Source organism: Vulpes lagopus, chromosome 23 (genome assembly GCF_018345385.1).
Source record: "Vulpes lagopus strain Blue_001 chromosome 23, ASM1834538v1, whole genome shotgun sequence".
NCBI classification, from domain to species: Eukaryota; Metazoa; Chordata; class Mammalia; order Carnivora; family Canidae; genus Vulpes; species Vulpes lagopus.
In genome coordinates this window covers 37,284,927-37,357,015 of record NC_054846.1, presented here as the reverse complement: position 1 = coordinate 37,357,015, position 72,089 = coordinate 37,284,927, and positions in this window count along the sequence as shown.

The window sequence follows — 72,089 nt, the reverse complement described above, 5'->3', positions numbered from 1 at the left end:
ACCAGCCTGTCTCCTTGAAACTCAGGTTTAGCCTTATGTCTGGATGTGAGGAATAAATCATTCATGTAAGTATCTCATGGGGAGCTATATATAAAGGTACTGTAATTCTTCAGATAATGAAACCTCAAGATCAGAGATCATTTTTATTATTAGGTGTGTGGTAACGTCTAGTATACTGCCTAGCATGCATACGACACGTTCGTGGAAGTTTTCTTTGTTGAACAGGAGGCTAGAGATTGTTTAGAGATAATGACTTATAAGAATTGTGTAGTCTTAACCGTAATCATAATCTCCTACATTACTGTTTTGCTCAGGTAATTCTCTTCTGACCCTTACTACTACTAGGATGCTCCAATTTAACTTTAGGGAATGTGCATATCATTTCATGGAATACCCAACTGCTTGATATACTGTGGGCCAAGATAGAGACTACTGTATCAACTCTTTGTAAAGAATAACCAACCTGATAACATTGCATATTTGTTCAAAATTTATTGAAAACTATTTCATCTGGGTTCTATATATATAGTCCATAAAGTGCAGAGCAAAATTTTTCTATCTCAGGGGAAGGAAGAAGAGTATCTCATATTTACATAGTATTTTCCCATTCAACTCTTCTAACTCATTTTCATTCATTAAAATGAATAAGACAGAGCAAAATCCATGAAATTCTATGTAAAATTATGTATGTAGGTATACATTCATCTGACAAAGGGTCCAATATCTTTTTTTTTTATCAGATTTTCAAAATGATTTTCTGACATCCTCTTTCCCCTAATTTAGAATCTTTGATGTTGGAATTTTCTGAGTAAGGCAGTAGAGTAAAAGGAACTCTTAGTATAAGGTGTAATGTGAGTAGAGCCCCATGTGTAAGTATAGGATGCATTTTTTTAAAAGTCACTTCATTTGGAGTGGTTGGAGCGTGGGGCACAAAGAAGCGTACCTGAAGGAGGCTGAGAGGAATTTGTCAGATGTTGTGAAGAGCCTTATGGTTTGGACTAATGAATTTAAGCTGTAGCCTATGACTAATAAGGGGAAATTACAAATTTCAAAGCAAGGAATAACAGTGGATTTCCTCTTTTTTCTTCTTCTTTAAGGGTGAGTGGTGGGGGCACGTGGGTGGCTCAGTTGGTTAAGCATCTGCTTTAGTCTCAGATCATGATCTTAGGGTCCTGGGATCGAGCCCAGCATCGGGCTCCTTGATCATGGGGAGCCTGCTTCTCCCTCTGCCCTTCCCGCTGCTCATGCTCTCTCTCTCTCTTTCTCTCTCTGTCAAATAAATAAAATAAAACTCTTAAAAAGAAATAAAAAGAAAGGTGAGTGTTGGGAAGTGTGCTGGTGCAGGAGTAACTAGAGGAAGGGAGCAAGAAGACGGATATTGTAATAATTTTAAAGATGATGATCTGCTTAACTAAGGGGACAGTCATATCCAATAGGAAGAGTCAAGGGAGAGGAACAATCCTTGGAGAAAACAAGAGAGCACATGGAACTTAAGGAAGAAGGAGAATAGTCAGAGATGTAAAAGAACAATTGTGAATGTGCTGATCTAGGGGGGCATTTTCACAGTTCCTGACACATACAAAACATTCAGTCATGGTTAAGCAAAATTATAGAATGTTCTCTTTAGGAGTATCAAATATCCAGAAGGGACAAATTGTTTAAGGATGGGCACTAACTAGAGACTGCCACAAGGTCGCTGGCGACCTCTTGGAGAGCAAATGCCACAGATTTGTGGGCATGGAAGTCATAGTTTAGAATAATGAAGAGTAAATTCAACCTGAGGAAGCTTTCACAATGATGATCAACTGCCCTTCTAAGTTTCGCCACAAAGAGAATAATGCAATTCAAGAGTTATTTATGGATTATCCATTTTGCATCAGTGCTGTGCTAACTCCACTGTGTTTCCCAGTGGAGTTTAGTGCCTGGTGGAGAAAACAGGGATTTAATGAGTAAGCTGGGTATTAAGAGGATGTAAGCACAAGATGACAGGAGCTGCTATAACAAAGGAGCAGGAGCTGACCTACTTTAGATCAAGGAAGACCTCTTTGGGAAAGAGACAACTAAGATGAGAAGGGGAATATGAGGGGGAGGTCGCCAGCAAACACTGGGGCTGGGGGGTGGTTAGTGGGCATAAAAATGGGGAAAGAATGTTACTGGATGAGAGGAATGTAAAAGGATAGAAACAAGAGAGATGATAGAGCTTTTAAACTGTAGGATATGTCATACCCATGGAAATTTAGATGTAACTTTCTGGATTTACCACTTCATGTAAGAAACAGAATAATACCAATCATATTAAAGCATTCTGTGTTCCTATTCTTGTGTATCCTTCTTTCTTTCTTCAACATGTAGAAGTGGGAATATATATATATATATATATATATATATATATATAGTGAATATATAGTTATTATTATGAATTTAGTGCATGTTACTTGTTTTGCTTTATATTACTAACATATGTGAATATGTCTAATTCATGCATTGTTAAATTTTATTAGTATCTGAATTTTGTGTAAATGGAATCTTATTACATGTATTATTTTATGATTTTCCTTGTTTCATTCAACATGATGTTTTAAGATCCATCCATGCTTATCCTGGTAGCTGGGGTAAATTCATTATCACTGCTGAATAGTTGTCCAATGTAAAAGATATAAAAATTTATGGATCCGCCTATCAGGCATCTTTTCTTATTGTTTTCAGAAATTTGCTTCACCAACAATACAGCTCTACAAATTCTTTCTTTATACAGTTTATTTATTTATTTTGGAGAGAGAAAGAAAGACAGACAGACATGAGGGGCAGAGGGAGAGGAAGAGAAACTTCAGCAGACTCCCTGCTGAGCATGGAGCTCAACGTAGGGCTTGATCTCAGGACCCTGAGACCATGACCTATCTCTACAAATTCTTGTACCTTACCTATTGCTCACGTGTGAGAATTTCTGGGGCATTTACCTCAGAGTAGAATTCTGGGTCATTGGCTATGAACTGTTTCGCATTACCATGTAATAGCAAAATGCTTTTGAGACAATAGAGTTCTTGAAGAACTGAACGAATAGGAGGTTGTTGAAGTAGAGAAAGAATGGTAGGTTATGGGGAGATAAGATCAAGGGAAAGTTTGTCAGTGTGTGACTGTGTATGTGTGTGTGTGGTTTGTATGTTTTCAGCAACGGAAACATATAAGCATATTTATGAGAGCGCATGGGAGGGAAGCAGTTGAAGGAAAGATTCTGACGATAAAAGCGAGAAACTGCATGATTAATGGTACACGTCCCCAAAGGAGGTAGGAAAATATGAGTTCAAGATCATAAATAAGAGGAAAGAAACTAAAGCTCAAAAACATCAAGCAAATAGAGATCTAAAGGCTAGAGTGCAAAAATAAGAAGAATCTTCCAGTTACACTCTTGGTGTTTCTTTTAACTGGTTAAAACTGGTAAACACACCAACAAACACAATAGCGGTGCAATGTAAAAGCAAAGCCATAATTCCTTTATAATTTAAAACAAATCATTTTTCAAGTAGTGAGAGGTATATGTGTTACAGGTTTTCCCATAGACTAACTCAAGTTAACAGGGGAAAAAAGTGTGAATTAAGTCCATAAGCACAGGGTAAATAAGTGAAAGCAGCTCTCTTGGAGTCATCCCTTGAAACATATGCCTTGGAAGTTACGCTAGTCACCATTTTCCTCAAGTATTAAGATGGTTCCATTGCATTTTTAGAGTAACAGAGCTATATTCTTCAAAAGGATACTTATCTGGTTTAATATTCTTTTTCTTACCCTATTGCTATTATTACAGTGGTCGAGGGAACTATATTTGACCATTACATTGAGCATTACCAACACAAGGACCAAGTTGGGAAAATTCAAACATTTAAGATGTGTCCATAAGTCCACAGCCATGACTATATTTGTTAGCTGCTCATGAAGAAGTGTGCATGATGGTTTTGAATTTTTTTGTAAAATCCATATGCTTGTATGTGTATATTTATCTGTGTATATGCATGTAACATTGTGGATCTATATTATATATAAATATGTACACATTTCATGAATATATTTGTAAAATTCATATGCATATATGTGTATATTTATGTGTATATATGTACATAACATTCTGGACTTACTTATTTATAAATATATACACATTTCATATATACATGTACGTCAAATATGTATAAACTACTTGTATTATCCTTTAAAACTACTGTTAATTCTTTTAAATGGTTAGACTTTTTGGGAAAGCTAATTTTTCTGAAGTTGGCATATGTGTTTCAAGATTCTAGCGTTTGCCTCAAGAAATGGCTTCAGAAGAGTCTTTTTAAGAATGTGCTGATAGGTAAAAATTAATCAAAGGAAGGATAAATGCTTCCAGACTTTCACTACCGTTTGTATCTAGGCTAGACAAGCCTATCTCGGCTTATTGTTATTCCAGTCTGTGTAATTTTCTTTTCATTTAATGACTCTGTTACGTGTGTCTGCTTTATGTTTTTCAAATACTTAATCATCTACTTGTTTTGTCCCAGAGGAGCTTTTTATTTATAGATGTAGCTTCAGTATGTGTGTGCTGCTTCTTCACTATTTGATACCCCTGGAGGATAATCTCACTAAAAAAATACTTCCTGTTCCCTTCCCCTTAAAGTCAATATTCATGCCTTGTTTTCACTGCTATTGGAGGTCAACACAGCAAAAATCCTATAGCCATGCTGGCTTTAGCTTTAGTGAGAAGCCGGCAGCTATAAATTTGAAAAACTTGTTATAATTTATATGGTGTGGGCAATATCTTTAGCAGCCTGCATGAAAAAGATTTCCAGTGAAGGTTTTCTGGTCTTCCACTCTAATGTAACACCTCTATATCTCATATGAGGTCATCAAAATCCCATACACATTTATTCCTTTGGAAAAACTACCATGTGAGGAACATATTAAAGCTCAACATGATTTTTCCATTGCTGCCAGCTCTAAGGTCACAACCAACTCAGCTGGAAAGATAACACTTTATTTCTTATGGTCTTTTAAGAGGAAGGGTTTCCATTTTCTTTATAACCCTGGTCACCTTAGAAAAGATTTGCGATTACTGTTTGTAAGAGAGTGTTTTAGCTTCTGGCTAAAACTCCGGATTTTTTTTACATAGGTTTGGTTTCAGCAATCTATTCTATCCTTTGCTCCTGATGGGGTACAAAGGGCCACAGTACATTACAAAATGATATTTTTAATCTCCACTCCCCACCCCATAGATATGCTTGAAAATAGGAGTTACATGAAAAAGAAAAGTCACACGAGACTCATGTGTCCAGATTTATAGTGGAATTTTGAAAAGATCCTATTGTAAACTGAAAAGTTAGAAGCTGGCCTCCCCAAACTAGTTGCTGATAACCTGCTTCATCTGTCTTATGTCTGGGAGCTGAGCTTAACTCAGAGATGAGACAACCTTTCCAACTCTGAAGTCAACATGAGAAGAAACAGTGATGGTGTAGGTAGAAGATGATTTATATTCCTCGGACTCCTCTTACCTTCCTCAGACACCCATGGAAATATTTCAGTGACTTTTGTACCTTATTTATGCTCAGAATAGTTTGACTTTTTTTTTTTCCTCACAGATTTGTAACTATATTGACTCTAGGGCTCATGTAATGAGTTCGTTTAGAAAAATCATATGGGCAATTTTCAAAGTATGTTCTCAGTCATTATCTCATTTAGCTACAGTAGATAATTATAAATGAAACAGATAAAATAATTTTACCCGCTTTCTTATTGAAAAATTTGAGGCTAAAGGTATTTAAAATAACCTTTTCAAGGTCACATGATTAACAAATTATAGAGTGGAATTCTAGATTCCTGACTCTTAATCCAGTACTTTTTATTATGTTGAAATACGAAAATTTTTTCTCAATTCACATTCAGAATCTAACCCTGACATTTCATGTTTAATGTCTTTCCTGGGTAGAATCATGCTTAGACAAATTTGCTTTAGCCAATTCTCAACTGCACAAAAGCCCCTTTATCTGTGTTAGTATAAATCAATTAACCTCTTTTACATTCTGCTGGAAGTCCTAAACTTCACATGCATTGGCCGTTAACTTTGACTGCGTGCCCAGTGTATTAACAACAATGAAAATAAACATCTATAGGATGTGCTGAATGCGCTGTTACTATCAATTCAGTTTTCCTAAGCATTCCTACTAGAGGGCCATTGGGAGTTGGCCCTGATATATTGTTTTGCTGTGGAGAAGCTGTTAGGAGCGACTCCACTTGTAAGATTGGCTGTGATCATTTCACCTGCTTTTTTTCTTCCAAGTTCTTATTTAAATTCCAGCCAGTTAGATAGTTATTTTTTTTCTCAGTTAAATAGTTTTTAACCAGTCTCCATTCAACAGGAAGGGAGTGAGAATTCCAGCATTCTGTACACCAAACAAGTGCATCCTCAGAGTGAAATTCTCACAAGTACACGGTAAGAAAATGAGCCAGAGATGCAATTGACACAGCCCTTTGGCAAATGATTTATTAAACTTCATTGTTTTGGGTTTTGTTTTCTCCCTATGAAGTATCATAAAAATAATCAATTTATTTCACTGTTTGAAGCATAGCTAGAATCAGGCACATGGCAAAGAAGTTGACTGGAGTTCCAAAGAGGGCATACTGGAAGTTTTCTTCTTCCCTTTCCTCCTTGTCTCCCTCCTGCTCACACCCACCCTCTTTCCCTTTTTTTCTCTCTCTTTCTGAAAGAAAGAAAGGAAAGAAAGAAAGAAGAAAGAAAGAAAGAAAGAAAGAAAGAAAGAAAGAAAGAAAGAAAGAAAGAAAGAAATGCTTAATCTCAAATGCAACCTGGCACAGTTATATAAAGTTCAGAGCATATTATATAAAAAAATAATCACATATACTTTGTCTACTTTTTATTCCTGTTTGGGTTAACAGCTGACTACCCTAACATATCACATGGTATGTAACATGGTCCTCCTACCCATGCCTGATTTCTAACTTTTATCATAGGCAACCCACTACATGAGTTCTCCAAAACTGAGCCGGCCTATGGCCTATTTATTTAAGGAGGCACATTCAAATGCTTGAATGTCTTGGGAATAACAAGGATTTGGAACAAGCAGTTCATTAACCAAACCATGGTGGCTTCTTGCATGGCTTATGCCAGTAAGTAGCTTTGCATTTGGATTTATCTCTTCTAATAATTTCCACATAGAAGCCAGGGTGATCTTTTTAAAAATGTAAGCAATCAAGTAATTCCTTGCTTGAAATCCATCATGGGTTTCCCTTTGCACTTAACACAGGTGGTTGACCTGGGAACCTTATATGAACTGGCCCCTGACTATCTCTCCTACTCAATTTCCTTCTGTGTTCCCACTTGTCACTGTGGCTCTGCCACTTGGCTTTGTTTAATTTTAGAACTTCTGTGCATATTGCTCCCTCTGCCTGGAAAGCTTTGTCCCTGCCTCTTCGTAAGGCTGAGTTCTGCTGATCTGTACGTCAAGGATGGGCAAAGGTCTGCATAAGACTAGGTAGTAAATGTGTTTAGTCTTTTGGGTCTTACAGTCTCCATCACAACTATTCAATTCAGCCATTGGAGAGTGAAAGCTCTAAACAAATATGGACGATTTTGTCCCAATAAAATTTTATTTGACACTAAAATTTGAGTTTTATATAATTTTCATATGCAATTCTTCTTCTAAATTTTTTTTTAATGTAGAAAAAACACTCTTAGCTCAAGGGTACAAAAACAAGTGGTGTGGCTTGCAGGCCCTTCTGTTTAATGTTTAGCTTCAATGTCATTTTGTAAAAACTTTCCCTAATTCTCTTATCTGATTAAGTCTATTCCTTACATCAGCACTGTTATTTTCATGTATATCACCTTTTCTTTTCTTTTGATAATTATTTTCTGATTTTTTTGGGGGGGGATGTTATTTATTCTATCTTTTCATTTAGTTACATGTTCCCTAATCTTGTCTATTCCATTAATCTCTGTATATCCACAATTAAAATAATGTCTGGTACACACTGGTAAGTGCTCAATATTTGTTAACTAAATTAATTCTGTTAACTCATTTCACTATAATTCAAGTGCTTTAAACACTGAGTTACGTCAAACTCTTTTATGTGTTTTAAGACACAGAGAATGGAGCTTAACACAAACATCCTGTTATCTCACTCATTGTGTCCTGTCTTCCAGCTAAACCTGAGAACATACTTACTCTTATTTGTTCAGTCTATGGACAACAGTGCAAAAAAAGCACACCTTCTACCCATTCATATTGTGTACCATATTTTGTTTACAAAATGGTCATAAAAAGAGACAATGCATTATTATAGTCTTAGGAAGACTTATTTGACATTCAGATTACAGTCATTATCATAGAAATGGATTCCTGTGGTATCATTTGAAACTCTCATAATATCTCTTTAAAGACACGTCTGGATAGAGAAGCAGAAAGCAGCAATAGTTTTGGCAGTCATTGCTTTTTTTTTTTTTTTAAGATTTTCTTTATTTATTCATGAAAGACACAGAGAGAGAGGTAGAGACAGGCAGAGGGAGAAGCAGGCTTTCCTCAGGGAGCCCGATGCAGGACTCGATCCCAGGACCCCAGGATCATGCCCTGAGCCCAAGGTAGACGCTCAACCACTGAACCACCCAGGCATCCCTTGGTAGTCATTGTTGATGCCCCTCTGGTACCCTGCTCCTCCCACCCCTTTCTCAGTAGCAGAGTCTCTGTGTGATTGTGTGCCCAGGAAAGCTGCCCCTATTTTAGCTTCAGAATGAATGTTGGTCAGTCTCAGGGAATCTTGACAATTTCATCCTCCCTGCTAATGGACTCACCAGGCAGGGGCCAATAACACCGAAAGAGGTTTGGTTGGGGCTTTGGTGAAAGATTTTCCTCCCTGACAAAAGAGAGACACCAAAAGAGCAACTGCCCTTCTTGTCTTTGAACAAAGTTACATGAAGACATGACGTTCAGAGCTGTGGCAGCCTTTTTTGGAACATGAGTGGAAAGCCAAGAAAAATACAGAGATGCTGCCTGGGGAGCTGGAAACTACTTTCCACTTCTGTGAAATAACGAAATATTCTCTGGATTAGGCTAGTGATTCTCCAACTGTAATGTGCATCTGAATCACCTGGGAATCTTCTTAAATTTAAGGTTATAGTTCAGTAAATCTACATGCTCCCAGATGAGGCTGATGCTATAGGTCTAAAGTCTAGGGTCCTTCAGCAGCAAGGCTTTAGGCCTCTGTTAGTTTTGACCTACTTAGAGCTGAAAGCTTCTTACCTGATACATTATGAAAACCTAATCTGCATAAAGAATGAGAAGCTGATTTTGCTTTGTCTCCATTTACACAATCATACTAATAAATATAGATTATATAGCTTTATGTTGCTTTAATCAGTAAAAAACATGCTATTCTGTTTTAACAGTGACTGTCTCTGAAAAAAGTACTCAAGCCATTAGCGACTGTCTCCTGTGATACTGCTATGAGTTATATGAAAATTGAAGCATTTGTTGAAACTTTAGCATTGTGTTTATTCTTGATAGTTATATAATTTTTATCATAATTTTTAAAAAATGATAAGTGTTGGAAATAGATCATGTGGATTTTCAAAGACACATTTACTAGTAGATACATTCATTTGGAAATTCGATCCGTTAAAAAGAAAGTTTGCTCAACCAAATTTTGGGGTAGGCTTGCAAGTCATCATTTTTGTTGTTATTGTTACACTAGATTTTTTTTCAAATATTCTTTTGAAGTTGTGTCAAGATAGATTGAAATGTATCAAAGCAGACACAAAAGAATCAAGGTAGTAAAAAATTAAGAGACATCCAAAAACTAAGAAAAATCCCATTTTATCCCATTTTCTAATTTAAGCCCTTGATTTTGGGATGTTAAAGCATAACTGGCTGGGAACAATGCAAAGGTGATAGGGTGTAAAATGATAAACAATGAACAAAATTGCGTCAGTACGAAAATTGACCTGGGAAAATATAAATGACAGCTTCAGGATGAAAACTGCTTCTCATAGTAAACACAAGATGACTTCCTGTAATGGTCGCTTATTACTTACGGGAAATAATATTCTTTGTATATATTGTGATTATTGCTTCAGTGCAAAATCATTTAGTCCAATGAACTAAAAATAGGTTTTGCATAATGAAAATTACTGTTGCGAAGAAATCTAATTTCATCACATTCCCATTTTCATATTTTCCAAATCAAAATAAAGGTTATGTCAAAATCAAAAGTTCATTTTTTTCTGAGAATGAGTAACGAGCTAGATTGGCAGCCAATCCTGACGCAGAGCCAATTGATGGGTCACGAAATAAATTCGGCAATCCAGGAACACGAGGTTAATTTTGGCCAGTCTCTAAGAATGTTTATCCAAATATTCAGGGTGGGGCTGACTCGAGTTTTTCTTTCTGCCAGCAGGATGCTGAAAATAAATTTTTCTTCTGCAAATCTTCTTCCTACAAGTGCTTGTTCTCCGACAAAATAGTAAGAGACAGCTTTTAAAATTTCAGAAATTTTCCTAAGCACTTGATCAGATACATTTCTACAAAAAACCCAGGATCTGGTCTAAAAGAGATAAGGAAGTAGGATGGTTATCTAGACCCCAGCTTTTAAGACCCCAGCTTTTAAGGCAAATCATTGCTAAGGACAGATTTATGTTTCCCTGATCCTATAGAATCAATGACAGGTCACACATCTCTGAATTATAGAATACTTCATGTCTCTACATGCGGACTTTGAGTGCTATAGATTTATAAACAGTAGTATCTATTGCTGTGTTCGGTGCTGAATGATTCTGACGCTCTTTGCTTTTGCATTGTATGGCTTGTTTATGTGTTTATATATATAGTTTGTATTGTGTATTTTTAATATTCTATTATAGATATTAAATTGCAAATTGAATGATCTTAGATTAAAAGTTATAGATAAACATAGAAGCATCACTTAATTATTTAATAATTATAGTCATTTATGCTCACAAAGGAATGTTTAATGAAAATTAAATAAATGTGACAAAATGTTTTATAAATATTGTTACATAAGACATTTAATAAAACGGTGAAGAAAGGTCTACATCATCACAAATGTTGTGGATTCACGTTACCAATATACTTGATTGGATGCCACAGTAATAAATATGTGAAAACAGATCATTTTTCATTTATTTATTTATTTAAGAGATTCTATTTATTTATTTATGATAGACACAGAGAGACGCAGAGATAGGCAGAGGGAGAAGCAGGCTCCCTGTGCGGAGCCTGATGCGGGACTCAATCCCAGGACCCTGGGATCATGATCTGAGCCAAAGGCAGATGCTCAACCAGTGATCCACCCAGGTGTTCCCAGATCATTTTTATTTAAAATTTGTTTGGATGCATCACATAAAACCCATGTGCTGAGACTTAGCCACTGGAGCAGACGAAGTTTTCTAAACCAAGTTATACATGTTGGGCCCTATTGCACAATCTCATGGTGGACACTCTTGCTTCTTTATTACAAAAAAATTTTAAAGTGTTTGGGAGCAATGCAGTTAGAACACTAAAATCAAAGATGTTACTATTCCATTTAGATACAGAGATTTCATATAATTCCATAAATTTCTCAAATTTCCTATATCACACTTATAACTCTAGGTTTGCTTTTTCCAAAATTATTTAATGTTCTGTAATAAATTATCTTTTAAATATGGTTAATGGATGAAGGTCTGGCAATTTAACAGCACAGTTAGAAAATATAGAAAGAACTGATAATATCTGCAGGTGTTCAGCTAAAGACTTGTCTTCAGAATCTTCAGATGAAATTTAGAGTTTTTGTTTTCTATAATAAAAGAGCAAGTGAACAAATCAATAGATCTTTAAGTTTAAAAAGATGCTGTAGGCTATTGTTAAACCCTAGTTTACTATGGGTATTGCAGAAAATTAAAATTCTATGATGCTTTTTCTTTTTAAAAAATCAATAAAAAGCCATTTTATTTGAGCTGTGATTTTCAAAATTATAGCCTACTGGTTTGGATTCACTGTAGAACCGATTCAGTGGTGAGCAATATATTATCATTAGAATAGTTTGAGAAAAAGCTGTTATAAGAAAAATGAGTTTAGACATCACAGGCAGCCTAGGTATATTTGGCTTCCTATATTTAAAGACGCACAGATAAAAATAATAATAATAAAACCTACACTGAAGCTCATTTTGTGTAATAGTATTCTAGTGTAAAAGACTATAATACTGTGTATCAAATATAGAAGTGGCCTTGATAATAATGCACAGCATTATTGCTCATTGTGGGCCAGGTGCTGGGCCACACTCCTGACATGGATCTCTGGTTTCATCATACAACAGGCCCTGAAGGTGGGCATTCTTTGTCTATTTTAAAAGATCTGCAAACGAAGGCCAAAAGTGGTTGAGTAACTTGCTTGGCATCAAATCATTAGCAAGGACTGTAGCCGGAGTGAATTGTTGTCTTGACCCTGAACTAGAGGCTGGTTAGTTACCTTCTTAATTAAGCTGATTAAGAAGGTAATTAAGCTTAATTAAGCTGATTAAGTCCATATATCAACCACGTTCCATTTTTGGGGTTGCCTACTCAGGACCTCTGCACCAGCGCTAGTCACCCTAGAGCCAGGTGCTGGACAACCAGGACCAGAGCCTTTTGGTGAAGGAGGTGAAATTATTCAAATTAGCCAATCCTCAGGGAGCCTGGGAAGCCTGACTCACCCCACTTGCCTTACATAAGCCGCCTCCTTACAACTCCTAATTGCCATCACCCTGACCCCAGGTGCAACCCTGTGTGACCCACCAATGCTTTAGGTCTGTAAGTAGCAGAGTTCTGCTTTCCATCTCTCCCGGGGGCATATTGTGGTCCACCATCAAAATAATCTTTAAATCCTATAAACTCAGGAGTCTCCTCCCTCCACCTCTATACTGCCTCCAATCCGGATGATGTACAGTGAAGGTACGTGAGCAGTTATTCAGCATTTTAGATATGTAATGGCTATGAAACTCTAGGCCAGGACTGAAATAATAAACCTGTGATCTCTCTGTTTTCGTATACACTTGACTGGTCTGGATTCATATTAGATAACATTAGTCATAAGCATTCCACCTAGTACTTTTCCCACATGTGTCAATGAAGGTCATATTTAAGGTAAAATTGAATTTCATAGGACAAAAGGGAGATTACAAACTTAAAGAAAAAGAATAGGCATATACTACCTGGCAGGTTTATGAATAATAAATTGAGAAGCAAATTCATCAGAACAAGAAAAGAATTATAATTTTTAAACAACTCAATACAGTACAAATATGAAATGACTCAATAATAATTTCAAATAGGCCACTTACACGTGGACACTTAGAGATAAAAGCATTAGTGTTGGTTTCCTTTCTTGGGTGTGGGAAAGAAGTGATTGAAGTGTGCAACCTGCTATGAATTACTTTAATAGTCTAACAGAAAGTTCAGAAAACAATGGTTTTGGCTTTTTTAAGATTTTATTTATTTATTCATTCATGAGAGACACAGGCAGAGGGAGAAGCAGGCTCCCTACAGGGAGCCTGATGTGGGACTCGACCCCAGAATCCCAGGATCACCACCTGAGCCAAAGGCAGGCACAACCACTGAGCCACCCAGGCACCCCCCAAAAAACATTATTTTTAAAGAGTCTGATAGCAGGGGCTGCTGGGTGGCTCAGTCAGTTGAGCTTCTGACTCTTGGTTTTGACTCAGGTCATGATGTCTGGGTGGAGAGATGGAGGTCCGAGTCAGGGCTGCATGCTAGGCGCTCTCCCTTTTTGTCCCTCCCCACATTTGCATGCGCTCTCTCTTTATGAAACAAATAAATAAATCTTTTAAAAAAAGAGAGAGAGAAAGAGTCAGATGGCTTCGAGGGCCATAAAGTCTTTGTCCCAAATACTCAACTCTGCTCCTGTAGTTATGAAAGCACCCATTAAACTAGTGTGTCTTTTCCAATAAAACTATTTTCAACAACAGGCAGTGGGTTGAATTTTGCCCTTGGGTCACAGCTTGCTAAACACTGGCATGATACTCTGAGTTATGATTCTAGCTTCCTTTCTTTTCCATGGTTGACATTTCTCTTATATAAGGGGATCCCAGTTTAGGACCTATGAGGTCCACGTGCTAGGGACAAGTTAAGTCTAGAGTGAACCAGCCAAAGCTGTCTCTTTGCAGCACTATTTATAATCATAATTCAACTTGACTTTTTAGGACAGTTGGTATAGATCACCCAAAGAAAGAGAGTGCTTTACTGTGATATTGGCAGCTTTCGAAGACCACTGATTTTCACAGTAAAGTTTATCTGACCTGTTACTCTGCACTTTCCATTTGCTAACTTCTAAAAAATAATGTGGGGATCCCTGGGTGGCGCAGCGGTTTGGCGCCTGCCTTTGGCCCAGGGCGCGATCCTGGAGACCCGGGATCGAATCCCACGTCGGGCTCCCAGTGCATGGAGCCTACTTCTCCCTCTGCCTATGTCTCTGCCTCTCTCTCTCTCTCTCTCTCTCTCTCTGTGACTATCATAAATAAATAAAAAAAATTAAAAAATAAAAAATAAAAAATAATGTGTACCCACTATAGTACTCGCCGTTCCTGTGCAATGAAGTATTGGAATTAGAAATGAATGATTATCTTCCGTATGTGTGAATGATAGAATAATAATAATAACAATAATAGCTGCTAGTTATAGAATAGTTACCATATAAGAGTCTGTTCTGTTCTTTAAGACGCAGGCCTATTCTGCCCAGGAAACCTTCTCTGATGTCATGGATTGGGCTTTATACACTTTTATTCCTCACCTCTCAGCGCACCCTGATTTTCTTGTATCCCAGCACTTACTCCACTCCAAAGTCTTGCTATTAATTCACTCTGAAGTTGGTAATAAGTGGCTGGTGGAGGGCCAGGATGGTGGGGGGCGGTCAGGAACCCCCTGGAGTCTAGCACCATGCCGGGCTCCTGACAGGCTGCCTCGCCATAAGTGCTTTCAAAAGAAATGAATGAACAGATACTTCAAGCCACAGTCCAGCAGACTAGCTGTCGGAGGCCTCAAGAAACTAAGAGGAAAGGGGGAAGATCAATGCTCAGCTGCATGAAAGGCCCATCACTCTGTGAGTCATTTTAGCCCAAATGATAGGCTTTAAAAATGGTTTGTGAACATTACATTTTTTAGTTTCCTGCACTGTAAGATAGCTTCAATTTCGCTTTCTTCTCCAGGCAGCACTCACTCTGATTGTATGTTGGTTAGTTTGCTCAAGTAGAGGAGAAAGCCAGTTTGAAAACCAACCACGAATCAGGTTGCTTTTCTACTCTGACTCCCGCTTTGTGTCTCTCCGGGTACCAGAACTAGGATGCCTTTAGAGATGTGTGTAGATAGGCTACCAGGAATGAAATTTCAATTCCAGTTTGGCACTGAGTGAGCCACTGTCCCAAATGTCTTTTACAATCTGCTGACTGGAACGCTTTGACCATAAACCACTGGTAATAGCAAGAAATTAGGCCCTGGTTAGAAACGTATTACTGCATTGCCAAATCCTTCTGCGGAATTCAACTACTACACATTTTTGGGTTAAGGAAAACTAGATCTCTGTGCTGCAGCCAGATCTGACTTTGGTTTCAAGTTACCATGGAGAAAAAAAAAAATTCTTAGCTGATAATGCATTTGACATGGTTTGCTTCACATGGAGATATATTTACAATGTGTTTGGTAATGAAACATTTTTTTCCCCATTCAAAAGATGACATTTACTAACTAGAAGCTCCCAATGGAAGGTACTGGTTATTCTTTGGGAGGTGGGGGAGAGGGGAGAAGGAGAAGTGGGCAGGAATTATGGCATGTTAGGTCACTCAAAATGGGGAAGTAGAGATTTGGGGAAAGCAAAAAATATCATGAGAGAAACAAGCAAACAACAACAGTAACAAAAATAACTCTAAGGACTCTAGAGAAACATCTGGACAACTCTTGGGACCTTATTTCAGGGAACACTCTTGTTAGGTTAGTACCAAGCTCTCTAATTCTCGTGGGGCTTGTTCGGTTGTTGCCATATATCACAGATATGTGCCTTCAACACGCTGATATTTCTCATTTCTCTTGATCTCTCCTCATTCCTTTTATCTTGAAAACATGCTGATGAAAAGAGACATCCTGGAACATCTCCCCTAAACTCAGTGGGGTAAGACATCAGCATGAAGTAGGCTTGCATTTTTCCAGTAACTTGCCACCCTCAGCATTGTTTCAATGAGCATATTAGGAATACCAATGCCTCTGAGAAATAGCTTATTAGAATTTCTAAAGGAAGAAATAAAACATTTCGAGGGCAGTAGTTTGGGCCAAGGAGGGTTCAGTAATCATTTACTTATTCAACAAACATTGATTGAGTGCTTGCTATGTGGAGATAGGTGAAAGTAGCCAATTAAAAAAGACCTTATATTTCATTGTCCTTTCTCTTGAGGAGCTTATTCTGTAGTGAAAATTTCCAACTTGACATTTTAAAATTATGGGATCACTGAGAGATTCTAACTGCCAAATTCCATTATAGATTCTTGTTTGTGATAAGGCTGAGCTCTGACCTTTATAAGTATTACCTATTGGTCATTTTAATAATTGATATTCATTTGGAATTCCTTATTTTTGAGATCCCTCCCCAGTCATTTCTGACAATTAATTTTACTAACTGCTAAACCTAATCCTCCACAGTGATTTGTGTCTATGTACCCTATGCTTATTGTCAATCTAAGAGATTGTAATGAGCAACATGGAATATATTTTCAGCAAAAAAAGTTCCATTTTCTTTACCTACATAAAATACGAGTATGCTTATCTATAGATGTTTTTTAATTTCAAAAATTTCTCTTGCATTTAAGGAATAAAAATGTTTCAATTTTGATTTATGACTTTTTACAATCATGACTTAAAAATATAGACTTTGGTCATAGCAATTATAATGGTTTCTGCATATTTCTATTTTAAGAAGGAAGCTTTTAATTGAAGTAGAATACATTTACAGACAAATATACAGAACAGAAATATCTGGTTAGTTCTCTGGACTAATTAACATAGTCGTATATGGTTATAGGCAACATTTTACTTGTAGAGCAATATCACTTTTCCAAAAACCTAAATGTTTAAAATTTTGGATTCAATCTCCTGGTTTCCTTTATCAGAAAGCAAAGGTTTGAATAAAATACCAGTTTCCCTAAACTTAAGTTATGCCCTCCCCTTTTAAAAAGAACTTAAAAGTACTCAGACAACACATTATGAAGGAGTGTAACATCTACACATTGGCATATTTACATTAACAAGGAGGAAAAAAATTACATCCTTCTGAGCATTATTCTTTGGCAGCTTTTCCTCACTGTTTGGGGAGGATAATCACTTTGCCAAAATGTCAAGAAACTAATGGTAACTGACAGTGATGATTCATCTTTTTGCACACTCCTTGGAAATAGACATTCTCTTTGAAAATTAGTCTTTCCATTAGTTAGCAGATGCTTTACCTACCAGATACAAGAATAATTATGAAAAAGTTGCAACATATTTAGGAATATGTCCAGTCACACACAATTAAACTTCAACTTATTTATCAATCTATGTATAAATACTTAATGTAATTGGTTCATTCAGGTATATAAGGGTTTTTGGGTGCAAGTGCAAATTACTTAGACTACAAAGTTTATAAGGACACAGTATAGTGTAGCCAAAAGACACTCCAGTTGCGATTAGGAGACGTGTTCTGATTTGCATTCGATCACTGTTAGCTGTGTGACTTCCGGCACATTATTTTAACTCCAAAGGCCTTAGTTGTCTTATCTTTTGAATTTCCACCCCTTTCTAACATTTAGTGATGCCTCATGACTCAGAGTGTATATAGAGACAAATGATCTGGTTTGAATGAATACAGTGCTTTTAAATATCACCTAACTGGCTTGCTTAAATTTATACTTGTAGTTTTCTTCATGAGTTTAATAGTGCTTTTTATTTTCTTTTTCTGTTTTGTTTTCTTTTTTCTTTTCTTTTTTTTTTTTTTTTTTTTTACTGCAACATCATTTCTGATTGTTCAAGTGTTTGTATAATTTGACACAGGTGCTTGATGAACTAATATTTTGATTCAAGAAAGGTACAAAGTGCTGGTAGAAGTAGCAGAGATGAGCATAGAAATCCATGAACAAGATGGGGTACTTGACATAAAGCACTGAAAAGATCACTTAACTTTCTGTATTTATTTTTTAACCTCTTTATCATCATGTAAAGCAATTGGCCAGTTACCTGTGCCATGTTAAGCATTTGGTTACTTACCTAGATATTTAGAATTTCCACTTAGGCAACTAAAATCTGAATTTTCTCCTCATCTTTTACCTGAAATTGCTCTTACAACTTCTTTTTTTTTTTTTTTTTTTTTTCTTACAACTTCTTAAATACCATATTGAATTATTACTTTTCATTCCTTGACTACTTACTTGACCTCTGCTTGATCTTCACACTCTCTGGAATTCGCCCTCTGCCAGATATTTGAAATCTTTCTTTTCTCTCTTCTTTGCATGTTTTGATTCAGAATTCTTTGCTGGCTCACCTTCCTCTGCCTGTGCATTAAATATTGATTTACTCCACAGCCACATTCTGGGATATTCTCTGATTTGACTCACTCTTGGGTGATTTTATGACTTCAGAACAATGTCCTCCAAATTTCTAATTTTCTTTTTTTTTCAAAGATTTTTCATTTATTCATTTGAGAGAGAGAGAGAGAGAGAATGATCAAGAGCACAAGAAGGGGGGAAGAGTCAGAGGGAGAGGGAGGTGCAGACTTCCTGCTGAGCAAGGAGCTAGACATTGGCATCATGACCTCTGTAGAAGGCAGATGCTTAACCCACTGAGCCACCCAAGTGCCCCCCTATCTCTAATTTTCAACCCAGTTCCAGATCCCTATTTCTAACAGCAGCCTACTCCATTTAGATCTCCTGCAAGACCCTCAAATTCAACATAGACATAAATAAAAATTACCCACACCACCACCACCAAATGGCTCATTCTCCTCTCATGTTTATTTTCAATACTAGCATGACATCATGCAGTCATAAGAGAGAATTCTGGTACCCATGTTATTCTTTATCCCCTAAGGTTTCCTGGTTATAAAAGCAGACTCAGGAACCCTTGTTTGAATTCTAGCCCAACAGGTCCTCTAGTTACTATTGGTGTGACCTCAGGGGAGACACTGGACAGCCCAGTGTGTTAGTTTTTTCATCCATAAAGTGGGGGTAATAATTGAATGAATTCCTGGGGGGTTGTTCTGAGCTTTAAACGTGTTATGAATAAAGTCTATCAAATATGATCTGGCAAAGAGTGAGCACCGAGTAAGTGTGAGCTCTTGCTGTCCTCGTAGGCACTAGCATTCAATACCTTCAAGAGTTATCACCTGGCTTATCACTGGTGCCGTCCTCTAGGACTTCATCCTCTCTATCTGGCTGTGGGCCTCTCAGCTTCTCAGTGTTCTCCTGCCTGCTGTCATACCCTCTCTCAGTTTATGCTTTTCTTTGCCACTTGAGCAATCCTACAGAGTTTTAAAAACCTACTTATATTTTTCTCTACTTGACCGATATTTGTAAGGAGCACAGATATTGCCTTATCCATTTTTATATTTCCAGTGCTTAGCACAGAGCTCTTTGTTAAACAAAATGAAGAACGATTGTTAGTTTATTTAGAACTATGATGTAATGCAGTTTAAAATTTCATGGTTATCAAATTATGTTTACCAAATAGAGTCCTGAACAGACCAAAAAAAAAAAAAAAAAAAAAAGATGGTGCTATTACTCTGTGTGTATTTAAAACATATAATTAGTAAAACTTTTGGTGAGCTGTAATATCTAAAATAATCTGTTAAGTTTAAACTGCATAGTTCATTTAAAAGAATCTTACACAGATTATTGTAGGAAGTTTCTAATTTAACACTTTTCTGTCAAGATACACCCTCTCTGGTTAATCTTTTACCATTGCATGAGGCTAATTAGAAGCCACTTTTTAATGTTTTCCTAGAGAGTTAAGAATCCATGATAGGCCCTCTCTAACTAAGCCTGCTAGGGAATCCAAGAAGAACTTTAGTGACTGCCGAGCCCAGAATTAGGTCACAGACAAATATTTGACACCTCCCTCTTTGCCAGACAACCCAAGACAACACAGCAGGCTCTCTCATTAGATAAGGTACAAGATAAAACCTCCCATCCACGCTCGATTCAGGTTAGTCAGCATCTAACAGACTGCTAATCTTTCAAGAAAATAGAAGTGGTGAAACCTTTGCTGCTATGACCAGCTATTTTAAAAAGACTGGGATTCAAGAATAATAGTTTCTTCTGAGTTTGTTTGGAGATACTCTGGCTGTGCCAAGGGATTCATTAATTCAATCAGTGTGAGCATCAAATCCAAATCATTCTCGAGAAAATTGTTGCTGTACTCAATAATAATTTATTTCACTTCAGATTTGACAAGACTATAAAATTATACTCAGAGCAACAATCCTGAAAATTGACTAAATGATGGGTTTGATCGGGCTTCACAATTCATTAGGATTTTCTGAAAGCGGAATTGTATATTTTTCTTTGGTGGCCAATTACTGCCTGAGATTGAAAAGTCAATTTTCCATGGATTTAGATGCCAAGGACATTTACTTCTAAATGAATTCCAAGGGCATTTACTTCTAAATGAATGAGGATTTATGCATAGCTACCTTAATTATAAATCTAATTTGAGATTATAATACTCATTCGGTATGGGAAATTATTATGTCTTCTGAAATCATTTCAGTTTCTGTTATCCTTCAGTTCCTATATTAGACTTTAAGTTTGCTCTTGTTTATGCTTTGGTTCTTTACTAAATTATATGCTTCTGAACTGAGAAACTGCCTCCTGTATGTCTTTGTATTATTATCTTTCCACAGTGCTTTTAACATATTGAATATATACTAGAAAAACTCCCAAACTTCCTTTTATACCTTTAATCCTCAAAGCAACCATATGAGATAAGTACTACTTATGCATATTTTATAATTCAAAAATCAGAAGTTCAAAAAACAAAAACAAAAACAAAACAAAACAAAACAAAACAAAAAAATCGAAGTTCAGAGAGTTTAAAGACCCCTTCACCCAACCAATCTCACCTGGATAGAAAATACAGAGTGAGGAAAGGTCTATGACTCTTCTCACAATGCCATCCCGTATTATGTATTGGTTATTACTGAGGGCAGCCCTTAAAACATAGTACATAAGTCCCAGAAAAAAATCTTTGGCTAAAAGCTACTCAGCTGAATAATTGAAAAAAAATTTCATGGAGTTTGATAAAATTTTTGTGGTAGAGTAAATGCCCAAGATCAGCCACGAGATTTCTAAGGAAAACCAAGAATGAGGACTTGCCATAGCCGGTGTTGGAACTTAGTAGGAAGCTATAGTAAGTGAGACAGTGTGGCTCTGGCTCAAGGAAAGAAAAAAATGACAAACAGAATTCTTTTTTTTTTTTTTTTTTAATTTTATTTATTTGAGAGAGAGAGAGAGAATGCTAGAAAGAGAGCAAGCACACACACAGGGTGGGAGAAGGGGCAAAGGGAGAGGGAAAAACAGACTCCCTGCTGAGCAGGGAGCCCCACTCGGGCCTCTGACCCAGGGCCCTGAGATCTTGACCTGAGCCGAAGGCAGACACTTAACCGACTGAGCCCCCCAGGCGCCCCAGACCAGCAGAGTTTTTTGTTTGTTTGTTTTTTGTTTTTTTGTTAGATTTTTAATTCATTTATTCATAAGAGATACAGAGAGAGAGGCAGAGACACAGGCAGAGGGAGAAGCAGGCTCCCTGCAGGGAGCCTGATGTGGGACTCGATCCCAGGGCCTTGGGATCACACCCTGAGCTAGACAGAGATGCTCAACCACTGAGCCACCCAGGTGTCCCCCCATTTTTTTTTAAGATTTTTTATTTGCAGAATTCTTGATAAAGATTTCCAAAAGAGACCCTTTCTGTGACTGTTTGGTGTCACCTTAGCTAAGTCAGAATTGTGTTTCTCAGAGTTCTCATCATTTTGTTGGGAATGACGTTTTCAAATCCTTCACTCTTTATACTAGGTCAAGGGCTGGGTTGCATTCCCTCCCATAATCTTTTTCTGATCACTTTAACCAAAAGTGGACCCCACCTCCTCTATAGCTCTGTGATACCTCCTCACCCCCTCATTCTTTAAAAGAACAGCACGTCTGTAAGAGGCTTAGCATGAGGCCTTATTTCTAGGAAGTAATAACAGGGGTAAAAACCAAGCATAATGTAGAAAGCAACTTATTTCTAGACCAGGGGCTTTAAAAGTGACCCATTATTTTTATTGGACAGTTTATAAAATTCTACCAAGGACATGTTGAAGGAATACCACAATATTTAACCTTCAATTTAAGTAAATAACCACAAAAATTTATCATTCCAAGGTTACTGCCTGGTTGGACATTTTATTAAGATGCCATTTTAATACATAGAATAGAATTTCTCAAGCTATTAATAGATATTTTCAGAAAGAGAGAAAAAAGTAAATTTGAATATATTTGGCAAATGCTGTCAAATATTAATTACCTATTGGTTACTAACAATGATAATTATCATACAAAATTCTCTGAAAAACCTAGATGTAAAGAAGCCCTATATTTGTTTAAGATAGTCTTTTCTGTACTTATTTGTACAAAAAACACATTTTTCTTACAAAATTTTTAAATTTCATAGCATTTAGAGTAGAAAATTCTCATGGTGTTGTCTCTCAATCTTTATAAATTTTAATTAAAAATTAAATAATGTAAATAATATTAAATAATTAAATTTAATATTAACTACTTAAATAATTTTAAAATTGATTATTCATATGCTTCAAAAATCAGAAAAATGCAAAAATATTACATTTGTGTTTTTTCTTCCATCCTTATTTTTGTCCATCACTCTGATTACGCGCTTTCTTAGATTCTTGTTTATGCTTCCAGTGTTTTTTTCTTCACAGACAGGCAAGAAAACTAAAATACATATATGTTTTACTTATCCCCTTTTCTTACACAAAATATAACACAATATATGCAGTCTATGCTTTATTTTTTTAAACTTAAAAATATATCATGTATTTCTTTCCACATTAGTATATAAGGGGTGACTTTATTCTTTTTTAAAGATGTGTAATGTTCCATTGAGTGTATATACTATGTGGCTTGTTTCATACCCTAAATTTGGATAAATGTATTGTTTTAAAACTTCCGCTATTACAAATAAAATGACACAATGAATAAGCTCATATGTGTGTCATCTCATAAAGGTGCCTGCTTATTTGTAAGATAGATTCCAAAGATTAGAGATCAAAGTGTGAATACAGCAGTTTTGTTAGCACCCATTTGCTCTCCACAGAAATCACATGCTCCACTACCACAGCCTATTTCACTGTAGCTTTGACAACAGAATGTTTTCAAGCTTTGAATTCTGCTAACATTATAGTTAGAAAATTATTTAATTTCTATTTTGTCATACTATAATTAAGGTAGAGCATCATTTAATATGCTTAAGGGTCATTTGTATTTTTGAGGGCTAAATATGAATTCATGTCTCTTGTCTATTTGCTTTCAGAGATTTATTTAATAATGAGATGAGCCCTTCATATGTGATGTGAGTTCCAATTATTCTCTCTGCTTTCCATGTGTCTTCTGATTTTGTTTCTGATCATTTTTTTTTTTCACTATGCAGAAACCTTGGTATTTTTGTACTCAAAATGTTTGGATTTTTTTTTTTTTTTTTTTTTTTTTGGTGGTTGTTTCTGAATTTTGGTTCTGGAAAATCGCATTTTCCAAATGATGATGATCTTCTATCCCACATACTCTTCATTACAATGTGACTGAATTAGTTCGCCAGAACAAAGTACCACAGGCTTGGTGGATTAAACAACAGAAATGTATTGGCTCACAATTCTGGAGACCAGAAGTACTAGATGGAGGTGTTGGCAGGGGTGATTTCTTCTTCATCTTCTCCTCCCCCTCTTCCTTCTCCTCCTCCTCCTTCTTCTTCTCCTTCTCTTTCTTGTTCTTTTTCTTTTTTTTCTTCTTGTTGTTCTTGTTCTTCTTTTTAAGATTTATTTATGTATTTGAGGGACAGAAAGAGAGAGTGATGCGCAGAGGGAGAGGGGAGAGAGAAACCTCAAACAGCCTCCCCACTGAGCACAGAATATGATGCGGGCGGGGGCTGCATCGCAGGACGTTGGGATCCAGACAGGAGCTGGAATCCAGTATCAGCGGCTCCACCGCCAAAGCCACTCAGGCGCCCAGGGCTGATTTGTTCTAAGGCTTCTCTCCTTGGCTTGTAGATGGCTGTCTTCTTCTACCTTCACATGGTCTTTTACCTAATTTCCTCTTTTTAATAAGGAGACCATTGAGGTTGGTTTAGGGCCTTCCCTCATGACCTCATTTAATCCCAATTAATACCCCTTTAAAGACCCCTTCTCCAAACACGGTCATATTCTGAGGTCCTAGTGATTGTTGAATTTTGGTGGAACATGGTTTAATCCGTGACAGTAACTTTGACATTCCTGGCTGTGAGAAATGGAATCTGTTTCCTCCCTTTAAATCTCAATGGATCTTTTGACTGCTTCCATCAGTAGAATATGGCCAAAGTGATACTATGTGACTCCCAAGGATCAGCCCTAAAAAAAGATATAGCTCCCAGTTGAACCACTTTTTTTGGAATGTCAGGCTTGGAACCATTTGCTTTTAGTCTTGACACCTGAGGGAGAGTTTGAGGTAATGTGAATATGTTTTTTGTGAAATGTTGTGTGAAAATTCTGACACTAGCTTTATCTTCTTTCTCATGTATGTGACATGATTGTTTTTGCCTGGCTTTTAAATTTCAAAGTCCAAAAACTTCACAAAGAGATGTCTTATTGCTCTGAATAAGGTTTCCTTGGCACACAACGTCTCATCTTTCAATGTATGGAAGCATTGATGGTTCTTCTATTTCTGAAAAATTTCTTCAGTTATATATTGAACTTTTTTGTTGGTTTCAGTTTCTCCTCCAGGAATTTCAATTATATATACAATGCATTACCTTTTCTTGTCTTTTATATTTATCATTTCTTCTATCATATATATGTATATATGGCTTCTCTAGTATCTACTTTCTCTTCTTATTTCTATACTTTAAGCCTTTGTGTCTGAAAAATTTTCACCATTTTACTTTGATTTTCTCCCGGGTTCCACTTATTCTCTCCTATTGTTTACTTGTTACCTACTTCACCTTGTATAACTATTCTGAGTTCTTGTATTTCTGGTCTTTCATCATATCGGCAATTGCTGCATTAAAGTATTTTTGGTTGTTTGTGATGCTCTTCATGTTGTTATGTTGGATTATATCTTCCAAATGCTTTGTGACAACTTTTCATTCTAACGAAATTTATTATAGTGAGTTTTTCTCATATTTAGGGCCGTTTTGTAACTCTTTAATTTTTTCTTTTAATGTATAAATTTTTAAAACTTTCAGTAAAATTTCTATATTTGACAGGGATGGATTTATTTGGAGAAACTATTAGCAGATGATTTCTATGTGTTTAAGAGTGAAGTGGGGATAGCGGGCAGGAGGGCAATGATAATGTCAGAAGAGCTTCCGCATTTACCATCCTGGCTCCACCTCTAAACATGGAGATTTTCTCACTTCTTTAATTTCTCTGGTCTTTTCATAATTGCGCTTACTTCCCTGGCCTACTATGAAGAAAAAAGCAAACACAGTTCTGGTTATATAATGAACATGCAGTATATGGAAATTTTTGTTCTAGCTTCTCTCTGACCTGATTTGACTGTGCTATAAAAGTTAGAAAATGGTTGGCTTCTATTGTAGCATACATTTAAACATGGAAAGCAAATAAATGTTGAAGTGTGAGTAGCCAAAACCTTGCCTCAATAATTCTGTACTTTTTTGGCATCGACCTCATCATCTTAGACAGAAAGCAGATACCAACTTTGGCCTGCTCCCCAGGGAAACTCTTTGATACTTGTTAATCATCCTAGTGAATGGAAATTTACAGATGCTGGAAGAAGCATGAATGACTATCATCTTAAAAATATCAATCCTCATCACAGATAGCACAAACAAGAATCTTGGCTTTAAATGCTGAAAGATTCTTTGACTTCAAGTGCTCTTCCAGGGAATATATATTGATCATTTGTTGGCATTTTTCTATGACAGTCCAGTGGAAAATATTAAACAGTTATGAGATTAAAGATTACAGGTTTTTGACTGATGTATGAAATAATCATTCAAATGTACCCCTTCATTAAAAATATTTGCATACCTTTAATAAGTAAGAGAAGGTATTTTTAAATATTTGATGTTAGAATGGCTTCATTAAAACAAAAAAATAAAGACATAAATTAATTAAAACTAATTAAATCAAAAAAACTAATTAAATCTTCAAGATATATGCTAAAAGCAAATTAACACATGCACTGCAGTGGAAAAGTTGTTATTTATCTTTTATTCAAAAGTAGATTTCTGGGATACCTGGGTGGTTCAGTCAGTTAAGCATCCAATTCTTGATTTTGGCTCAGGTCAGGATGTCAAAGTTGTGAGATCAAGCCCCATGTCGGGCTCTGCACTGGGCATAGAGCCTGCTTAAGATTTTCAATCTCCTTCCACCCCTCCCATCTCCTGTCTAAAAAGTGGAACAAAACAAACAAAAGTAGCTTAAAAATATATCTAATTAAGTTCATTATAGTTCACATATATAACCATATGAAATTATTTTATGTACCTGTGTACTTCTTCATGGAGACTCCTGTCATCTTGATATATTAAAAAATAAGACACTTATTGATAAACTTTAAGTCTATACATGCTTCAGAATAGTTTAGGAAGTATCTTCCAATGTACACTTTAGAAAACTTAGATAATTTATGTAATTGAACTGGCAGCTCAAAAAAGAGAGAAAGCCAGTATTTATGTGCTTTGGCTACTGTACATCAGTAACTTGCCTACAAAACAGCTATTTCATTTAAATAATTTTTAAGGGACAAAACTTTAAAAAAACTTAAAATCAGTTGTCATTTATTGGAAATTGAAATAGTCATAGTGTTTATCCAAACATAAATGGATTTATTTTAGCCCTTTGGAACTGAGACTAAAAGTTTGGTGAAAATTAACTTCCTCTTCGAAGATTTACAATTCTTCAGGTTTTTTTTTTCCATGGGAACAAAATGCTGAAATATCATTTTTCCCTTAAAGAGTACAGTATTTGTGTTTCAGAGCCAAACCAAACTAAAGCCATCTGGGAACTTGCCATTCCTCACCTTTCAATTTATTCACTGAGTAGAAATGATGACCCACAGCTCTTAAAGTTTGGCACTTAAGTTCACCTCAACAACTGTTGAATAAATGAATTCATTTGCCCATGCGATTTTTATCTGTCTTTACTATTTTCAATTTGTTTCCTGTAAGTCTATTGCCTGACCTAACAGGCTATAAGTTCTTAACAATGTATAATTACTTTGTGATTATTATTATTGATCTCCATTCCTAGTATGGTGCCAGTCACAAATTATACATTAATAGTTATCTGTGAATTCAATAGGAAATGGTGACCTGTAAGACTTAAAAGATTTCAGCTTCCAACTCTAATAAACATTCTGTTTTCAAAGTCTTATTGCATAGAGATGAAACTACACAGTACATTATTATAAAGATCTCCTGTGTTCTTTTGATACATGTTTTCTCCTCTTTGTGCTTGGTCAGTCCTAGACACCCTAGAGATCATGGTCAGTGAGAAAGATTGTGCTTCTTCCCTTATGGAGGTCTGGTCACTTAGAAAATGAAAGACTAAAAAAATACTCAAATAATGAGTTAAAAGTTGTGATAAGTGCTATTCTGAACTGTATTGGGTACTGAGATACAAAGTAATAGGCAGACCTACTTTTGATTGGGTAATCAAGGAATTCCCTGAGGAAGGAAATTGGAGGTGAGAGATGAAGATTGAGGAGCTGGTCATGTGAATAGTTTGATTCACTCTGAAGTCTTCATTGGTATTAAGATTTCTTTGCAACATATTAATATATAGCTTTCCTCCTTACCTCTCTATTTTTTATGTATTTGAAGTGTCTTTCCTTCACTTTTGCCATCACTCTTAGATTTTGCTACTAAAACTTATTAATCTTGTTAGGAACAAACTTTTGTTTCTACTCTGACTGACTCCCCTTTCAACTTGTTTCTCAGCAGCTTTTATATATCTTTTATGAACTCTCTATCCAGCCCCCAAATCCTTTAATTTTTAATACTCTTTTCTTTTTCTATTGTATTGCTGTATATTTTATATCTTCTGTGTCAGGGTGGCTTCCTTAGGAGCTGACACCACCCTAGAAAGATATATTGAACTTCATGTTGCAAGAACTATCATGCCATTCAACATTTATTTCTTAAAACACTCAATCTCATAAGTGCAAGTGTGGTGTTTACAGTTAAATTGTCCCCAGGAAGGAGACTGGAATGGTTATTTGTGTGTAGGCAATTTTGGGAGAGTGCTCTGGGATTATCTTCTCTGAGGGAGAGAAGGGGATAGGGCTAGGCAAAAGGAGGAGTTTAACTGGGATGGAGTTGTAACAAATGTCCTAGTTCATAGGATGCCCTAGAGGCGGTATGACTCTGCAGAGCCATCCTTCCTTGATATAAGGGACTTGGTCTTTAAATGTCCATATTGATGAGCCATTAGATGTAGACTGCGGGACAGAACCTGGTGTGTGATTCCCTTCACTGGAGACCATTTTTCAGAGAGGAACTTCAGTTGAGATCTATCAACTATCAATATCCTCAGCATCAGAGTAAATGACTACCTATTCTAAAGAGGGGTTCAGGGCTGCAAATCACAGTGTGAGACAAGAAAAAGGAACACAGGTGACTTCCCCAGCCACAACAGGTTTTTCTGGGGAGAAGGGCAGAGGGATAGGGAGAGAGTGCATCTTAAGCAGGCTGCATGCCCAATATGGAGCCCAGTGTGGGGCTTGATCTTATGACCGGAGATCATGACCTGAGTGAAAATCAAGAGTGAGACACTCAACTGACTGAGCCACCCAGGTGCCCCACCACACCATGTTTTTTAACAAGGGATATTGTATACTGCTACCAAATCTCATATATTTTAGATGTATTAATAATAAACAATAAACAATTCCAGGTACAGATGCCCTTTTTCTTTACAAATTACTGATAATTGCAAGGAGAAAATATGTAAATCAACAATTGTAGCTTGAAATATTTACACACATATCTCAGATGCTAGATAATAAGCAGTTACAGAATATCATATAACTTAATTGTAAATCTGAACCAATAAATGCATAAAGAACTCAGAACTCAATGAAAAATGAGTGTACATTCTTTTAAGGAATGTATGAGACATTGACAAAAATTGATCAAATTCTAGATCACAAGTCAATATTAAACAAATTCCAAGGAATTAGCATTCTACAGAATATATTGTCCTACCTTAACACAATAAAATGTGTTTTTTAGAATACCATGTATCTGGAAGCTCAAAGGTATATTATTAAATGACACTTGAGTTACAATGGACAAGGGTGATGGTGAAATGCTTAGACCTGAACCATAGTAGAAATAAAACAAATAAAAAACACACCAAATTTGAGAAATACTGGTAAATAGTTCCTATAGGGACAGTGATAGTTACAAATACAAAGTATTTCTTGACTTTTCTATTTTAAAATAACCTATATTTATACAGGAAAAGTATACATTATACATTCTGGATTATTAGCTACTAAAATTTCAAAGAAGGTTCAGTTCATTTTTTTCAAAATAGATCTTATTTTATTCATTTATTTTATTTTATTTGTTCATCATGATGAATGTAGTCTTTAATCTCTATCACCTATTTCACTCATTTCCCCTCTCATCCCTCCCCTGCTAACCATCAGTTTTGTTCTCTACAGTTAAGAGTATTTCTTGGTTTCCCCCTCTCTTTTTTTCCTTTGCTCATTTGTTTTGTTTCCTAAATTTCACATATAAGTGAGATCATATGATATGTGTCTTTCTCTGACTTACTTATTTCACTTAGCATTATGCTCTCTAGCTCTATCCATGTTGTTGCAAATGGCAAGGTTCCATTCATTTTTTTTTATGGCTGAATAATATCCCATTGCATACATATCACCTCTTCGGTATCCATTCATCTATGGATTGCCCCTTGGGATGCTTCCATATTTTGCTATTGTAAACAATGCTGCAATAAATATAAAAGTACATATGTCCCTTAGAATTAGTGGGTTTTTTTTTTGTATTTTGGGGGGTAAATACCCACAGTGGTATTCCTGAATTGGGGCTAGTTCTATTTTTAACTTTTTTGAGGAAACTCCATACTGTTTTCCACAGTGGCTGCACCAATTTGCATTCCCACCAATAGTACAAGAAGTGTCCTTTTTCTCTACCTCCTTGTTAATACTTCTCATTTCTTGTGTTTTTGATTTTAGCCATTCTGATAGGTGTGAGGTGGTCTCACATTGCAGTTTTGACTTGCATTTCCCTGATCTTGAGTGATGTTGAGCATCTTTATGTTTCTGTTGGCCATCCGTAGGTCTTCTTTTGAGAAATGCCATTCATGTCTTCACCCATTTTTTTAATTGATTTTTTTGTTTCTTTGGCATTGAGCTGTATCAGTTCTTTATATATTTTGGATATTAGATCTTTATCAGATATGTCATTTGCAAGTAACTTCTCCCATTCTGTAAGTTGACTTTTAATTTTGTTGATTGTTTCCTTCACTGTGCAGAAAAACTTTTATTTTGATGTAGTCTTAATAGTTTACATTTGCTTTTGTTTCCCTTGGTTTAGGAGACATATCTAGAAAAATGTTGCTATGGTTGATGTCAGAGAAATCACTGCCTGTGATCTCTTTAAGGATTTTTATGGTTTTAAGGTCTCACATCTTTAATCCACTTTGAGTTTATTTTTGTGTATGGTGAAAGTGGTCCAGTTTCATTCTTTTGCATGTGGCTGTCTAGTTTTCCCAACACCATTTGTTGAAGAGACTCTTTTCTCCCGTTGTATATTCATTTCTTCTTTGTTAAAGATTGACCATACAATTGTGGGTTTATTTCTGGTTTTTCTATTCTATTCTATTGATCTGTGTCTATTTTCATGCCAGTACCATACTGTTTTAATTACTACCCCTTTGTAATGTAACTTTAAGTCTGGAATTGTGATACCTTCAATTTTGTTTTTCTATTTCAAGATTTCTTTGGTTATTCAAGGTCTTTTGTGGTTCCATACACATTTTAGGATTGTTTTTCCAGTTCTGAGGAAAATGCCGTTGGTATTTTGGAAGAGATTGCACTATATATGTGGATTGCTTTGGATAGTATCAATTTTTTTTAACAATATTTGTTCTTTCAATCCATTAGCATGGAAAGCCTATTTATTTGCATCATCTTGAATTTTTTTCATCAGTGTTTCATAGTTTTCAGAGTTACAGGTCTTTCTCCTCTTTCAATGTTTACTCCTAGATATTTTACTGTTTCTCATGCAATTGTAAATGGGATTGTTTTCTTAATTTCACTTTCTGCTACTTCATTAGTAGTGTATTAGGAATGCAACAGATTTCTATACATTGATTTTGTATCCTGCAACTTTACTGAATTCATTTATCAGTTCTAGTAGATTTTTTGTTTTTTTGTTATTTTGGTTTTGTAGAGTCTTTCTTATTTTTTTTTTTGTATATTTTTTTATTGGAGTTCGGTTTGCCAACATATACTATAACACCCAGTGCTCATCCCGTCAAGTGCCCCCCTCAGTGCCCGTCACCCAATCATCCTGTCCCCCCGCCCACCTCCCCTTCCACCATCCCCTGTTTGTTTCCCAGAGTTAGGAGTCTCTCATGTTCTGTCTCCCTCACTGATATTTCTCACTCATTTTCTCTCCTTTCCCCTTTATTCCCTTTCACTATTTTTTATATTCCCCGTATGAGTGAAACCATATAATGTTTGTCCTTCTTCAATTGACTTACTACACTCAGCATAATACCCTCCAGTTCCATCCACATTGAAGCAAATGGTGGGTATTTGTCGTTTCTAATGGCTGAGTAATATTTCATTGTATACATAGACCACAGCTTCTTTATCCATTCCTCTGTTGATGGACACCAAGGCTCCTTCCAGAGTTTGGCTACTGTGGACATTACTGCTATAAACATTGGGGTGCAGGTGTCTCGGTTTTTCACTGCATCTATATCTTTCTTTTAGGTTTTCTGTATATAGTATCATGTCATCTGCAAATAGTGGGAGTTTTACTTCTTATTAATTTGGATGCCTTTTATTTCTCTCTTGTCTAATTGCTGTGTCTAGGACCTTCAGTACTCTGTTGAATAAAAGTGTTGAGTGGACATCCTTGTCTTATTTCTGACTTTAGGAAAAAGGCTCTCAGTTTTTCACTGTTGAGTATGATATTGGCTGTGAGTTTTTTGGCCTTTATTATACTAAGGTATGTTCTGTTTAGACCTACTTTGCAGAGGATTTTATTTTTTATCATGAAGGATGTTGTACTTTATCAAATGTTTTTTCTGTACCTATTGAAATGATCATGGTTATTATCCTTTCTCTTATTGATGTGACTTATCATTTGATTGTTTTGTGAATATTGAACCACTCCTGCATCTCGGAAATAAATCCCACTTGATCTCAGTATATGATTTTTTATATGTATTGTTGGATTCAATTTGCTAATATTTTGTTGAGGATTTTTACTTCTATGGTCATGAGAGATACTAACCTGTAGTTCATTTTTTTAATGGAGTCTTTTTATGGTTTTGGTATCAGGGCGACACTTGTCATATGGAATGAATTTGAAGGTTTTCCTGCCTCTTGTATATTTTTTTTGGAATAGTTCAAGAAAAATGAGTATTAATTTTTCTTTAAATGCTTTGTAGAATTTGCCTTATGAAGCTAACTGGTCCCGGACTTCTGTTTTGGAGGATTTTCTTTTTTTATTACTGATTCAATTTCTTGGCTGGTAATTGGTCTGTTCAAATTTTCTATTTCTTCCTGCTTTAGTTTTGGTAAGTTATATGTTTCTAGGGATTTATCTCTTTCTTCTAGGTTATCCAATTTGTTGGCATATAGGTTTTCATAATATTCTGTTATAATTATTTATATTTTTGTGGTGTTGTTATTTCTTTTCTTTTATCAGTGATTCATTAGTTTATTTGGACTCTCTCTCTCTCTCTCTCTCTCTCTCTCTCTCTGTTTCTGAGTCTGGCTAGAGGTTTATCAATTTCATTGGTCTTTTCACAGAACCAGCTTCTGGTTTCATTGATCTATTTTATTGTTTTTTTTTTAGTTTCTATATCATTTATTTCTGCTGTACCCTTTATTATTTTCTTTCTCTTGCTGGGTTTGGGTTTTGTTTGGTCTTCTTTTTACTAGCTCCTCTAGGTGTAAAGTTAGTCTGCTAATTTGAGATTTTTCTTACTTCTTGAGGTAGGCCTACATTCCTACAAAACTTCCCATTTAGAACCACTTTTACTGCATCCCAAAGATTTTGAACCATTGTGTTTTCACTTTCATTTGTTTACATGAAATTTTTATTTCTTTTTTGATTCCTTGGTTGAGCCATTCATAGTTTAAGCAGCATGTTATTTAACCTCTATGTAGTTGTGCTCTTTCCAGACTTTTTCTTGTGGTTAATTTCTAGTTTCATATCATTGTGGTCAGAAAACATGTATGGTATGGCTTCGATCTTTCTGAATTTTTTGAGACTTGTTTCATGGCCTGATATGTGATCTATTCTGGAGAATGTTCCCTGTGTACTTTAGAAGAATGTGTATTCTGCTATTTTAGGATGGAATGTTCTGAATATATCTGTTAAATCCATCTGGTCCACTGTGTTATTCAAAACCACTGTTTCCTTCTTTATTTTCTGTTTGGACGATCTGTCCATTGATGTAAGTGGGAGAAGGCTTAGTTCTTGAATATTCCATTTGAATTTAAATTTATTTCTACTAATAAAAAATTAATTTATAACATTTTATTGATGACTCATTTTCTGCCAAGCACTGTTCTTGGTGTTTTATATGAATAGTCACATTTAAAATTCATAATCTATTGGTGATGTTACTAGTGAGATACTACTACAATCTTTATTTACAATTTGAGAAAACTACAGCCCAGAAAGAGATAGTAACTTGCTCAAATTTATCTCAGTTACTTATTTTATGATGGAGCACCAATAATCAAAATTTTTGATCATCAAATATACTAGAAAGTAATTTTTATATAATTTTTATAAATTTTTACATGATCAACAATCTTGGAATTAAAGTCATCATTAACATCTTTAACTGCCTTCTCCAGATCCAAGCAATGGCCACAATGTAGCACTTCTATTTTTCTGTCCTTGTATACCTTAGTCTGCTACTTTTTATTCCTACTGTCTCCACTACAGGTTATTTTCTCATCACATCGGTGACACCACTCTAAGAACTTCCCAACCTGGTATCCCATTCTTCAACTTGTCTCCAGTTTAATTTTTCCTTCACACTGCTTCCAGATAAATCTTCATTAAAGCATGGGCATAATCATGTGATTCACAATTTAAAAACTCTTCTAATACTATGTTTCCTAGTGAATTATATTTCTGTCTCGAGTTTGGCATTCAGGACCCTTCATAATGTATTCTATCTATATTTTTGCCAATGGAGATAGCTTGGGTGCACCAGCACCCAAGAGTGAATGTTAAGTTTTCAGGAATTTTGTGAGCAAATTGTCAAACACAGTCATTATAAAGAACTATATTGTATAAACCTATAATTAAAAATTGTATTAAAAACAAAGGTAATAAAATAGACAATAAATACTCAAAACTCCTCACTTTTTGATCATTTTAATATATATTACAACTATGATTTTGAGGTTCCTTACATATATTGTACCTAATGATGGAAACACTCTATAATGGTATGCTATAATGGTATAATGGTATGCTAATGGTATAATGGTAATAACATTCAGAATGTGACCTTGGAAGATTGAATCACTATTATGGGAATATTTACACCATGGAAATTGGAAAACATTGCAAATTGGGGATTAAGATGAATTATTTTCTTGAGTGTTTGGAGCCAGGGTCAGCAAATTATGGCCTGGTGACCAGCTGTCTGTTTCGTATTAGATTTCAGACAGGCTCTTTTGTGGAGTGCCTGAGTGCTTTTGCACAGTAGTGGAGAGTATAGTAGTTTTTTGTTTGTTTAATCATCTAGACTATTTATTTATTTATTTATTTATTTATTTATTTATTTATGTATACTTGATACAGAGACTAGTTCTTTCTTTTTTTTTAATTAGAGTTCAATTTGCCAATATATAGCATAGCAACCAGTGCTCATGCCACCAAGTACCACCTCAGTGCCCATCACCCAGTCACCCCAACCCCCTGCCCACCTCCCCTTCCACTACCCCTTGTTCATTTCCCAGAGTTAGGTGTCTCTCATGTGTTGTCACCCTCACTGATATTTTCACTCATTTTCTCTCCCTTCCCTTCTATTCCCTTTCACTATTATTTATATTCCCCAAATGAATGAGACCATATCATGTTTGTCCTTCTCCAATTGACTTATTTCACTCAGCATAATACCCTCCAGTTCCATCCATGTCGAAGCAAATGGTGGGTATTTGTCATTTCTAATGGCTGAGGAATATTCCATTGTGTACATAGACCACATCTTCTTTATCCATTCATCTTTTGATGGACACTGAGGTTCCTTCCACAGTTTGGCTACTGTGGACATTGCTGCTATAAATATTGGGTGCAGGTGTTTCAGCGTTTCACTGCATCTGTATCTTTGGGGTAAATCCCCAGCAGTTCAATTGCTGGGTTGTAGGGCAGATCTATTTTTACCTCTTTGAGGAACCTCCACATAGTTTTCCAGAGTGGCTGCACCAGTTCACATTCCCACCAACAGTGTAAGAGGGTTCCCCTTTCTTCACATCCTCTCCAACATTTGTTTCCTGTCTTGTTAATTTTCCCCATTCTCACTGGTGTGAGGTGGTATCTCATTGTGGTTTTGATTTGTATTTCCCTGATGGCCAGTGTTGTGGAGAATTGTCTCATGTGCTTGTTGGCCGTGCTCTATGTCTTCCTCTGTGAGATTTCTCTTCATGTCTTTTGCCCATTTCATGATTGGATTGTTTGTTTCTTTGCTGTTGAGTTTCATAAATTCTTTGTAGATCTTGGATACTAGCCCTTTATTTGATATGTCATTTGCAAATATCTTCTCCCATTCTGTAGGTTGTCTTTTAGTTTTGTTGACTGTTTCTTTTGCTGGACAGAAGCTTTTTATCTTGATTAAGTCCCAATTGTTCATTTTTGCTTTTGTTTCCCTTGCCTTTATGGATGTATCTTGCAAGAAGTTGCTGTGGCCAAGTTCAAAAAGGGTGTTGCCTGTGTTCTCCTCTAGGATTTTGATGAATTCTTGTCTCACATTTAGGTCTTTCATCCATTTGAGTTTATCTTTGTGTATGGTGTAAGAGAATGGTCTAGTTTCATTCTTCTGCATGTGAATGTCCAATTTTCCCAGCACCATTTATTGAAGAGACTGTCCTTTTTCCAGTGGATAGTCTTTCCTGCTTTGTCGAATATTAGTTGACCATAGAGTTGGGGGTCCACTTTTGGATTCTCTATTCTGTTCCATTGATCTATGTGTCTGTTTTTGTTGTTTTTTTTTTTACCACACCGTCTTGATGACCACAGCTTTGTAGTACAACCTGAAATCTGGCATTGTGATGCCCCCAGCTCTGGTTTTCTTTTTTAATATTCCCCAGGCTATTCGAGGTCTTTTCTGATTCCACACAAATCTTAAGATGATTTGTTTCAACTCTCTGAAGAAAGTCCATGGTATTTTGATAGGGATTGCATTAAATGTATAAATTGCCCTGGGTAGGATAGACATTTTCACAATATTACTTCTTCCAATCCATGAGCGTGGAATATTTTTCCATCTCTTTGTGTCTTCCTCAATTTCTTTCAGAAGTGTTCTATAGTTTTTAGGGTATAGATCCTTACCTCTTTGGTTAGGTTTATTCCTAGGTATCTTATGCTTTTGGGTGCAAATGTAAATGGGATTGACTCCTTAATTTCTCTTTCTTCAGTCTCATTGTTAGTGTATAGAAATGCCATTGATTTCTGGGCATTAATTTTGTATCCTGCCACACTGCCGATTTGCTGTATGAGTTGTAGCAATCTTGGGGTGGAGTGTTTTGGGTTTTCTATGTACAGTATCATGTCGTCTGTGAAGAGGGAGAGTTTGACTTCCTCTTTGCCAATTTGAATGCCTTTTATTTCTTTTTGTTGCCTGATTGCTGAGGCTAGGACTTCTAGTACTATGTTGAATAGCAGTGGTGAGAGTGGACATCCCTGTCATGTTCCTGATCTTAGGGGAAAGGCTCCCAGTGTTTCCCCATCGAGAATTATATTTGCTGTGGGCTTTTCGTAGATGGTTTTTAAGATGCTGAGGAATGTTCCCTCTATCCCTACACTCTGAAGAGTTTTGATCAGGAATAGATGCTGTATTTTGTCAAATGCTTTCTCTGCATCTATTAAGAGGATCATATGGTTCTTGTTTTTTCTCTTGTTGATATGATCTATCACATTGATTGCTTTATGAGTGTTGAACCAGGCTTGCATCCCAGGGATAAATCCCACTTGGTCATGGTGAATAATCTTCTTAATGTATTGTTGGATCCTATTGGCTAGTATCTTGTTGAGAATTTTTGCATCTGTGTTCATCAGGGATATTGGTCTATAATTCTCCTTTTTGGTGGGGTCTTTGTCTGGTTTTGGAATTCAGGTGATGCTGGCCTCATAGAATGAGTTTGGAAGTATTCCATCTCTGTCTATCTTTCCAAACAGCTTTAGTAGAATAGGTATTGTTTCTTCTTTAAACATTTGATAGAATTCCCCTGGGAAGCCATCTGGCCCTGGACCTTTGTGTCTTGGGAGGTTTTTGATGACTGCTTCAATTTCCTCCCTGCTTATTGGCCTGCTCAGGTTTTCTATTTCCTCCTGTTCCAGTTTTGGTAGTTTGTAGTTTTTCAGAAATGCATCCATTTCTTCTAGATTATCTAATTTATTGACGTATAGCTTCTCATAATAAGTTTTTAAAATTGTTTGTATTTCCTTAATATTGGTGGTGATTTCTCTTTTTTCATTCATGATTTTATTAATTTGAGTCTTTTCTCTCTTCTTTTTATAAGGCTGGCTAATGGTTTTTCTATCTTATTAATTCTTTCAACTCCTGGTTTTGTTGATCTGTTCCACAGTTCTTCTGGTCTCTATTTCATTGAGTTCTGCTCGAATCTTTATTAACTCTCTTCTTCTGCTGGGTGGAGGTTTTATTTGCTGTTTTTTCTCCAGCTCCTTTAGGTGCAAGGTTAGCTTTTGTATTTGAGTTTTTTCCAGTTTTTGGATGGATGCTTATATTGTGATGTATTTCCCTCTCAGGACTGCTTTTGCTGTATCCCAAAGATTTTGAACACTTGTATCTTCATTATCATTAGTTTACATGAATCTTTTTAATTCTTCTCTAATTTCCTAGTTTGACCCTTTCATCTTGTAGCAGGATGGTCTTTAACCTCCATCTGTTTGAATCCCTTCCAAATTTCTTCTTGTGATTTAGTTCTAGTTTCAAAGCATTATGGTCTGAAAATATACAGGGGACAATCCCAATCTTTTGGTATTGGTTAAGACCTGATTTGTGACCCAGTATGTGGTCTGTTCTGGACAAAGTTCCATGTGCATTTGAGAAGAATGTGTATTCAGTTGCGTTTGGATGTAAAGTTCCATAAATATCTGTGAAATCCATCTGACCCAGTGTATCATTTAAACCTCTTGTTTCTTTGGAGATGCTGTGCTTAGAAGACCTGTCAATTACAGAAAGTGCCATGTTCAAGTCTCCCAGTATAAGTGTATTGTTATCTAAGTATGTCTTAACTTTAGTTATTAATTGACTGATATACTTGGCAGCTCACATTAGGGGCACAAATATTCATGATTGCTAGGTCCTCTTGTTGAATAGATCCTTTAAGTATGATACAGTGTCCCTCTTCATCTCTTACTACAGTCTTTGGGATAAACTTTAATTTATTTGATATGAGGATGGCTACCCCTGCTTTCTTTTGAGGACCATTTGAATAGTAAATGGTTCTCCAACCTTTTATTTTCAGGCTATAGGTGTCTTTAGGCAGAGACTAGTTCTAACAGAGATAGTTGGCTCCCAATATTTACTATCTAGCCCTTTAAGGAAACATTTACTGACCAGGGGTTGCCATTATAGCAGAAACTAAAGATAATAGGGAAACAAATGGAAAGGCTTGTATTCCTATAAAACTTTATTTACAAAAATGCATGGTAGACCAGATTTGGCCCATGGACTGTACTCTGCTGACCCCTGGCCTAGGACTTGAGGAAGTCCTAGAAAAGAATGATAATAATGTAGTTCAAACTTAAATATGTGTCATGTCTGCAGCTCTCAAGTTGTGAATATCATAACAAATTGAGAAAATATTATTTCAGTATTCAAAAGCTACTATTTGATACAACAAAAAAGTTTTCTCATGTCATTAACAAATAAATGAAAGTTGACATTCATCTTTATTGTTTTAATTCATTTTACTAAGTAATGTTAGCAAAAATATCAACCAGTATTCATATTTGAATTACACTGGATTGTCAATTGCAACTACGGTTTGCCTCTGGATATAAGAGTGCAGCAAAAATTAATGAGAGCATTCTGAAAATCATTGGGCTATGTGGAAATTTAATAAAAAATATTTTGTATTGGGCAGCCCGGGTAGCTCAGTTTAGCTGAGAAGGGGTTTAGCGCCCCCTTCCTCCCAGGGCATGATCCTGGAGACCCCGGATCAAGTCCCACATCAGGCTCCCTGCATGGAGCCTGATTCTCCCTCTGCCTGAATCTCTGCCCCTCCCCTCTCTGTTTCTCTCATGAATAAATAAATAAAATCTTTAAAAAAAGAAAAAATATTTTGTATTTTATTATTATTTATAAAATTGTGAGTTACATATCTTTTGCATCAGTAAAATTTATTATAAATTCAAGTATATTTTTGTATAAATGCATGGGGTGCCTCGGCGTCTCAGTCAGTTAAGCACCAGACTTAATTTTGGCACAGGTCAGGATCTCAGGGAGGTGAGATCAAGCCCACATGGGGCTCGGTGCTCAGCATAGAGTCTTTTTCTCCTTCTCTCTCTACCCCTCCACTTGTTCTCACCCTCTCTCTCTCTCAAATAAAAAAGTAAATAAAATCTTTAAATATATGTATTAACATATACGTGTGTATTTTTTTTAGAAAGCTGATTGTTAAACATTTGCCAACAGACTGCTGTATAGAACTTTATTTCTAGCACTTCTTCTTCATGTGTATATATTCAAATTAAAGTGAATATGCACTCTTTCATGGTCTACCTTTCATTTTTCTCTCTTCCCTGTGCCCATACATCATGATCTAGTTCTGCTCATCAGTACTCTTTATGTTCTCTAAGCCTTTGCTCCCATGGCACCTTTATTAAAAGTTCCAGGACCTCTCAGGTCACATGTAACTTGTTTCTGCCCTACATAGTTATAGCACTGTTTTTATATTTCTTTCCAACATTTGTCAGAGTTCTTTATTTATCTCCCTAATGCTTGATGAAAAGTTCTGTGAGAAGGCACACTCTCTCTCTCTTCCATTTTTCACTCCTTATGGAATCCAGTCATATGTCTTATGCATAGTCAAACTGAGCTAAATAGGCACTATACAAATCAAATTTCTGGGATATTTTCGTCAGGCTTACTTTTTTCATATAATTCACCTTAGTAAAACTGATCTATTCACTTTTTCCTGACACACAGCTTTTACATGTATGCCCCTTGCCTGTGTTATTTCTCTAACACACAGGTTCATTGTTTTAGTCTGTTTGGGCTGTGAAAATACCACAGATTGGGCAGCTTATAAAAAAAGAAATTTATTTCTCAAAGTTCTGGATGCTGGGAAATCCAAGATCAAGTCACCAGCATGGTTGTGTTCTGGTGAAGACTCTTCTTCTAGTCATAGCTGATACCCTTTTCCCATTGTCTTCCCATGGTAGAATGGGCCAGTGAGCTCTCCAGAGTATCTTTGATAAGAGGGCTAATCCTATTCATGAGTGTGCAGTCCTCATGAGCTAATCAGTCCCCAGAGGTCTCACCTCCTAATTCTATCACCTTGAATGCTAGGATTTCATAGGAATTTTGGGGGGAGACACAAACATTCAGATCATAGCATTCTCCTCTTGTCTGAATCCTAACCTGAAAACCAAAGTTGTCTGCCAACTCAAGCAAGAAATATTCCCTGAAAATAGGAGCCCAGGGAGAGTTTCTTTGTCTAAACTTCAGTATGTTTCATTTATTCAGTATTCTTCTTACATTTTATGTGTAAAAATTTTACCTCCTAGCTGGATGTAGGTTTCTTGAAGAAAGAAATCTCATCCTCATCTTTACAAAGCCCAGAATACTTCTAAAGCACTTGGGATAGAGCCTTGCACTCAGATGCTGAATATTTTTCACAAATGAATAAATTTCTCATAAGGCTCTGTATTCCCTACAGTGTTTAATGGTGCTGAACACATTGTAGTCACTCAATAAATAGTTGTTGATTGATTGACATGTTAATGAAACATAGAAACTGCAAGTAATTGAAAATTAGACTTATAATTTATTGAAATGCAATAAAACTATCTTCGGTTTCTAAGTACTTTAATACTTTCAACTGTTGTTTCATCTTTACATCACGGACAAATTTTTATGCAATGTCATGAGGCTGTTGTCTGCTCGAATTTATAAGACACTTAAAAATGCTCAGGCCTCATAGCAATGCCAGGATCTAGAAAATCTGCAGTCATTTATGATTAATGATGCTCTGTGTTTTGTGAGGGATTATTAAAAACAGGAGCCTATGACTTCACTGTTTCTGACAATAACTTTGAACACAGGGTCAGTCCTTCAATTTTAACATGTCTTTGTAAGATTAAAAGAAAGTAAAACATTGCATTGGAAGTTTCACCCAGATGTGACAAAATAGGAGACACAAGTTTTCAATCTGTTCCTTCCAATGAAACGTCACCTCATTCATAGAATATTGATGATGAGCAAATGTTACTGAAAGGCCAATCTAGTCATCAGAAAAACATAGGGTTCAGGATGCTATCAGGCATCACATGGTCAATTCATAGAAGATGTTAACCAAAAGACTTAAGAGTGAGTTAAGAGCTGACTCATAACAAATGTAGTTTAATATTTGCATTTCCCTCCACATGAGTAACTGGAACAGGAGTTATCAGGTTAAAAAAAAAATCAAAGTATTCAAGGTTCTATCGAAAATCTAAGAAAGTACCAGATTTTTCCTGAAAAAAAAAAAGATTGTATAACATAATGATTACTTTTATTCAATTACTTAAAAACAATAATCATATGCTTCAGCAAATAAAAAAACAGGAACAACATGATAATTTGTTTTTAATGGACACTTCGTATTCAAGAATATACATAGTTCTCCCTCTGTTATCTTCTTATTTACATAAAAATATCTACAATTTACCTATAATTATTTATAGTAGTTTATTTAATTGCAATCCCTGATGTTTGTAAAAGGAATATATGTTTTTACAAAAACTTATTCAAACTTTTCAATTCTGCTTACTGACAATACTTTATAATCCATGGGACATAAAAACTAACTTCTTATAAGCATTCTACAGTCCTCAAAACACACCACTGCATGAATTCCATCTCTGCTAGCATCTTGAAAGCACTCTCTTAATTGTCAGGTAGGATGGCTGTGATATCCTGAATAGCTGCACAGTGTGCAACTTCTTCTGTGTTGTAAGCACCTCGCTGGTTGCTAGGCCACAGTCTGACCTTAAATTTGTATGAAAAATTAAGTGGAAGACCAACGATTGAGTTGTGGTTTTTCTCAGCTTAATATGATTGCCCCAGAGTCTGGCAAGGGAAGAAAAAAACAGCTGCTTGATAGGAATTGTCACTTTCCAGGCCTTCAGAGAAACACTACTAGAAAGGATTTAGTTGGAGCCAGCTTTCAGCCAATTCCTCTTCCTGAAAATGTGATGACGTGAGGATAGACAGGCCGAAAGGACAGAATAATTCAAAAAATTTCTTCCTCACTTTATTACTACAAGTTAACTTCTATTTTTTTTAACGGGCTCCACTTACTTCTTGCTTCAAAGCAGTAAAATGATGTGTCAAAGCTATACGGTTAAATTAAACAGTCCTGTGCTGTAAGAACAAAGATCCTATCCTGTCACGTTTTCAGTTGTTACAGTAACCCCAATTTAAGATAATCAAACAAGAGATAGCTGAAGAAAGAACACCCATTCATAACTACACAGTTCAAAACCTTCTTTTCTATTAAACTGAACAGGATTTGTGAATTAGAGGGTGTTGTACACATGTGCTGAAATAAAGCTCTTCGCAGTTAATGTCACAAAGGAAGTGAGTTATAGGTTTTTTAATAAGACACATTTCTCTTTAAGTAATACAAGTTATGCTGTTGCTTTCTACCAATGAAATAGTCCTCAATTTATGGATTTTTGGTGGTTGTTTATTTTAACTGTTGGTTCTATCTTTGTATCCATCCCTTCAGTATTTGACTAATCATGTAAAAAAATACAGTACATTGTAAATAGATCTAAATGTTCTGGGTGTGAATATCTAAAAATGTTGGTGAAGCTCCAAGAACTAAATAATACAAATTATTGCCTCCATAAGTTTGTTGTTAGCATTCCCTCTTTATATTTGGAGGACCAAACACGCTAGAAACAAATAATAGAAGTATAAAATACCTTGCTGTGTTTTAAAAATCCTCCCAGACACATAAAAAGAACCAGCAACATACTTTGTACCCCTCTTCACCACCGATGACTTCAATTAAAAAAAAAAGTTCCTACTCACTCATGGCTTTTGTTCATTCATTTCTTCCTACAATGAATATTTAGTGAGCCCTTATGCTACCACTTATGAAGCATCATGCTAGGTCCTGAGAGTTAGCAATAAAGAAGGTAGGCATGAGCCCATTCTCAGGGAGCGGAGTATTTAATGATATGAAATGGATCATAAATAAGTGAAAATAATAAAGTAATAAAAATGATAATGATGAAATAATTGAAAATAATAAGAATATTAAGAAATAATAAGCCCTTCCTACCGCCACTTGTGGAAGTGACAAAATGGCACCAGTACTGGACTCTCTGTATAGAAAATTCCAGATAGCACATGCAGAACCCCTGAGGGAGTATGTGTTTGAGGAACTGAAATGAAGCTACCTATGGCTAGAGTCCAGTGTGACCTTGTAGAAGCCATAAGAAGAGAGGCCTTGCCTCCCTCTCACATATTACCTCATAGGCTGGGGCAAGGAGGTTGGCTTTTTTTTTTTTTTTTTTTAGCTGTGATGGAATACCATTGAAAGATTGTTTTTTAAAGATTTTATTTAAAAAATAAAATAAAGATTTTACTTATTGATTCATGCCTCACACAGAGAGAGAGGCAGAGACACAGGCAGAGGAAGAAGCAGGCTCCATCAGGGAGCCCGATGTGGGACTTGATTCCAAAACCCCCAGGATCATGACCTGAGCTGAAAAGCAGACACTCAACCACTGAGCCACCCAGGTGCCCCTGCCATTGAAAGATTTTAAGGAGAGGATAATACAATTTCATTTATGTTTTTATAAAAAAGATCCCTCTTTTTGCTTTGTAGAGAACAGATGATAAGAGAAGAGTAGTCGAGGTAGATTTATAATCACTCTCTTATTGCTGTAGGGTAGACTCTGTAAGACAACCTGCAATAGACAGGGCTTCCTGTGTGTAGTGGAACCCTGATAAAGTCCTCCCGATTTTTTAATCTGTCTTTTGTGTGTACTGTCAATATCACCTTGCCTTAGCCTCCTGAGATGCCGTTTTTCCTCTACTTCCCAATCTGTCATATCTACAAGCTGTGTGTCCTTCCTGAAATCTTCTTTGATCATTATAGAGTAATTTTTACTTCCACAAATACATCTTCAATAACAAATCATGACTTATAATAATATGTATTAATAATAACTGCTATGATCACTCTGATAATAATATAATAATTGGGGCTGATTCCACTAATTCTAACAACTGAAGCATAAGATATTGTTCTCACTTGCAAATAATAAAGACCCACAGAAGTCAATATATTGACTAAGTAGGGGAGGCAGGGTCTGAACCAAAGGTTTTCCAACAGAAAAGTTCCTATTTATTTTGCTACACTAAGTGGCCCTGTTAATCAATAATTTATTCTTTTTTGCTAATTAACAGGGATGTAGGTAGACATTGACATAAAAAAAATGCTTCCGTATATGTTTGCAAGTGTAGGGTATCACTAGGTAGGAGTAATTGTTTTAACCAGTGCGAACCTTCTCACCCTTACAAAATACCTGAAAGAATATGAATATGAAATATCAGAACCTTCTTTTCAGGGACTAGGAAAAAAGGAACACAGAGTAATGATTAATAACATATAGTCTTATCAGTGTCTTTTCAATCAACAAAAGTCTATCCAGTTTGGGAATACAGCGCAGTGCCATAAAACTGCCGTGGTCATATCTCCTTATTTTAGAGTAAATGATAGCTATAGAATTACACAATTGCCAAAGCAAAATGGGCCAGAGAACAAACTGCTTGTCAGTTTCCCCATCTCGTCCCTCCGTCCATTGGCCACGTAAGATAGTAGGAGTATTAGAATGATGCACATGTATTTTCTATGAAGACTGATTTGCACACATGTCCTCAAGAGTTCTTGAATCCACAGTGGTGGATTTCTCTTACTGCACTATGCCAGGGACCTCTTTCAGGCCAAAGGGGGTAAATGATGATGCCTTATTTTCTTCTTGGCTGTTGGATCTTGGTGATCATCTTAGCCCATTGAGGTAAACGGAGATTGCTTCTGAGTCAATAACTAGAGATCAATTTTCGTAGGAAGACGAGAGGGAATGGTTATCAGCTAGTCCGTTGGTAAAACTGAATTATCCACTGACTTTGATTTTGTATTAGCACATAATGGAAGAATTAATTCAAACAACTCCTGGTTTCAAAATAGACTTCACTTTAAAGAGAAAGATGGAAATATAAACTAGATAGTTTAAAATGAAATTAAAAATATTCTACTTTGCCTACATAACAAAAGTAGATCTGTACTGTAATTAACTTTTAGAAGGATGGGGAAAATGTGAGTGAAAAAGTATGTTCTATTTTGACATGAGAGACTCCTAACTCTGGGAAACGAACTAGGGGTGGTAGAAAGGGAGGTGGGTGGGGGTGGGGGTGACTGGGTGACAGGCACTGAGGGGGGCACTTGATGGGATGAGCACTGGGTGTTATTCTATATGTTGGCAAATTGAGCACCAATAAAAAATAAATTTATATAAAAAAAGAAAAAGTATGTTCTATTTTGAATTGCAGAACGTAATTTCTATTTTCTGAATCTTCCTTTCCTATGGGCTTCTTACTTTAGCTACTGAAAAGTTGCATAATTTGAGTTCATTTAACTAATTTATATTCAGTTTTCAGAAACACTTACCTGATGTTTGAAAATCTTATGAGTATTTTGAAACGTGTTATGTTAAAATCCCAGAGCTGTGTGTTTTCCACCAATATAAAGCTAGACTCAATGCTTGAAAAAATGAGTTGGTTCTTCTATCAGAATTGACAAATTTTTATTATCTTTATTATGTATGATTACTCACAATCTGTCTTAATTTGATTACATTTAATACAATAATTTTAATGTTGATTATAGCCACTTTGCATTTTATAACAGTTCATGTTCATTTAGTGCTTTGATTTTCACTTGTTGAGCTACTATAGAATTTTAGAAGATACTTTAAATAAATGCACATTTTTAAACTATAATGTAAAAGATTATATTTCAAAAGAGAACCTACTACACATGAACCTTCTACTACTACATTGCCATATGAAAAATGGACTGCTCAGTCATCTAACTGTTTGGGTTATGTAACATAAGATACCAAGATATTAGGGAGTATTGACATGTTATGAAGGATCAACGTAATGAAATTTTATTTTACACTTTACTAAGATTTTGCTTATCATTTAAAAATAGCAGATTTAAATTTAGTTAAATATTTTTTTTTATTTTGCATTCCTCATGCTGGACCTTTTAGTCCCTAACTATTTTTCAAAACACCATTATTTAAAGTGAAAAACACAGCTCTCTGTTCATGTTTGAATGGAGCAATGATTTTTAATGAGGGTTGATTTTGTTCTCCATGGGGACATTTGGTAATGTCTGGAGACATTTTCGGTAATTTTCAATAGTGCCAATTTTGAGAAACACTGAGGTAGAGGTATTAAAGAAACTTAATGCTAGAGAGTGCAATAAAGATGAGCTAATAATCATGTAAGTATTAAGAAGTTAGGACCCGGCTCTGTTTGGTTAATAACTTGTCTTGTACACTGTAGAAACTCAGTTGTTCCCTGAAGATTTGTTCAGTTTTTGTATGTAAAAAGATGCAAGTAATTATTCTTTCCTATACCAAAATAAGTTAGTGATCATTGCTGCAGGGCGATCTATCCAATGTATGGGAAGCATTTTTAGAATTATGTTTATGACACACTTCAGAATGCATGTAAATGAAGAGTTGAAATATGTTTCAGCTTGCTCTAGAATAAGGGACATATTAAGATGGATTTGGAAACACATATATGTAGCCATTTTATTATACTGTGAAATTACTGCTCATTCTTACGGAAAAATAAAATTTGTGGAAACGTACTTTTTGCAATTTTTAGCCATAAATGATAGAATTTTCATATACCCCAGGCACTAATATTACTTATAAATTTATACCATACACCACTTTAACTTAAACTTTTTTTTTCATTATTAAGGGGAGTTATCAGAGTCAAAACCATATGCTGTGGCTTTTGCCCTATGGAACTCTCAAATATACTGCAAGAATAATTATTCCTACTTAATGGAGTTACCGAAGAGAATGTGGTGCTGCTTGGTAAGACATGTGTAGTTTAATGAAAACCCTCTGTAAATCCTCTAAAGGCTTGTGTTAAGAGTTTTGAGTTTTGTGGGTTTTCTCTTATTAAAATACTAAATAGCAGTTGAAATCTCTAAGAGAATAAATAGATGCTAAGGATTCAAAAACTTTCCTTCTCAAGGGATTCCATCATAAATGTATAATAAAGAGTTTGGTCTTCTGGGAAATCAGTGTCCTCACAAACAGGAAGGGGGGAAAGAAACACACACACACACACACACACACACACACACACACACACATACACAGAGAGAGAGAGAGAGAGAGAGATTTTTATTTCTCAAAAATATATCATGTTGAAGTTTTGTTTATTTGGAAACTAAAACATAAATCTAGGTCCTCATCTTTTTCTTTGATTAGCCTCCTAAGTCTCTTTCTATTCACAGTCTCTTCTCTAGCCCATTCTTCAGAGCTCTGTTGTTCGTTTGTTTGTTTTGTTTTCAAAAGCACAGATCTGGAGATGCCTGTCCCCAGCCTGAAAATATTTGACCCCCTTAGCATGGCAGAAACATTCCTTTAAAATCCACTCCCTGCCCTTTTTGGCCAGTTATGTTCCCACCACTCACGCACTATCCATACATATCTCCCTATGTCTGTAAATGCCACGATCTTTTCTGTTTTTCTTTCCTGCCTTTTTAGTTGGGTAATGAGAAAGTCTTTCAAATGGCAAATCCATAAAAATCTTCTCTCATCTTTCCTTGACTTCACTTCCCTATATTGTTAAAAGAATTTCCAGGGGCGCCTGGGTGGCTCAGTCAGTTGAGCATCTGCCTTTTGGTTCCAGCTCAGATCATGATCTCGGGGGCATGGGATTGAGCCCTGCACTGGCTCCATGCTTAGCAAGGAGTCTGCTTCTTCCTCTCTCTCTCTTCTCCTCTGCCCCTCCCCCTGTGCTCTCTCTCAAATAGATACATAAAATCTTTAAGAAAAATAATTTCTACACACCTATGTTAAACAATTTACCACACTCTACTAAAATTATGTGGTTGAGTATTTATTTTCTCATCAACTGCTACATCTGTGAAAGAAAGGGCATATGTTATTAAACTTTGTATTTCTCCTGCCTATGCTTGGTACATATGTGTTTTAAAATTTGAAGGTCAACCACCTCTAAGAATGGTTAGAATTTAAAAGGCTAAGCAAACCAAATCAGTCAAGGCAAGGATGTGGAAAACTAGAACTCCCACATATTGCTGATGGGAAAGCAAAATAGTACAAAACCTTTGGAAGATAGTTTGGCAATTTCTTAAAGAGTTAAGCATATACTGGGATCCCTGGGTGGCGCAGCGGTTTGGCGCCTGCCTTTGGCCCAGGGCGCGATCCTGGAGACCCAGGATCGAATCCCACGTCGGGCTCCCGGTGCATGGAGCCTGCTTCTCCCTCTGCCTGTGTCTCTGCCTCTCTCTCTCTCTGTGACTATCATAAATAAATAAAAATTAAAAAAAAAAGAGTTAAGCATATACTTATATCACCTGGCCATTCCCCTCCTGCATAGTTACTCAAGCACACATCCACACAAAAACTTGTACATGAATGTTCATAACAGCTTTAATAACATCAAACAGGAAACAACCCAAATGTCTATCAACAGATGAATGGATAAGCAAACTGTGGAATACCCAACACAATGGAATATTTACTTACAGCAATGCAAAAGAATGAACTATGGAGAAATGCAATAATGTAAATGAATCTCAAAATAATTATGTTAAGTGAAAGCAGCCAGACAAAACCTAGTACATGCTATCTGGGTCAGTTTTAATTTGATATTAAGATACACTTAAAACTCTTAAAATGCAAACTTCTGGAGTGACAGAAAGTAGCCTCATGTGTAGTTGCTCAGTTGGGGTGAGGTGAGGATGGAAAGTTGAGGAAAGGGTTAGAGAAAAGCATTGCAAAGGAGATTTGAGGAAAGTCTCAGGGTCCTGGGTATACTCATGATTTTCACTTTGGTGATAGTTTCTTGTGAGTAAACATACATAAAAACTTACCAAATGGCATATTTTAAATATGTGCAGTTTGTTCTAAGTTAGTTATACCTCAATAAAGCTTTTTTTTTTTAAAAAGAAAGCTTTTTTTTTAAAATTAGAAGGTGATATCATAATGCAAGTGATTTACAAAGTAGATGCTACTGGGTTTCTTAGGGAGAAACTGGGTTAAGTGTTTATATTTGTTGACATAATTCGACAATCTGTACCCTCCTTTCTCAAGAACTCACAGAATTATTGGTTTGGGATACTGTAAAGTCAAACACTATTCCATTAAATAATATTCTCTGTTAATCAAACATACAATTACTTAATATCTATATTTAATGTGGTGTGCTGCTATGGAGAGAAAAAGTAAATTGAACATAACTCTCATATTTCTACCACAGTCACTATGTAGCCCATGAGCAGATGATTTAAACTGGTGGGGCATTAGCTCTTCATTTTGTAAAATAAGGTTGTTGGTGTGGAGTGAAGACAGTACAACAAATATTGAAGTAATTTTTTACAAAAGCACTTGGGAAAGATGTTAGGGGTGGAAGCATTAAAAGATAAACTGAAGGACATTGAGATTTTCATGTTTATTTGAGCAAACATCGATTTGAATCAGGCAGCACTAAACCCAAGGTAGGTGAGGGCACGCTGTTCCAGTAGGAGTGAGAGGAACAGCTTCTGGAGCTCAGTGTTGGCTCACAACCTTGGGGGCTCCCTGGATGAACTCTGAAACTGGCCATTGTTGTTGGAGGGCAAGGAGAGACTGAACAAGGCCAACCACTACAGGTCAGTGGACAGCAGGTTTAATTAGCAAGGTAACTACTACAAGAGGCTGATCTCCAGTAGTCGCAAGACCAGTAGATCTCCACACCCACCTGCAGAATCTTAAATATTCATATGGAGGCCCTAACTGCGATTAGTCATGTATATGGTCCAGGTAATCTCAACAATACATTCCTCTCTCGAGGTTGCGTACCTGAAAACAGTTCCCACAAACTTACTGTTGTTGACCAGAGCAGGCTAGTCTCAAAAGCAAGTAGGAATATGGGGTGATCTGGAAAAGGTGCCAGTCATCAAGGGGTTTGAATGATTAAGAGGTTTAGATTTGTGTTAATAGAATCATGTTTCAGAAAGCAGGTTCATGACATTCTGTACTTAAGCAAAGCCACAAAGTAAACATGAAAAATCTTTTATCTTACCTAGTCCGGAAAACATTGATCCTCAAAACCAAGTAAAGCACACAGTTGGATCATCTGGTTTCTAGGAAAGATGATTAAACTCAGTGTAGACATGTTGATTTTGAAGAACTAGTGAGTGGAATGATTAGATCCAAAAGACCACTAGGCAATTCGTACTAAGAATTCTATGTATGTGTGTATGTATATACGTATTTAATACTAAGGATTTAGGCTAAGTCTAAGGCTAGAGAGGTCTACTATGAATAAAAGATATGCTATTTATTGATGGTTGATGATATACAATTGTTAAAAAAAAAAAGCCCAACAATTTTACATGCCCATTAGCTCATGTAGATTCTCACTATATCTTACTGGGGCACTTTTCTGTCTTCTTGATTGGTTTTAACTCACATCCCTAACCTCTAAAGATGAGAATGAGCCAAGGCTCAGTCTCTGACTTTCTTTTTTCCTCTATCTATTCTCTCTCTCTCTCTCTTTTTTTTTTTTTATGATAGTCACACACACAGAGAGAGAGGCAGAGACTTAGGCAGAGGGAGAAGCAGGCTCCATGCACCGGGAGCCCGATGTGGGATTTGATCCCGGGTCTCCAGGATCGCGCCCTGGGCCAAAGGCAGGCGCTAAACCACTGCGCCACGCAGGGATCCCCTAACTATCTATTCTCATTCCCTAAGAGATCTTGCATCCAATCTTGCCTTGAAGCACAATCTTTATGTTGAAGACACCAACATAAATGGACTGGGCTGGACTTTCCCAGAACTTTGCATGTCTAATAGATATCTTGACTTCAACATAGGCAAAGGCAAATCTTGATTTTACTTTCCTCACCCACATTTCCTTCTGTTCTTGCATATCTCAGAAAATGGCAACTCCATCCATTCAATTACTAAGGCAAAACAAAACAAAAAGAAACCATTCTATACTTATTTTCTTCTCTCACTCTTTTTATCCAATCCATAAATAAATGCAGTAAGCTCTCCCTTCAAAGCATATCTAGAATTCATCCATTTCTTACCACATTTACTCTACTATCCTGGTAAAAAGCAACATTGAGGCTCACTTGGATTAATACATTGTTCCTCAGATTGTCTCCTTTCACTCTTGCCCTGTTTCAGCCTATAATCCATTTAACAGAGTTGTTCCTTTAAAACATGTGTCAGATCATGCTGTTCTTCTGCTAGTAATCCTCAGAATAAAAAAGCCAAAATTACTTTACCAAAATGTGTAATGATCTCTTTAACCCCATCTAACTTCTTTTGTTCCAATCAGGGATACATTTCTTACTATTTCTGGAACTCACCAAGCAGACTTCACCCTTCGGGCATTTACACTTGCTGTATCTTTGAATTTCTTTGAATTGGAATGCTCTTCTCTCTTACATTTCCAAAGTTCACCCCTTCTTTATCTCTAGGTCTTGCTCAAATGTCACCTGATCAAAGAATCTTGGCTTAACCAATTTATATACAAAGAGATCAAACAAAACAACAACAAAAGAAACAAGCCTCTCAATTCTACCACTGACACACACTAGGTGTTCAAAAATACTTAAATGGATATTCAACATTTCAAAGAGCGGTCTGTATATTGAAAATGAGGACCATGTGACCTAAATGAAGTTTCTAAGTTTCATATCTGGTAAATTATAGGGTTGGAAGTTGAATCTGATTCTTCCTGACTCGAAAACTTTATTTTATGGGGATTTAAATTTAAAGAGAATATTTGAAACTGTAGGAGGAGATTTGAATCCGATTCTTCCTGACTCCAAAGCTTTATTTTATGGGGATTTAAATTTAAAGAGAATATTTGAAACTATAGGAGGATATGGGATTATACAATGGCTAGACCACATAGATGGACCAGGGATAGACATTGGAATAAGGATTCTTAATCTTTTTTGGGTCATGGATTCCTTTGAAAATTGAACAGAACTCTTTGGCCCTCACTCCCCAAAGCACATGTAAGCATGTATCATAATCTTACATAATATTGCATGCAATTTACAAACTCTATATTATGCTCTAGCTGAAAGGGACAGAAGATGGTAGAAGAGGGTAAGTTTGCAGATAGTTTGTGCATACTGGTGTTTGGGAATTTTGAGAACAAATGTAAAGGCATGGGGTTATGATTCTGACTTCCCTGTTCATGCCTAAATTATTGAACCTTTATGTTCCCATAGAATCAAGATAGAAGGGACAAAAGAGGTCATCTATCATCCTCATTTTGTACCTGAAACAGCAGGGGCCAGGTGGCCCCAGTTGCATGCTTGTTGTGTATCTCCAACTGGCTAGTTGCAGGGCAAAGATTAGATTTCACATGTCAGGGACCCTGCTCCTTTTGCCATACCATACTGTCCCCTCAGAAGAACGAGGTTGTCCTCCTGTACTTCCTAGCTGTTCTCGAGATGCTTCAGTATATAAGTTATTGGTGTTTTTCTACATCAAAATATATATTGAATATAGATGATGAACAATGCTTTGCACTGGAATTATTCTTTTGTACTGCTGAAACATGCTGAAAAGTCACTTTGTAACTAACTCCTGGTTAGTTTGAGAAACTTACTGGCCGGTTGTAGCTGATGAGAAAATATTTGATGGTTAAGTGAGAGCTTAAAAATATAGACAAGGATTAAAATACTGGTGCAAGAATCTCATTCCATTTTCCAACTCACTTTAATCTGCAGTTTGGTTTTCATTTCAGTCATTTCATAGACTGAAATGGTACAAGGTGATGACATTGTGGTTAGTTGCACAATTATGAGGAATGTTATACATTCCAGATATTTATAGCAAAATGTCAGTGTAGATTCATTCATTAGGAGAAACTTAAATAATATCTAAAATCTTCAAGATCTGATGGTGATACTGAGGCACAATTAAAGGAAATAATTAACTCATATAAGTATCTCTTTGACTATGCATCTATCCATTCACCCACTGATTTAAAAAGGGTTTTGCAAATATAAGCGGCAATTCTCAATCCTGATTTATGAGGTCTCTTAGAGTGACTGACAAGACTACCCAGAGTGACAATGTACTCTCTGCTCTAGCTTATCAGTTACCTAGTGAAATTTAACACGAATGGTGTCAGCTTTATATTTAGAGTGTAACTGTATAAACAGAAGAAGCCACTAGGAGAACCTTGCTTTAGACTTTTCACCTCATTTAAATTCTTAATTTGTCCCTTCAGTTTAGAAAAGGTGATTGCAATGTGGTCCTGCTTCCAATTAATGAGCTTCAGAGCAGGATTAAGATCACCTCACTCAGCCTTTCCAAAATAGACTAACCTTGAATCACACAAACTCCAAGAAAAGGTAAATACTCTGTTCTGATTCAAATTAACCTCAGCAGAGAAGACAATCCGGGGTTGTTTGTTTCATTACAGTCTGAGCTAAGAGTCGCTAAAAGTTAAAGTTGATAAAACAGACATCTTTTTTGAAAGTTAAAAAAAGAAAAATATTAGTTTGACATACTTATTATTTTTATTGAATTTTTTCTCCACTTATCTAATGCTTTCTGTTCCTAGTCATTCAATGAAATAGTAGCATTAACTAATAGCTTGTATCACTCTCATAAGGTAGAAAATACTTGGGTCATTTTGTTATTTGGTGTTAAATCAATCTTAAGGAGCCAGTTATAAAAAAAGGTCCCTGATATATTAAATACCTTAAGCATATTATGAGATTATAAAAGGAACATAATTGTATATATATTTGTAGAATCACTTTAAGACTATCCATTCCTCTATAATCACTTTTTGGGGATTTCATAGTATCAGCACATCTGAAAGTATTACAATCTAGTTTCCTTTTTCATGAAGGTAGTCATCCATCTGCCCCTAAAGCCATCCCCACATTCACATCCAAAAATAAAAACTGCATGTGGGGGAGTATAAGATGGCATCAATTTCTAACTTAGTCCATTTTTAGCAATATTTTTATGTACTTCCACCTGAGTCTGATTTATTTATTCCTGAATTCTTTGACTTCAAAATATTCTGATCATGCTGACAAGCACATGTACATTCTAGTCCCTTCCAAAGATAAAATTAAACTCATACCTTATTTATATAAGAGATGAATGCAATACATCTGTTGGTGTTTAATTGCTAAACATCAGATTTTTTTAAGTAGCAAAAAAGCAACAAGGAAATTCATTGATTTAGGTCAAATTATTCATGTTGTTAAAAAACATTGATTTTAAAGTTTTGTTTCACATAAATTACCCAGTCTGGGTTAGGACAATCAACACAGTTGCAAATGAAAATATGTTTGAATTAAAACAATTAGGCTTGATTTTCATGTGTCTTGCATCTCACAGCAGGTATTCAAGCACAGCCAAAACTTGGATGTGCTGACACCTGTAATCAACACAAAGGGTCTCTTTCAAACTAACAAATCATCCCTCCCAGTGGAAGTATAAACAAAACCCTAATTGGAGATTTTGCTAACTATTCTCCCCTGCTGTGAATACTAGTTAGTGTTTAGTGTTTAAGCAGTAACCTCAGCTATAATTTATAATTGCCAAAAGATAAGAGCTAATTCTCTCGATTCAATCAATGTTACTATGTTTGCTTAAACTGAGCCTATACCATTCAATGATTAATTACCAACTAGTATCAAGCATTTTTTAATTGCAAGGAGAAACTATTTTTTAATTGCAAGGAGAAAAATAATAATTAACACATGTAGTGCTGATAAAGCACCATTACTGTCTTAAGCACTTTTACTCTTCACCAAATGCATTTATAGATAATATTGTGGCTATGTAGTGGTTTGTCCTAAGCATCACAGCTATAAGCAAGTGTAGGTAAGATTTGAATCCAGGTTGTCTGTGTTCAGGGTTGGTGTCTTGCCTTCATCACTAAAAATAAAGATGTAAACAAATAAAAATTGGCTATATCCCATTTTAGACAATAAACAACACATTTGCTGGCGAAATTCTTCATGCAAGCTTCCTAGATCTTATGCATTGCCCAGAAGAAGGGGTTCATGGATTCTAAGATCCACAGTTTGCAAGCAAGGCATATCCTTGGTTAAAATAATTAATTGCAGTAAATAAACGAAATCTAAATGCACAATGAATTAACACAAATAAGAAGCAAAAATGGTACTAACTCAATAATCAATATGCGCTTCATTTCATTTCAAGGAATATTTCTTCCTATCCCACACAAGAATGTAACTATCCCCGTTTCTTAATGTGGCTATTCCTAGGCCTAACAGTAGTATTGGGCTCTAAAAGTAGTATTTTGGAAATTTTCATTAAGCCTTTCAGGTATTATACTAGTGTAATCAATTGAAAAAGTGCTACAATTTCATCCAAAGCCTCCTTTACTTGTTTGAAGTCTTGCTAGTCTCCTGTGGCCATCAACCCGTGAGCTTGTTAGAGATGCAGGATCTCAGGCTGCAAAACACAGACGTATTGGATCAAGATCTGCATGGATAAAGAAGCTGTGGTCTATGTATACAATGGAATATTCTCCAGCCATTAGAAACGACAAATACCCCCCATGTGCTTCAAGGTGGATGGACCTGGAGGGTATTATGCTGAGTGAAGTAAGTCAATCAGAGAAGGACAAACATTACATGGTCTCATTCATTTGGGGAATATAAAAAATAGTGAAAGGGAATAACGGGGAAAGGAGAAAAAATGAGTGGGAAATATCAGAAAGGGAGACAGAACATGAAAGACTCCTAGCTCTGGGAAATGAACTAGGGGTGGGGGAAGGGGAGATGGGCGGGGGTGGGGGTGACTGGATGAGGGGCACTGAGGGGGGCACTTGACGGGATGAGCACTGGGTGTTATTCTATATGATGGCAAATTGAACACCAATAAAAAGTAAATTAAAAAAAGAAAAAAGATCTGTGCACTAGGGGCAGCCCGGGGGCTCAGTGGTTTAGCGCCTGGCTTTGGCCCAGGGCATGACCCAGGAGACCCCGGATCGAGTCCTACGTCGGGCTCCGGAGCCTGCTTCTGCCTCTCCCTCCCTCTCTCTCTCTCTCTCTCTCTCTCTCTCTCTCTCTGTGTGTGTCTCTCATGAATAAATAAATAAAATTTTAAAAAAATCTGCACATTAACAGATAGCCCAGGTGATTTGTGTGCAAATGTAATTTATAAAGAACTTTTAAGCCATTCTCTTTCAAGAGGAAAAAACAGTTGAGGTTTCAATTAACATTAGATCAAGTTTTTAAGAATTGTACATATTTCTCTTTTCTGCTAGTAGAGTAAAAAAAAAATAGTAACTATGGGATGCCTGGGTGGCTCAGTTGTCGAGCGTCTGCCTTGGGCTCAGGGTCTGATCCTGGGTCCTGGGATCGAGTCCTGCACCGGGATCCCGGCGGGGAGCCTGCTTTTCCTCCTTCTGCCTATATCTCTGCCTCTCTCTCTGACTCTCATGAATGAATGAATGAATGAATCTTATAAAAAAGAGTAAATCTTAGCAGAAAAATGTATAGAGCCATATAGACTATGGGATTAATGAATGAGATTCATATTTTATGTTTTACTTTATTTTCAGAAACATTAGTGGGAGTAGGCTAGGGAGCTTCAGGGTGTTATGTACATCTGTGATTTTAACTGCTCCAATATCCTTTTATATTTCTTGAAACCCACTCGGTCCCCACGTCCAGTCTTGGCAGGCTCAGGGGGACCAGAATCTAAGGGTGGGGCTTAGACCCTGGCTTGGCCAATGGGCCTGTAGTGACTGGTCCAGGGGGTGGAGCACGTGACCCTGCACTTACCAATGAGAGCTTTTCCCAGGGCCTGGGGGGCTGCACCGGAAGGCTGCTCCAGTTGGCTGAGCCAGCGAGCCGGCTGGGCCGGAAGCCGGAAGCCGGAAGCCGGAAGGTGCCTTGAATTGCCGTTGCCGCCTTGAGGGCGGGGGCCGTTGGCTGACGAGGAAACCTGCGGAGAGAGGAGAAAACCCGAGCGACGGATTCAGACAGGGCCCCGGATGCAGGTACATCTTTGCGTGCATCACCTGGACGTCTCAGGTCTGTGAGACGAGCCCATTTTCCTGAATTGAGCTGTAGTGACGTAAAACATTGTGTTGGTTTTAGGCGTGGAGGTAACGACTCGGTATTTGCGTATAGTAAAAATGCTACAATAAGTCTGGTTAACGTCTATCACCTTACACAGATACAATCGTTTTGTTCTGATGAAAACGCTGAAGACTTTGAAATACGTCATATAGTGTAATTCACTGCGGTCGCCATATGGCGCATTGCATCCTCAGGACTTACTTGGTTTACATCTGGAATTTGGGACCTCTTGTCCCCTCACACCTGCCTCCCCTCAGCCACCCACCTGTTCCGTGTGTCTGTGAGCTGCGCTTTCTCTTGAGAGTCTTAAGTGTGAGTGAGATCCTATGGTATTTGCTTTTTTTGACCTACTTCACTTAGTGCGGTGCCCTCAAGGTCCATCGGTTTTTGTCACAAAAGGCGAAATGTTCTTTTTTTTATGGCTGAATAATATTCCTGCCTGTGCGCACGCGCGTGTGCACACACGCCTCGTCTTTATTTGTTTCTCTGTCAGTGAACACGTAGGCCGTTTCCATCTCTCGGCTGTGGTAAATAATGCTGCCGCGAACCTGGGGGCTGCGTGTATCTTGTGCTACGTGTTTATGTTTTCTTCAGGTGGGTGCCCAGAAACAGAATTGCAGGATCATATGACAGTTCTATTTTAATTTTTTTAAAAAGATTTTCTTCATTTATTCATGAGAGACACAGAGAGAGGCAGAGGAAGAAGCAGGCTCCATGCAGGAGCCCGACGTGGGACTCAATCCTGGGACCCCAGGATCACGTCCTGGCCTGAAGGCAGGCGCCAAACCGCTGAGCCACCCGGGGATCCCCCCTATTTTAATTTTTTTAAGGAGCCTCCACACTATTTTCCTTCAGGGACTGCCCCTATTTACATTGCCACCAACAGTGCACAGGTGTTTCCTCTTCTCTGCCTCCTCGCCACTACTTGTCAAATTTCTTGTCTTTTTGAGAGGAACCACTAAGAGCTGTGTGGTGTTCTCTCCTTGTGGTTGATTTGCATTTCCCTGATGGTTGGTGATGTCGAGCCCATTATCCTGTGTCCATTGGCCATAGGTCTTCTTTGGAAAAATGTCTGATCCTCTGCTACGTTTAATTGGACTGTGTATGTTTTTGCTATTGAGTTGTATGAATGCTCCCTAGATTTTGCATGTTACTACCCTTTATCAGATATATTATTTGCAAATATTTCCTCCCATTTGGTAGATTGCCTTTTCCCTTTGTGGATGGGAAAAGCTTCCCTTGCTGTAGATTCTCATTTTAAAATGTAGCTATTTTCTAGTTTCAAAAATATATATATATATATATATTTTAATTTTAAAACCTTTATATTTTTTAAATTTTAAAACCATTTTAAAACCTAATTATTTAATTGATAGCATTTAATAAGCCTATTTATTTAATGGATAATGTGTTTGTATTTTAGCTTACTCCAAAAATATTTTAGGGTGACTTACTAAGACACAAGCATAGCCTTTGTGAGCTTTAAATATGAAGCCGCATTGCCTATATTTGCAGTGTGGCCTCTCTTTAGCTGTGTGAACTTGGTCAGATGACTACTCTTTCCTGTTTCCTTATTTGTACAATATGGATACTACTATAATCCTGCATACCTCTTAGGGCAATTAAGAGGAGTCATTGATTCATATTTTAACTGCCTGGTACAGTCCTAGCATATGATAAGTGCAGTGAGCTTTAGGTACTACTGGGATGCAACAATAGAGTTGTGTAAAATTAATTCAAAATAAGCAAAAAAAAAAAAATAGAAAGTAAAATAAGGATTAAAAATGAGAATATGCCGGGTGGAAATTAAAACCATAAAAACATGTGCTACAAAATCCCGCACCTACCAGAAGCAGGTCCAAATTTTGGCTCTCAGCGTATTAGTTGCCAAAGTGGACACCATCAGTTACCTGACTCATAACCCAAAATGAAGGTTAAATTGTTTTATAGTTACACTAAATATTCTTATGAACAACAAATTTCCAGATAATATTTAAGCATATTATGTGCTAGAATTTACCAAGTATGTGCCTTTTACTGGACATGTAGTTTGTTTCCAGTTTTTAATGAACCAAACTTATAACTGAGATATTTTTGTGTATGACTTTTTAATGGGTTTAGTATAATTTGTTTTGGGTAGATCACCAAAATTGAAATTGAGGTCAGAGAGTGTAAGCACTTTAAGTTTTCTGATGAAGAATAGTGTATTTGTGAATACTGCAAAGTGTCCGCTGGTTACAGAAATATTTTTTCCAATCAACTTTCCATTAACACATTTTGACTTTCAGATAATTAGCTATGAATATACTTGTTAACACTGAAAATCATTTGCATTTGTAATCTTTGTAGTTAGACATTGTGTTGTTATATCTATACTATCACTAGGAAAACTATTCACTGCAGATACCTTACCAGTGGCAGTCCAACAACTAATTTTCTACATGGAGTATTTTCCTTTAACACATACTAAAATACCATTTACTGAATATCCTCTTTTTCCTAGAAAAGTTTAAATGCGTAGCTTTTCATCTTTTTGACTGCATTAGTAAATGTTTAGAAAGAAACACAAAACAAATTGCAAAGGTTTAGTAGCTTAGCACAATACAAATTTATATGTCACTCACCTAACAATCCAGTGTAGATATTTCTGATTGGGCCTGAGGAGGACGTCTGTTCCATTCAGTACATTCAAGGACCCAGGTTGATCGAGACTCTGCCATCTTTGATGATGGCTTCCACAGTTACCTTGAATAGCAACATCCAAGTGGTGAATTAATGGAAAAGAGGGTAGAAAAAAAAAATACACCCTTTTTGGTCTTGTCCCCAAAGTGACAAATCCCTTTTATCACCATTTTGCTCACCAAAATTAGTCATATGGCCTTACCTAAGCCTGATTTGCATAACCTTGGGAATATTACTTAACCTTTTAAGTTCCAGTTCTCCCATATGTGAAATAGGGATAACATTTCTGCTCCCCTGGCAACAGTGAAGTTTAATGCTAGGTATATAGCACTTAACTCAGTGTCTGACTCATACTAAGGGCTCAATTAATAATAATACTCTTATTGTCAGTTTTAATATTACATAGAACATACAACCTAGATATATATTACAAAAATGCTTTTTAATTACGTCAAATAATTTTTTTAAAGATTTTATTTATTTATTTTGAGAGAGTATGTGAGCAGGGGGAGAGGGCAAAGGGAGAAGCAGACTCCCCATTGAGCAGGGAGCCCAATGTGGGGCTCTATCCCAGGACACCAGGATGATGGCCTGAGTCGAAGGCAGATGCTTATCCAACTGAGCCACCTAGGTGCCCCTAATTACATTGAATAATTCCCGAGAAATGGGAATAAATGTTATCTTACCCCCCCTCCAAAATATTGCGGTCTCACATGTCTCTGTAGTACTAAATACCAGGAAGGAAAAGGGAAAAAATAAATCTTGTGACCAACAATTGGATCACTGGACTAATGTATAAGCAATAAAAAGACATGTTTATATGTGTAGTTACCTGGAAAATATAGTATATGCTTCATTTAGAAAAAGACATGAAGATACGTTTTAAAAAGCTGAGCTTAGGAACGAATAAGACATTGGATAAAAGGGATGGTGATAAATTCTAACATTTTAAGCTAAGTTTGTGGGTTATTACAAAGATTAGTTTAAAATAACTAAAGATTAAGAATATTTATTGAAAGATAATGTGTATCGTGAAATTAGTGAAGTAGGTTTGAAGCATGCAACTATTTAAAGGAGAAATGTGAGGAAAGGTAGAGTTAAGGTGGTTCTACTGAGAACCAGAGGAGGCAAGTGGCATGAAATGAAGCTGAGGAGTAAGCAGGGACCAAAGCAGGAAAAGCCTTTCTCAGTGTTTACCAGTAGTTATATTGGAAGAATGTATATAATAGAAGATGATACAAGATTAGATCTGAGCTTTCAAAAAAAATCACTCTAGATGCATTTTGGCAACTGGATTGGAGAAATGTAAGAATAGATGTGGTAAGTCCAGGTGGTGGGCTGTTAAAGAAATTAAAGTAGAAGTGGTGGTAGTTCCCACAAGGTGTTTGGCATTAGAGAGAAATTGAGGTGATTAAGAATATTTAGGCCATAGAAATGGAGAACTTAGTAATAGGTGGGGTATATGGCTGAGGGCAAGATGAAGGATGATTCTGGGCAGTATGGCTTGTAAACTTTGTGACCTACCCTACATAGTGGGTGGTGACACCAGTTGCTATGATTGGAGTTAAAGACTCGTAGGAGAGAATTTGAGCAGTTTGTGATGAGTTGAGTTTGAGTGACTCGTGTGTGGAGATGGCCATGTAAGTATATAGACATTTGAATGTTTAGATCACAAAAAGATTCAAAGGAAATATTTATAGTAAAAATGTTAATGCATAATCAATATGTAGCTTAAACTGAAGTTTCTCAACCTTGGCACTGTTGATATTTTAGGCCAATAATTCTTTGTTGTACAGGATCTACTGTGCATTGTAGGTTCAGATCATCTCTAGCTTCTACCCACCAGATGCTAGTAGCAGCCCCCTAGTCATGATAACGAAAAATATCTCCAGACATTATAAATCATCCCCTGGGGGGTTGGAGAATCTTTGTATCTTTGAAGGTTGATAGAATATTGAATCATATATACCAACATTATTTGTTATATGTTATGTATTTTCAATACATAATTTTTATTAATCAACTTGTATAAATTTAGATTATGTCTGTTTGAAATATTTGAATTCTTTTGATTATTTTATTGGTAAATATTTCCTTTGTTTCCTAAATAATATACAAATATATAATTATTTTACAAACTGAAACTAGTATTAACCTGAAGTATGGTTATATTATGCAACATTTGCTCCTTTTTAAATTAAAGTTATTTTCTTCATGTACAAATATTCAGTTGAATAGGGTTTTCTAAAGTACTTGCATTTAACTTTCACTAGACTCTACTCTGGAATGCTCTTAATATTATACATTTCAGAGTTTCTTTGCTGCTTAACTTTGATTTGGAATACTCAGTATGGTGAGTTGTAATTTGCCTATAACTGCTAACTCCTTTGAAAGTGAGGGTGAAAAAAATAGAAACCCCTTTTAAAATTTAAAGATCTCTCTCTCTCTTTTTTTTTTTCCTTAATGACCAGAAATTTCTAAATCCTGGTTACTAAAAACCGTGCCATTTTGAAATTTATCTGGCGGATAGCACTGCTCTGCTGCATTACATGTGGTTGATGTTAGTCACATCCTTGATGTAACATAACACAAGCTGGCTAAGGTAATCCAATGTGACATATGACAGCATTTTGAGCCAGTCTGGGATATTTGAAAATATGCCATCTTTCAAAGACCATGGACAGATAGCATGGTGAGCCAAGATTATGAACTCTGCTGCTTTCATTTTGAACAACCACAAAGGCAAGTTTCTGTGATAATTAAACGGTGAATTCCAACATGGTGGACTCTAACAAATAGTAACAGAAGTACATTTTTTTTTTTTTGATGGTGAGTTTATACTTGAAACCACTTAAGTTAAATCATTAAGAAAAACAACAACTAAAGGGATGTGATTATGCATTATTACAAGCATGTGAAAAAATAATGCAGAAATCAGCTAACAATATCTGGTAACAAAGACACAAAAAGGGAGGGGACAAGTGGGCATCTGGTTATTTACCATTTGTTGAAAGTGCTCAGGTCAAGTCAAGTATCATTTTGGTAGTGTTAGAGGAAAAACAATCTAGAAACATGAGCACCCAGGCAAATATCTATGTTTTCTACACATGTTGTGGCATTTCTCTGTGAAAAGTCTCTCTGTACTCAGCCTAATTTATTGTGCAGGCTGTGGAGAATTTGAAAACCACGTTTTCTTCTAGGATTACTTCAAGATCAGCTCCTTTGGTTTTAAATTTGTTTCACATTTGTTGGAGCAGAAAATTCTAGCACTAATAATACCTGATAAATAGTGATGAGTTACAGAAATGAAAATAACCTGGACACTGAATTAGAGAACGGAAGAGGAAATTGAACATAATATGTACATCTTAGAATGAAAAGGTAAAATTGAACTACATGGAAAGGGTCAGCAAAACTGTTTTTTGTTTTTGTTTTTGGTTTTTGTTTTTGTTTTTGTTTTTTTGCTTTTGTTTTTGGTGAGATTTACAACCAAAAGTTGTAATATGGGATTGCCTTACTCAATTATATTTTAAAATCTCCTCTTTCATTAAATGTGCTTATCTTTTCTAGGTGGATCAAAATCATTAAGTAATTCTGGTGCCAATCTATTAATGTGATTTAAGTAAATGTGGAAAACAGTTCACTTTCTTGCAAATTAAAAACACATAGTTTAAAAAAGCATACTTCATGCATATATAGTTATATATGTAACTACATTTTTTAATTATTTACACATATATGTTAAAAGTATTAAATTGAAGTTTCCTGAACTGCCTAAGATGACATTATAGCATAGGAAGAAAATGCTGGAATTTTTTTTATTACCTTAGGTACAAATAGCAAAAATTCCCAATACTTTAATATCACTCTTACAACTTACAGTATGTTTTTCTAATGCTTTCTCCTTTGAAATTCAAAAGTATGTATATACCACAAAGATAAATTGTTTTATCCATTTGGCGGAAAGGAAAATTGAAACTTAAGGTTCTAGTAATTGATGCAATCAATCCAGTTTTTGAACTTGAAGTCTCTCCTTTTTTATGGTTCTCATAAAATTAGGATTTTGTTGATATGACCTAAGACTTAGTTAGTGACTGATACCAAAATTTAACGTAAGGATAAACAGTTTAACATTAAATGGAGGCTGGATCTGTCACCCTGATGTTATATTTTTACAATGCTGAAAGTGAACAAATAATTACCTCTCAAATTCTGGTTGATAATAAGATTAAATAAACCTGGTTAAAAAACATTATAGTATTTTGTGCTTAGGGCTATAGCTTGTGTTGGAATAAAAAGACAGTAATACCCAATGAATCTAATATAGACAATCTGATGTTTTTGATTTAATGGAAACAAAAAATATTGCCACATTCACTGCTGTTATAAAATAACCTAGAAAAAGCCCATTAGAAAAACAAAGTCATTTGTCTTTTTGGAGAAAACTAAAGGTTAAAAGGTATAGGTGAGGAGAACCAAGGTCAAGCAAATTATTGTCTTTGCTGGGTTGGTTTCAAAAATGCTATTTGAACATTTTACCAATCCATCTATCAATGACCCTTTGCCAGCTATTCTAGACAGGAGTTGCCTAGCCAAAAGGAGAGATAGGATACTAGAAACAGATTTAATGTTTGCTCTGTGCCTGCTGTGCCAACATTCATTTATAGATTATTCTCGCAGAAAGCCTGTGACAGTGATTTTCCCATTATATTCACCAAAGATTGCAGCTCAGAGATTTGAGTGACTTGTTCAAGGCAATATACCTAACGTGGCTGAGGAGGAATTTGAACCCACTAAACAGAATTGAGATTCGAACATTGAAAATATTGAAAAAATATATTAATCTTGGAAGAAATATAAGCAGAGGAAAAATGTGCAATTAAAAGAAAAAAAATGAGTTTTTTTTTTTTTTTCAAACTAATGGTCTAGTATTGGTAAGAGCCTACCCAGAAAGATTTATGTGATTCAGTTGGTTAACAGATCATCCTCTTTGATTATCTGGTTGAATTAGGAATTTTCTGGATAATGAGTTGGCATGCATTTTGACCTTCTAAAGTACTCTAAGGTAGAATATAGGGTATGGAGTTGGGCAACTCTGAATTCATTTCTTGACGGTTAGTTTACTTTTTGTTTTATTTGGCATACCTAATTATGCTGATCCTCAATGCATTCCTCTGCAAAATGAATATTATTGATACTTACCTGCATTCTGTTAAGGTATACAGGGGTAACAAACATTACTAAAATTTGAATGGCTCACAACAAAGGTTCATTTCTTGCTTGGATTGCAGATCCTTTCAGGTCAGGCATAGCTCTGCTGCCTGTTTTCTTTCTTTTGGCAGAAGGAGCCTCCCCATTCAGCACTTGTTTATTCAAGACAGAGGGAAAGGAGATGCAGAAACCATAGGATGACTCTAACAGGGTCTGCTTGTATGGTTCATGCATCGCTCTCACTGACTTTTAAATGGCCCACGGGGGGATGTCACATAAAGCCTTATGTGAATGAAGCAGAAAGCATCGTCTCATAGGGAAGGCAGTGAATCATTGAGAACAATCCTACAGCCCACTGTAACACCCACATTATTGTTATGATGAGTAAATGAGATGAAAAAAAAAAAACGGTGTTCCTAGCAGAGTTCTCGGCACATACTATATGCTCAAGAAATTTTATTTCACTTTCATCCGGGACACTGGGGATCCAGAGTCAATCTGAACAAAGGCCAAACTCAGGAAATACTGCAACTGTATATAACAGTTTTGAAGTATTCATTCTATGACCTTATTTCAGTAATTGAGAGAACTACAAATAAGAGAATTACTATGTTTCTCATTAGAAATTGGAAATTAAAAGAATTAAAATCCTATTGAAAAATCACAGTAAGTTAGAAAGACCTTAGTATTCTTATTTAACTCTTAATAAAGAATTGACAAATTAAGACCTGGCTTTTAAAAGTACTTTCTTAACTTCTCAGGAATTCCCAACTTATTACACACACAGACACACAGACACAAAGACACCCCCCAAAAACATAAAACAAATGAGTGCTATTAACAAAATAGCAAGGATTTCAATTGGAAGCTGGCATTTGGGATAACAGATGAACATAGATTTTGATGAGAGTTATTTTCCAGTAAAAAAAAAAAAAATCTCTCAGGAATTTTGCAAACTTTAGCATGAGAGAAAAATTCCCTACTGAATGTTTCTGAAAAGGTCTCTTTTCTATGTCATGTGGTCAACTCCAGCAAGAGTTTTGTATGAGTAATGGATTTGGTCTTGTGGATTTTTGGATGAATCCATGAGGAAAAAGCCAACAAGTCTTGCCTTCCCTCTATGAGATCAAAGACACCACTGTATTTTTGGTATGAAAAGGGTTTTACCATGTTGCCAAAAATATGCTGTTCCCCCATCAGCTGTGTAGTGGCCATGCAGTGATTGACAGACCATGAAGTCTCTCCAGGGTGGCTCTGTTTCAACTTAATGGTAGTGTTTAATTTGAAAAGTACTCTGAGTCCCTTTTGGATAAAAACTGTGACAGTACACAAATAGTTTTTCCCTCAGCTAAGAGTTCTGTCGACAAAACCCACTGTGTGAGGTGTTAATCCAGTACGAAGCAGCCGTTTGTGAATTCATGGGATAAATTTTTATCTGTGTAAAACCATAGTATTCAGCTGATGACTTATCTGCCTCTTTTTTCGCCATAAATTCAATGGAGAAAAAAAATATTCAGACGAAGACTAAATTGTTTAAGTGCTCCTAAAGAAACAAATTTGAGAATTATTTTTTTGGGGAAAAAGTGTCGAAGAAAGTCATTGGTAGGCCATTCTTCATTATAAACTATTTAAATAATGGAAATTGTTATCACACGATTTTAATATATAATGGACTCAAATACATTTTCTCATATAGCAGATACTCAACTGGCTGGCAGTGGGCAATGACAGGTGGGTATTAGTTATCTTAGCAAAGGATCCCCTCTGTATGAACTTTATTACATATATGAGAAAAAAATGAGAATTTTCATTTGTAGCTTAGCATGTTTATTTTTTTAAGTTTCAATATACCTAGTAGACTGCAAAATTAGATAGCAAAAAATAGCAAAGTAAATTAGCAAAGGTTAACTTAAAATCTCCATCTTCACTTGTGAGAGAGAGGATAGACATACAGATAAACAAGCTCCCTTTTAAAAAGTGTACCCTTCAAACTGAGTTGCAGTATATATAAGAGTGGAGAGTCTAGCAAATCCCAGAACACATCCTCTGCTAGGAATGACCTGGTCCTAACACTAGTGATTGCAGCCCTCATATTTGCAGCATTCCTTGACTTTCATCTGAATCTCAAAACCAACTAAATGAAGTGATGTGGAGAAAAAAAAAAAAAAAACATACCAACACCGTTAGCACTTTATGGTCCAAGTCCTGAGGCTGAGGATTCGATATCTTGAATGATTAGGACTATTTGGCGACTGCACACAGAGGTTGAATTCACAGGAAGCTCCCTTTTTGCTTTAGTTCGCATGAACTGTTTAAGATCAGATGTAAAAAACAATAAAATAAAATTACAAAATTAGGGGGGTTGCATGTTGTATTGTGTCAGGAGTATGTTTTCTGCTCACTTGTGATGCTCTAAAATCTAATGAAGTTGTATGGAATGCAAAATGAAACAGGAGGTTACATGGGAGTGGCAGCCTCCTGGCCTCAACCAGCTGGTAGTATGCTAGTAAGCATTCATTTGTTCTACCTCTGATATTTGGGCCTTGTTCTGGAAATATTCTTGGGAAAAAAAAATAGAAGAAGATCTATGTGAAAATGGTAAATAAAATACTCAGTGAAGTTTTGAAGGTTTTGTTGTCTCAAATATTATGTATTTCATGAATTCTACTTCATCTCATTTTTCTAAGTTGGTATTATTCAATGTCTCCAATTCAGTTTGTATATATCTTGTCTTGAATATTCTATAGCCCGCAGAGACCCTCAGGTCTATGGTCTATGATGCCTAATTTTAAGTCTATAACGCACAATTTATGTTTTAATTATTTAACAATATAAGGAAATGAAATTCATGGAAACCTTAAAAACCCACACTAAAGCTAAAGTTTGCTTTAACAATTTTAATTTTATTGACAAAGCATGCTACTTTTAATAGTAATATTAGTATGTATGTACAAATGCATCTTTTCTAAAATAAACCTTGCTAGACATCTTTCTTCTAATTCCTACCTTACAAATGTCCAGGATCTGAAAATAAGTTTCTCCTTGATGTCAGAGTGATCTGTGATGGAAAAAAAAAATCCAGGATCTTTGGCAGAAATACAGGCAGTAGGCTTCAATTGTCAGATTTTTGAAATTCAAATAAAAATATTGGGCGATGGTTATCTATAGCTCAGTCTCTTCTGATGTTTGAACTTGCCCTATTACTGCCTGAATCATTGTCAGGAAATACCTTTTAAAAAGATTTCTCTAAATTGGGAAGCTTTTAATCAGTTTTGTTCCTGTTACCAAGTCAGACTCTACCCCTGACAACAGTCAATAAAAATAGAGGCTTTTGCTCCTAACAATGTGTGTATCTTTAGGCTAATGCTACTATTTGAGTCAGAGATTAATAAAATTTACTAATAAAATATTAATAAAGTAACAAGTTTAATAAGTTTAAAATATGCTAAAGCGAAACTCAACCCATTTTGTGTTTAAATTCCTGAGGCTTTGATTAAATCCTAATACATATCATCCAGCTGCATTGAATTCATGTGATGGAAACACTTGATAGCTGTTCACCTTATACCCTTATCACTTATATACACATTCCCTAGCACTCTCTACGTATTATTTGCTTGAAATAATAAACTCAAACACCAAGGTAAAAACAAAACAAGACTTAAACAGCAGTTCGAACACTGAAGAAAAAAGTAGCCTACTCTGAAAATAAAAACAGAAACCTCTAAAATAATGTTTTATTTATCACATATAAACGTGTTTTCCTAAGAATTATTTCCAGTATGGGCCACCATATGGAAGTAGAAAGCCATTATGGGAATGAACTAAGTAAGATGGTTTGTATCACCTGCATAACTTGTTTTGTTCTATGCCTTCAGGCTTCAAAATCCACTTCCCATATTTTTTTCCTTTCTTAAAAATAATGTACATCAGTTTAATTTATCCCAGGTCCTGACAGAAGGATCGGATTTTAAGCATTTAATGCTGTGGTTTCAAATCCAATTTCTCAGTGTTCATCGTTTCAAAAGTGGTAGAATTCAGTTTTTGAAAGGGCTCAAGAACTTGGGGAGGATTGGCATCCTTTCTAAAGTCTTACATTGGTGTTAAAGGCAGCTCTGTATGTAGAGAGCAGTTTGGTCTGAATTTTTCTATAGTGCTCCAGGAAATACTACACCCTTTGCCTACTCCAACAAGAGTCTCTTCTTAATGGTGTCAACCTAGGAAAATTTTTTAAACTCATAAAGCATATTGAATAAATAAGCTATTTACAGATTTTTTTTTCTGAGCTAGGATCCTGATTGGCTGGTACATTTTTCCTAAAAGGAGGGTATCAGTATATCTGCTGAAGGCTTGATTCCACCACATGTGTTCGGAAACAACTTTCCTTAAGACCAATGGGATTTTTATCCATCCAGACGCTGAGGCACTAGATCCTTGCACAGTAAATTCATTGTAGGCTCTTTATTGGTGGCGGGTGAACCTCAAAAGGTCAGGAGTCCAGATTGCTTCAAATAAACATCCAGAATCTCAGATGCTTTTTTGGAATTGGGCCCAAGTTTATTTGAACCTCTTTTCTGGTTTGGAAATCAGGCTGAAAATTTTACAGAAACAGATTTTCTTGTGAGATCTCAGAATGTTGTGGTTTAAGTAAAGTAATAAACAAATTTGAAAAATGAAAGGCAAAATTGGCTCAAACTCACCTGATTTCATTCTTTTGAGTGCCTGAAACTGAGTGGCATTGTGCAATATTAAAAAAAAAAAAAAAGAAAAAGACTTTGGCTGTGGTTTCACCTAGAATCATCAAACATTCCCGCTGAGGAGGCTTATGAGACCTTTCCATCACTCTGTCCTCCATCCTTATGTTTCAGTGACTTTTCATCTATTTTTGTTTTTCACTTCCGTAACTTTGGCATTGGCTTTTCATTTTTGAAATGATGGTGAAGAGTAACTCTGACTTTCTTTGGGAGTGGAATAATTTCTATACATGTATGGACGTGATCTCCTTGAAGTGCGTATGATGGCCTTCCCATGGTATATAGAACATGGAAATAAAGAAAGTAGAGTTTTTGGAAAACTTATTAAATACCAGGCATGAACATACATCATATCTAATTGTCCCAGCAAAACTACTAAGCAGGTATTATCATCTCTGTTTTCAAAGTGATAAGAAAGCAGTTTATGAAGTGATGGTCACTTGCTCAATCGTATAGCTAGATTTCTTCAAACTAGGAAGTAACAGAGGAAGGGTTGAAGCAGAGGATGTGTGACTTCAAAGGCCATACACTTTATTACTACTTTACAAAGTTTCCTGTATAGCTGTGGTGTTTTTCCCTGAGAGCTTTTTTTTTTTAAGCTCATTTTTCCCTTCCTAATAACTTTAACCTACCCATTACATATAATGGGTTATATACATTAGATGTTAGCTGGAAAGAGTATTTTTTTTTTGTAATTCTCCGATGTGAATAGGAAATTTCTGTAGTTAAGAAAGTCTGTTATAACCATGCCTTAGATTTGTGAAGCTCTGGTATATACACAGAGACCTTTTGTGTTTGTTATATCTCCTTCTGATCTGTCCAGCAAACCAGGAGGTAGGCAGATAAGGCATCTTGATCCACTTGTACAAATGAGGGAAACTGAGGCTCCATGAAATTAAGATATATTCCTAAAGTCCTAAAACTAAGAGACATCAGAAGAAACTCTAACTGAAATCTCTTAACCTACATGAGCTGCTCTTTGCAAATTCCATTCTGCGGTCTCCTAATACTTGGTTTCTTTTCTCACTCTTACCTCTTTTTCAATTACACTATTTCCTC